General features: G+C 40.7%; 1 long non-coding RNA gene across 1 annotated transcript; it reads left to right on the forward strand.

The window, feature by feature from the left end:
• Positions 1-777: 777 nt before the first annotated feature.
• Positions 778-35,628, forward strand: LOC145395434 (uncharacterized). The gene is made up of 3 exons (XR_013896615.1): positions 778-897; positions 2,045-2,112; positions 35,571-35,628. It is a non-coding gene; the product is annotated as an uncharacterized LOC145395434 (long non-coding RNA).
• Positions 35,629-72,089: the final 36,461 nt, after the last annotated feature.

Genomic DNA, 72,089 nt, shown 5'->3' on the forward strand with positions numbered 1-72,089 from the left:
CAGGGACAGGCGATCCCACCTACCGTTCAGATTCCTGGTCATCCTCCTTTTGGGACTTTGGCGAAAGCTTCGGCATTGCACTTGACATCTGCAAGGCTTTCAATTGGGTCTGGTATAAATATTTAATTTGTAAACTGCCCTCTTATGTTTTCAATCCTTCTATCTGTGCCTTCATCTCTAGTTTCCTTTCTGATCGTTCTATAGCTGCTGTTAAAGACGACCACCTTCCTTCTAGTGACAACGATGGTGGTGTTCCCCAGGGCTCTGTCCTATCACCGACATTCTTCCTTCTATTCATCAGTTACCTTCTAAGCTATACATCTAACTCTGTTCATTCATCTGCTTATAGACTCCACCCTTCACCTTTGCACCCGGTTCCCACAGCGCCCATATCAACATTTATTTCATCAAACTTGATGGCTGACATGGCACATATCTCTGACTGAGGCAAAAGTGATCTTCTTGCATTGAGTACATCAAAACCCCCCAAACAAACCTAACCTGACTAATCGAACCTAACAAACCTAATCTAACATAACTAACCCGACCTAAACAAACCTAACCTAACATAACCTGACTAACGTAACCTAACCTAACAAAATCTTACCAAACCTTACCAAACCACACTAACCTCACCTAACCCAACCACACTAACTTAACCTACCCTGACTAACCTAAGTCAACCTAACTCTTCCACAGATTGAAAAGTCGCTGCTTAATCGTCCATCATGAAGGCACTGCTGACTCCGGTGATGATGATGATGATGATGATGATGATGATGATGATGATGATGATGACGGCAGCCTCTGAACCAACGAACGAGACGGCAATCATGGGCTGTCACATTGATAGTCCATTCAAGTTTAATCTCAGGGACCTGTTTGATTGGGAGTTAGGTGAGTAGGATTTGTCTGTTTGTTTGTTTTAATGCTGTGATGAGATTAAACAGCGTAAATGCAGCAGGTATTGATGTGGCATGTGCTCATATTCTCGTCGGGTAATGAACTTCCCTAATACCTTTTCCGTCGTGATATATTTTTGGATGTGGCTGGTTAATATCCTTTCATACGTTACTTATACAGATTATGGCGATACTGAAACAGTTTTATGTAAGACAGAGAAGGACAGTAAGGTGTAATACACAAAATAAATCACTTAGAAAAAGGTGTTACTAAGCTTCCTCAACATACGGGAACACGGGTGTAAGTGTATGGGGGAGAGTGGCATAAATACTTCGCAGGGATTATACTAGAAATTAGAACTAAATAAATATAGCACTGGAGTGTAAGAATGCCTTAGTTATGCCCCTGTGCAAAAGTAAAGGTGAAAGAAGTGTGTATAAATAAAAATATAGTATAATTACCCTGGTGAGTATATTTAGGAATCTTATTTGGAAGAATAATTAGGGGAAAGGTGGGGAATATATCAGAATGTCTGGTTAGTGACGAACAGTGTGTTTTCAAGATACGTAAACTCCACGATGAAGGAAGCTCCGTAATACCTCTTCCTTAGTGATTTTTTTCCTTACTTAGCCTTACTGCTGCCTTTTATGTTGTACTTTCTTTTTAACACCATCATAGATGGCAAATATAACACACAAAGGATTATTACTGTGTCGTATGGAAAAATAAACTAAAAGGTGCTAGGGGGCTTCCTTAACTGACAGTAATACTGGCTCAAGTGTGGTAGGGGATGTGTGGATCAGAATTAATATTTACACTGAGAAAGTGGAGAATCCAAGTGTGAAGGAATGTACGGTATTTTGGCATTTATGGATCTGAATAAGGTCTATGACAGGGTGAATAGGGAAGGATTATGGAACGCTTTGCGAATGTATGGTGTGGACGGAGAGCTGCTGAATGGTGCTTTTTTTTTTTTAAATAATGTTAGTCTTGCGTAGATTTCTAAGGGAGTGCTTAAATATCAACAACGAGAGAGAGAGAGAGAGAGACGGTTACGCAGGGTTATGCTGGTGTGTAGCAATATTTACTGCCACATCATTCATGTGTCACAATCTCACAATAATTTCCTTCCTCTCCCCAGCACTAACTCAGTGCGATAAACCAAGGACGATGGAGTTTTGCCAGTCTCGGCTGGACAATTGCAGCCAGGTAACACATTTCACGTTTTTTTTTTTTTTGTCCTTACCTTAATAATTAAGCCTGTTAAACGCCTGACAACCTGGAATTATGTATAAACTTTCCCAGGTTGTTGTGTCACTTGTACATTTACCTTCATTCAAACAGCACACATTCTCTCTCTCTCTCTCTCTCTCTCTCTCTCTCTCTCGAAATTTGCTCTCATCCAGCCTGTATCTAAGAAGGTAACCGCCACTGTATGTTATTTATTTTTTTTTTTGGCTGTTTTTCAATGTTTGTTTTTGTATTTAATGTTTAATGACTTGATTAATTTTTAGTTTTTACTTTAGTTTTATCATTGTATCTATTTCCTGTTTATTTTGCGTCGTAATCAATGAAATCCAGCGGTATTTAACAGTGCCTGTTGCATCGCCAGGAAAATTTCTTTCATACTTCTATCAATCAAACATGTTGGTGTCACCAAAACAGTCTCATCTCTTGTGATTCAAAAGCCTTTGAATCTATATTAAGTATAATGGTTCTGATGCATCTGTCCATTCATAAACATTTCTCTGACCGTCAGAGATGCTCCACTGGCGATTTGTAATTAATTAATTATTTTATGGTTATTTGCTTATCTCTGATTCTTTTTCATATTCTTTTTGGTATTTCTGCAAAGTCTTTATTAATAAAACATCTACAAGTATATATATATCTATATATATATCTATATCTATATCTATCTATCTATATCTATCTATCTATCTATATATATATATATATATATATATATATATATCTATATCTATATCTATCTATCTATATCTATCTATCTATCTATATATATATATATATATATATATATATATATGCATATTGTCGTAGGTGGTGGCGACCATCATCCACTCACTTGATGTATTGCTGCGTACTTACTTAGCTTTTATCATTCTTTTTCTGTGCCTGCCCTCCTCTCTTCCTATTTCTCCCATCTTTCCTGTCACTTCTTATTGCTTTTCTTTCCTTTACAGGTGGCTTTACATTGAGTGACAAGCCAATGGTTTCCTGTAAGCCAAGAAACCATTTACAACGCTGGGTGGTAACCATATAACCAAACCATACGTGCTCCCTACGTGTCAACAAGTGGGTTGGTGGAAGGTTGGTGCCCCTTCCTGTAAAACAACTAACCCAGTGTCAAATGGCCACCCTTTACGGGATTATGGTGTCTGGCAATAGATAGAGAATATATATATATATATATATATATATATATATATATATATATAGATAGAGAATATATATATATATATATATATATATATATATATATATATATATTTATAGATATATATATATATATATATATATATATATATATATATATATATATCATCATCAGCCGTTGAGGTCCACTGCAGGACCGGCGTATCCCTACCGAAGCAGGGACGATACAGCCAATGTATCTTTACCTAGTGGATTAGGCTTTCTGGTAGAGACTGTATGTAGGGTGAGAAGTGCTTGTGAGTGTGATTGTAGTGTTGTAGTGGCTTTGGATGTGTGTGTAGTCTGTGAACCAAGTGTAATCGGCCCGCCTTAAGCCGATTGGGTACAAGCATACTAGTATGCGACACTGATTCAACCACAGCACCCCTTGTGTCCGCCAAAGAAGCAGGTGGCTTGGTGAATGCTTCCCAAAGTTCTTAAAACTTTGGCGGGAGGCGAACCCCCGCTCACCAGCATACGAAACGCACACTCTACCACTGTACCACAGAGGCTCATATATATATATATATATATATATATATATATATATATATATATATATATATATATATATATATATATATATATATATATATATATATATATATATATATATATATATATATATATATATATATATATATTTATAATGATGGCCAGCAAAACCAACATGATGATATACGTGATTTATTGGTGACGTTTTGGTTCATACACAAACAATTTTCAGACCTAAAAAAGAATAAATAAAACCAGTATATATTTTTCTTACCCTAAACTAACAAATATAGAAAATCAGGGAACAGAGGAGGTTACATGAAGTACAATATATACAATTTTACCAGTTAAAAAACAGAACAACTTTGTAGAGAAGTCGTGTGAGCTAAGGGATGGTCTTAGCTCTGCTGTGAGTAGAGACTCCGCTATTATTCTCGTCAAGTCATCCCGTGCAGTGAACAGATTTTTTTTTTTTTGGGGGGGGGGGTTTAATGGCCATCACCCACTATTTTGGGTATTAGGCCAAACAATATAATATACACAACAAAATTTTAAAACAAAGTCCAAAATCATTGAAAACAGTCATTCTAGGACACAAAGGCGAGCGAGGCAGGAAGAAGGGCAGAGGACGTAGGTTAAACTGAGCTGGTGGCCGAGGCGGAGTCGGACGTAGAGATAGACTGCACACCCTGAAGGATATGATTGAGGATTTTCACCTCGTCAGGGTCCTTGATGGTCTGGAGGGACCCCCGGTGCAGCTCGGTGAATGAGAGCATGTCCCGCCGGAAATCCCCCTTGGAAAAGTCTTTCTCATCTGGAGTCACAGTGGCAGCGTCCTCGTACTCATGAAGGTGACGAGACACGGAGTCCATTTCCGACTCATCAAGGTCGGCAAAGGCTGCCCAGGTGAGGTGATGAACTGGACCAGAAGGCTCCCGATCCGCTGGAGCCAGCCCCGTAGGTGGAGCAGACTCCACCTCGTCGGGCACCACGGTAGGAGCAGGGGAGACAAGGGCATCAGGAACAGCAGCCTTAGGTGGGGAAGGCGGTGCCGCATCCCCAACCTCCATAGGTACCACGGGTAGTGGCGGCGGAACAGACCGGCAGGAGACTGAATGTCCTGCCAGCTGGAGCCTTGTAGGTGGGGTTGAGGGCTGCAGCTGCAGCACCCTCGGGACCAAGCTGGTGGAGGTCACAGGATGCCCCGAAGGACGACGAGGGGCCCTCCTCCAAGGCCTCTTCCGCACCACAGGCTGGGAGGAGAAAGACTCTGGGATGGGTATGGCAGGAAGCCCATTTGCCTGGAAGATGGCGGGCAGGCGCTGGGCGAGAACTGCCATATCACCCCCCAAGAAAGCCTTAGCAACCTCCACGCACATGGTGACTAGGGTGGAAGCAGAAGAGGCAGAGGCAGAAGCAGAAGCAGAAGAGGGAGACCGTGGCTGACGACGGCGCCGACGACGGGGGAGGGCATGGTGTGAGCCCCGCACCGCCTGGCCAGCAGGGCTGGTGACGGAGGCAGCCACAGGACCCTTATCTGCCGCCACCACGACGAACTCCACAACCTCACCAGCCTCAACCGAAGGCACAGGGTGGGAAGGGTTGCGGGCCACTATGGACGAGCGATGTATAAAAATGTTGGCACCCGTGTCCCGGCGAGTCAAGAAGCCAAACCCCCTTCCGTACGTGGAACCACCGCGCCTGGCCCACAACTTTAGCAGCCATGTTTCCCTTCAGCTGCTGCCTTCACACCGTGGTTCGTGTCTTACCAAAATCGCAGACCCTTCACCTCTCATTGCTGAAGCCTGACTCCCTCGAACATAATTCGAAAGTTTCGACTATTTATAGGGTGAGTTTCCGATTCTGAATGGTTTCGAACCGCTAAGTATGATGGTTTCGAGATGGGGAGTCCTGTCCTATGAGACCTTCCCTGATGCTCGGCAATCCTGGTAGCTAGATGGATCTTGGTTTGACCAATATAGGCTGCATTGCAGTAACCACACTGAAACTGATACACCACCGAGGGCTGCAGGACATCTGGGACACGGTCTTTAAATATGAAGCACTGAGACAGGTTTTGGGGAGATTTAAACACCACCCTCAACGATATCTGCAGATAAAAGTCGTGAATTTGTTTGCTTATCTTGTTACATAAAAAAATATGATTTAGGACCTAAATACGATACTGAAAAATGAACTTTAGCTTTCCCAACAGTGTGAATTACTTTTAAAGTAGTAGTTCTTAATTTAATTAGCTGTATTCCGATATACTTATCTACAAACTTAGTCGGGAATCCATTTTGGTACAGGGTTTTCCTCAGAAACTGTAGCTCATTATGTAGAGAAAAATATGAGGAGGATAAATTATAGGCCCTAGTCACTAGAGTTAAAATTAAATTACATTTATATTGGAGGGGAACGTTTGAGTTAGATTTAGTGGTTAATCCTGTATGTGTTGGTTTCCTGTATATTAACTTTGTCAAAGCTCCTTGTGTCATCTCTATACAAATATCTAAAAAGGGAATCTTATTATTTTGCTCGGTTTCACAGGTAAAATGTATATTTTCATGTTTAGAATTTAAATAATCCAAAAACAAGGGCACATGAGATGGGGACCTAAAAATGGCAAACGTATCATCTACGTAGCGTATGAAATAAAGTGGCTTAAAGTGGGTAGGACAATCCTTGCTAATGCTTTTTTGGCTTACAACGACTCCACATGGTTACAGGATTGTCCTACCCACTGGTTCAACCACAGCACCCCTTACGTCCGCCAAAGCAGTACATAGCCGGGTCAACACTCCCGAAGATTATTACCCAGGTGGGGCACGAACCCTCGTTCTCTCATGAACGAAAGCGCATACTCTACCACTGTACCACAGAGAATATATATATATATATATATATATATATATATATATATATATATATATATATATATATATATATATATATATATATATAATGATGGCCAGCAAAACCAACATGATGATATACGTGATTTATTGGTGACGTTTTGGTTCATACACAAACAATTTTCAGACCTAAAAAAAGAATAAATAAAACCAGTATATATTTTTCTTACCCTAAACTAACAAATATAAAATAACATGGAACAGAGTAGGTTACATGAAATACAATATATACAATTTACCAGTTAAAAACAGAACAACTTTGTAGAGAAGTCGTGTGAGCTAAGGGATGGTCTTAGCTCTGCTGTGAGTAGAGACTCCGCTATTATTCTCGTCAAGTCATCCCGTGCAGTGAACAGATTTTTTTTTTTTTTGGGGGGGGGGGGTTTAATGGCCATCACCCACTATTTTGGGTATTAGGCCAAACAATATAATATACACAACAAAATTTTAAAACAAAGTCCAAAATCATTGAAAACAGTCATTCTAGGACACAAAGGCGAGCGAGGCAGGAAGAAGGGCAGAGGACGTAGGTTAAACCGAGCTGGTGGCCGAGGCGGAGTCGGACGTAGAGATAGACTGCACACCCTGAAGGATATGATTGAGGATTTTCACCTCGTCAGGGTCCTTGATGGTCTGGAGGGACCCCCGGTGCAGCTCGGTGAATGAGAGCATGTCCCGCCGGAAATCCCCCTTGGAAAAGTCTTTCTCATCTGGAGTCACAGTGGCAGCGTCCTCGTACTCATGAAGGTGGCGAGACACGGAGTCCATTTCCGACTCATCAAGGTCGGCAAAGGCTGCCCAGGTGAGGTGATGAACTGGACCAGAAGGCTCCCGATCCGCTGGAGCCAGCCCCGTAGGTGGAGCAGACTCCACCTCGTCGGGCACCACGGTAGGAGCAGGGGAGACAAGGGCATCAGGAACAGCAGCCTTAGGTGGGGAAGGCGGTGCCGCATCCCCAACCTCCATAGGTACCACGGGTAGTGGCGGCGGAACAGACCGGCAGGAGACTGAATGTCCTGCCAGCTGGAGCCTTGTAGGTGGGGTTGAGGGCTGCAGCTGCAGCACCCTCGGGACCAAGCTGGTGGAGGTCACAGGATGCCCCGAAGGACGACGAGGAGCCCTCCTCCAAGGCCTCTTCCGCACCACAGGCTGGGAGGAGAAAGACTCTGGGATGGGTATGGCAGGAAGCCCATTTGCCTGGAAGATGGCGGGCAGGCGCTGGGCGAGAACTGCCATATCACCCCCCAAGAAAGCCTTAGCAACCTCCACGCACATGGTGACTAGGGTGGAAGCAGAAGAGGCAGAGGCAGAAGCAGAAGCAGAAGAGGGAGACCGTGGCTGACGACGGCGCCGACGACGGGGGAGGGCATGGTGTGAGCCCCGCACCGCCTGGCCAGCAGGGCTGGTGACGGAGGCAGCCACAGGACCCTTATCTGCCGCCACCACGACGAACTCCACAACCTCACCAGCCTCAACCGAAGGCACAGGGTGGGAAGGGTTGCGGGCCACTATGGACGAGCGATGTATAAAAATGTTGGCACCCGTGTCCCGGCGAGTCAAGAAGCCAAACCCCTTCCGTACGTGGAACCACCGCGCCTGGCCCACAACTTTAGCAGCCATGTTTCCCTTCAGCTGCTGCCTTCACACCGTGGTTCGTGTCTTACCAAAATCGCAGACCCTTCACCTCTCATTGCTGAAGCCTGACTCCCTCGAACATAATTCGAAAGTTTCGACTATTTATAGGGTGAGTTTCCGATTCTGAATGGTTTCGAACCGCTAAGTATGATGGTTTCGAGATGGGGAGTCCTGTCCTATGAGACCTTCCCTGATGCTCGGCAATCCTGGTAGCTAGATGGATCTTGGTTTGACCAATATAGGCTGCATTGCAGTAACCACACTGAAACTGATACACCACCGAGGGCTGCAGGACATCTGGGACACGGTCTTTAAATATGAAGCACTGAGACAGGTTTTGGGGAGATTTAAACACCACCCTCAACGATATCTGCAGATAAAAGTCGTGAATTTGTTTGCTTATCTTGTTACATAAAAAAATATGATTTAGGACCTAAATACGATACTGAAAAATGAACTTTAGCTTTCCCAACAGTGTGAATTACTTTTAAAGTAGTAGTTCTTAATTTAATTAGCTGTATTCCGATATACTTATCTACAAACTTAGTCGGGAATCCATTTTGGTACAGGGTTTTCCTCAGAAACTGTAGCTCATTATGTAGAGAAAAATATGAGGAGGATAAATTATAGGCCCTAGTCACTAGAGTTAAAATTAAATTACATTTATATTGGAGGGGAACGTTTGAGTTAGATTTAGTGGTTAATCCTGTATGTGTTGGTTTCCTGTATATTAACTTTGTCAAAGCTCCTTGTGTCATCTCTATACAAATATCTAAAAAGGGAATCTTATTATTTTGCTCGGTTTCACAGGTAAAATGTATATTTTCATGTTTAGAATTTAAATAATCCAAAAACAAGGGCACATGAGATGGGGACCTAAAAATGGCAAACGTATCATCTACGTAGCGTATGAAATAAAGTGGCTTAAAGTGGGTAGGACAATCCTTGCTAATGCTTTTTGGCTTACAACGACTCCACATGGTTACAGGATTGTCCTACCCACTGGTTCAACCACAGCACCCCTTACGTCCGCCAAAGCAGTACATAGCCGGGTCAACACTCCCGAAGATTATTACCCAGGTGGGGCACGAACCCTCGTTCTCTCATGAACGAAAGCGCATACTCTACCACTGTACCACAGAGAATATATATATATATATATATATATATATATATATATATATATATATATATATATATATATATATATATATATATATATATATATATATATATATATAATTTTTAACACCAAGGAAGACATCAATCAATCAATCAATAATTTCCTGTGGCATCCCACGGGATGTATAGGGCCTCGATGAACTCTCTCCACCAATATTTGTCTCTTGCCATCTCCTTCAGGTCCCACCAACACTCCTCTCCTGCTTCTCTCTTCATTGTCCTCAACCAGGTTTCCCTCGGCATACCTCTACCTCTTCTTCCTCTAGCAGTCCACTCTGGCACATCCTGTATTAAACTGCCTTTTTTTCTGTATATGTGCCCCACCCACTTCCAGCGAGGCAGTCTCACATATTCATTAACTGGTTCCACTCTCGTAATATCCCTTACTCTTTCATTTGTAACTCTGTCTTGCTACTTTACCCCAAGAATCCTTCTCAGTATTTTATTCTCAAATCCTAATACTTTCTGATCTGTTGCAATTGTACTGTACCATGACTCATGCCCATAAATGAAAATTGGTCTAACCATGGACTTGTAAATTTTCACTTTAGTATGTACCGAAAGCATAGTATTATTCCAAACAGATTTCAACATTCCAACAGCTCGCCAAGCCTGTCTAATCCTCTCCTCAATTTCATTGTTTAACGATCTATTAGATGATACAATCGTTCCCAGATATTTAGAGTTTTCTACATTCTTCACCACATTATTCCCAATTACACAATCGATTTGGTTCTCCACGTTTATATTAATAATTTCAATCTTTCCACAATTTATTACAAATCCCACTTTTTCTCCTTCCTCCACCAGACAATCAAGCACCCTCAGCATCTCGTAAATACTTCCACAAATCAGTACAATATCATCAGCATAGTCCAAATCCATCAGCTTCTTATTTTCTTTCCAGTTAATTCCTGCACCTGTTGTCCTTACAACCTTTCTCATAACATAATCCATAACCAAAACAAACAGCAATGGCGAAGGAACTCCTCCTTGAATCACTCCTGACCTAATTTCAATTGGATCACTCAAAGAACCACCCACCATTAACTTATAGAAAGTACCTTCATGCAGGCTTTTAATAATATTTACAAACTTTTCTGGTATACCATAGAATCTCATAATTTTCAACATAGCTCCAAGTGAAACACTATCAAACGCCTTTTCAAAATCCACAAAACACATACTAGTGGCATTTTCATCTCATTAGCTTGTTGCATTAGATGCCTTACAATAAAAATCTGATCATTACAGCCTCGACCCTTTCTAAATCCCGCTTGTTCTTCTCTTAAAATTTTATCAATTACTGGCTTTATTCTGTTCAACAAGATTTTGGAAAAGACTTTTGCAATTACAGGTGTCAAAGTTATCCCCCTCCAATTTCCACACACACTTAAATCTCCCTTTTTTGATATTTTTATAATCACTCCATTTTTCCACTCTTCTGGAATTCCACCATTATCCCAAGCCACATTAAAAAGTTTCAAAAGCGCATTCATCAACTCGTCATTTTCCACCTTAAGCATTTCAGGGAATATTCCATCCTCTCCTGGGGCCTTAAAATTCTTTAACTCCTTTATAGATTTTGCTACCTCTTCCAAAGTTATATCCCCTGTTTCTATCTGCAAATCTCTCTCGGCTGGCAAAATGTCCTCTTCAGCTGGGAAACATGAAAAAAAAAAAAAAAATTGCAACCCAAAGAACACCCTAGGTATACACTACAGTATGTACGGTACCTCTCCTAATTTTGGCAGTGTTTTCCGGTCATTCTGCCACATCTAGACATCAAAACACACATAGGATTATTTTCTTTTTAAGTTTTATGCAGTGTCCTTTTCTGTCGATAAGGGCTAAGGCATTGCCCTTGTGTAGAGGACTTAGGTTTTGGAGCGTGTAGCATTATGACCAGATGCCTTTCCTGATGTCTACCAATGTAGCATTATGACCAGATGCCTTTCCTGGTGTCTACCAATGTAGCATTATGACCAGATGCCTTTCCTGATGTCTACCGATGACCCTATTGCAGCCTTGCTTCTCATGTCAAATAGGCTGTGTTATGGTGACTTCAATGTCCACAGAGAAAGTGATCAGCCTAAAGGCTGCCAAAGCTGCTTGATGTCAAAAGGCCAGAAATGAGTCCTAACTCGGGAACCAGTAGCCCAATTGGACTGGAAATTGTTTTATTCTTCAAGGTAGTGCTTTATAGCAGTACCTTGCTCTAACAAAAATTGCACTACAATGCTCCAGTTTTGCTGTGTTACAGTAAGAAATGGACAAACCAACCATATATATATATATATATATATATATATCGCCATTGTACTGAAGTGGTTCACATGTAGGTAATGCTGAATGTATATAATTTTATCTTCACTACAATTATAAGACGCTACACAATGAAATTCGAGTGAATAACATGAAAAAAAAAAAAAAATCAAAGCCATGACAACTGTTCATAAATGTTGTAACTGTGTTATTGTAAAATGTAATATTAAGTATGGATGAATATCGCTGCACCCTCTCAGCGGACATACTGTGGAAGTTGTAGTAGTAGTAGTAATAGTAGTAGTAGTAGTTGTAGTAGTAGTAGTAGCAGTTGTTGTTGTTGTTGTTGTAGTTGCCTCCCCAAACAGTAAGACAGTATTTCTAGTAACTTTAGATTTGCTTTCCAAGTAAAAGTACTATAAAAAAGTAGCCATAATTATTGTAATTAATACTAAACTGCAGTATAAAAACATTATGAACACCATGGCCATGCCATAGTATTGTTGTCAATGCTCCAGCGGACATCATAAATGTATCAGGTGTTCATGAGCAACAAACAGGTCGTCGTGTACATACTATAGGCTGGGACAACTCTGTATGAATGTGTTAGGGAATCACAGCCCACCAGAAGCAGAACTTGGCTTTCAACATGGCAGGCGACCGAATGATGACATAGAAATTAACGAGGCAGTAACAGACAATGTACATGATCACACGGACATGCGTGGTGGTAAGACCCCATGGTGAAACGAGGGATAGGGATATATGTCTTGATGCCAAAGATATGGAAGTGTGAGGTGAATTAAATCACCATGAGTAGGTGAACTGTAGTGATGTTGGGGATGAGGAACATCAGGAAGTTTATGACAGAAATGAAACTTAGGATGAAGACCACCACAGAGGAGTGCATGAAAGAGGGAATTAGCTAGGTATTATACGTCCCCAGAGCGGTAGTGACACAAACAACGAGGAAGCAGAACAGCCTCACAGGTCTATGTGAGAAGGTCATCTCACATACTGGATGGGCAAATCCAGAGAAAATGCAGTAACCTGGGTGGGCATAACATGTAACAGAAATTGTTGGATGGTCATCAAGTAACCGTTTTGAACCTCCCTAATGCAATGCTACAATTAACATGATCAAGGAAATTACTCACCTAATAGCAAATTACAACAATAACTCACCCATTGCCTCATTCTCTCTTAAGGTCCTTGCATTGATACCACATTTCTTCCTTTACAAAACCCGCCCAAGAGCAAACATTGCAGAAAATAGTAAGGCCATCCAAAGGCGGGCTGAAACATAGAAGAGATATGAAACTGACAACCTACTTGACGAAGCAAAGGCCTGGCAGATGAGAATAAGCAACCCTGGCGGAAGAAACCAGAACACCAATGATGTGGCTAGGGTTCATTGCAACAAGATGAGATAAGGAAAGGTCTCGATGGTGACAAGATTCCTGTTAGCTGAATAGCCAAACGGAGTACTTGGCCTGACAGAAGAAACATTGCAACAACTAAAGGCAAAACACCCAACTGAACGACAAGCAAGTGCTCAGTCAAAGCTTGACGGGAACTACACTCCACCTAATCCTGTCATATATGACAGGAAAACTGGAAGGCAGTGTACACATAGGGAGAGGCAGGCCTGGATGCAAAATCTTGACGAGTAATCATCAGTAACATCAGGTTTGGGGAAGCAGCAAGAGACCTGTGTAACACCATTGCCTCACTGGCGAGGAAGCTGGCTTCAAGTCAGTGCAACAGCATTGAAGCATTGACGGCTTGCAGACTAGTCCCTCTTGATAAGAATCCAGGATGTACGCCCATCGGGGTGGGCGAAGTCTTATGACGGATTATAGGAAAATGCATCAAAAAGATGATGTTAAGCAGGCAGTTGGCAACCTCCAAGTGTGTGCAGGCCAGCAGGCAGGACATGAGGCAGCAGCTCACTCTATGAGGAAAATATATGAGGAAGAAGACTGTCAGCCTCAAATGCATTTAATTCCATCAACCGAGAGGGAATGCTGCACAACATCAAGGTTAAATGCCAAGCATTTGCACAACATGTGGAAAACACCAACAAAAAAACGCCAGAACTCTACGGTGTGAGTAAGACAGCTGCTTATGATGTCAGCGAAATCCAGTCCACAGAACGAACTACACATGGGAACCCTGTTGCCATGGCTATGTACGTCCTGGCTATGACACCGCTGCAACAACAGATCAAGTACGAGTCCACCAGTGTAAAACAATAGCCCATGCAGATGATCTTACAGGTACTGGCATGGTGGAAGAATGTGAGGAAATGGTGGGGCTCTGTAACATCTCATGGCCCTGAAATAGGTTACTACCATAATGCAAGTAAGACCATCTTGATTATGAAATCAGCTCACTATCAAGATGCACAGAAGTCCTTTAGAGGCACAAATATGATAGTAACTAAGGAAGGTCAGAGGCATCTAGGTGTTGTGATTGAAGCTAAAGAGTTCAAAGACCAATACGTAAGCAATAAGGCAAAGACATGGGTAAAAGAAATTCACGTATTATCCAGCCATGCAGAAACAGAACCTCATGCAGCATAGAGCGTATTTACATATGGAGTAAAACACAAGTTGACCTTCGTGATGCGGACCATGCCAGACATTGAGTTGCTGTGGCAACCATTGGAAGACGCTATCAGGGATTCATTCTTGCCATCACTGACCAATGGCCACATCCCCACACCAGAAGAGAGGGAATTTCAAGCACTATCACCCAGGATGGGAGGCCTCAGCATTATAAATCCAGCAGCCATGGCATACTATGAACACTGGGATATTTGATCCTATGGCAGCTTGTCATCGTGAACTGTCTCTCGAGGCTGCACAAAAGGAATGAACAAGAAAAAAAAAAAAACGGAAACTATCAAGAAAGGATCCAACATGTGGACCACGGTTGATTCACTCCCCTTGTGTTCGCAGCATCAGGTGGGATGGGTTCCAAAGAGGTGATATTCTACTTGAGACTGCAGAGGTTCTTTCTCAGAAGAAGGATCAACCACAGAATTCTGTAATGGCCTGGATGAGATGTCGACTCTCATTATCCATTGTGAGGTCTGCACTCCTATGCCTCAGCAGCACAAAATCACCAGCCCTCAGCGCTGTTTCTCTGGCGGGTATGGGTTACGAAGCTACTGTGGTCGAGAGTTGCATAGACCAGTGACTCCAATAGATTTAATTTCTTTATTAGCACTGTAATGTTAATGAATATAAATAAAGTAATAAAGGTAGCAGTAGACGGTTGGTAACCACAGTCAATGGCGTGTTTTGGACCAAAGGATTGTAATATGAAGGTTTGAGTTAACCATCACAACTGCAAATGGTGAACTGTATTTTGCAGGTTGGTGTTGATCTTCAAATATATTTAATTCCCAGATGGATGGAGGTGATTATAAGTTGCAAACCCAGACTCATCTGAACGTGAATGTAGGAACAGCAGACTGAAGTTACCCTTCTGCAGATCACAATCCTCCTGTTGGGGGATAGCTTGTAAGTCAAGAGAGGTTTGTCTAACCAGGCAGTGGGTCCACCTGGTCATACCGGTGCCACCATGTGAAGGGGTCCCTTCGTAACACCGGACATAACGGAAAGTGAAAAAAAAAAAAAAACAGTAACAGTGCTGTAAATATCGTACCTAATAAGTCAGGTTACATTTACCTTGCTTCAGTCAGGTCAGGCTCGTTAGGTGGAATCTTAGTGGGTTATATCTTTATGTGCTTTATGCTTTGGTGATTAGCGGATTTATTCCAATTCCATGAATCTGAGTCGCTTAACCATTTATGCTTTGGTGATTCGGTGATTTATTCTTCCTCCATGAATCTCCTTTCACACGTCCCTATACAATATAATTTCGAGGTCAGTTTTCCTATACTGGGTGGTGTTCTTTCTTACTTTATCCCGCCCGTTTCGACTGGAGAGTTTGGTGAGTAGAGGAGAGCCTTCTTCTTTGTTACCTCCATTTTATTTTAGTAGTTTAGTCACACTCTTGTAGGAGCTGCCTAGCTTGAGCCAACTGGCCTGCTGCAATTATCTTTTCTTCTTATGATCTTATCTTCTTATGTCTGAAACGAGAGGAGATATTCCACCCAGACGGTGAACCAACCTGCAAGATCTATTGTAAGTGTTAACTACTGGGTCTTATTTATTTATGTTTGTATTTTTTTCACCATCCGACCTTTAATAGAATCGTAATAAGATAATTTCTCTTATCTGATTTGGAAAGGCAGATGGGAAAGAAAACAATATTTGGTCAGTTCTATGGGTGGTATTCTCGTGCGGTTAGGAATTTTTTTTTTCGTTCATGCAACGAAGAAGGAACCAAAGGCCAGGAGCCCGCAAATCGTTCCTTCCAAGTAAAAACAAATACATAACGGAGCCAAACTCAGGATCCGTTCATTTTGAGATGCCTGGACACTATACGTTTGAAAGAGGGATGATCAAAGGAAGTAGGAAATACAAACAGAGGGAGACAGTTCCAGAGTTGACCTGTTGCATAAATCAAGGACTGGGAGTAATGGTTAACTCTTGCATTAAAAGGTTGGACAGACAAGAGATGACGTTTTTGCTAGACAGGTGCTACGCACCCATCGTAGAGGTGGAGGAATGCAAGCAGACAGTTCAAAGAAGCAGTGACCATTGAAGTAGCGACAGAAAAGAGATAAAGAGGAAACAGTGTGGCGAAGAGACACAGGTTGAATGGAGCCAGTTAGAGGAGGAGAGTTAATGAGACGAAAAGCCTTTGACTCCACCCTATTGAGAAGAGCTGTATGTGGGGAGCCTCCCCACACATGAGAGTTGTACTCTACACAGGGGCGAATAAAACCAGTGTATAAAGTCAACAACTGTGCAGGGGTAAAGAAGGTACGGACTCAGCTTAGCACACCTAATCTCATGGAAGCAGATTTTACAAGAGATGTAATATGATCTTTCCAAGATAAATCCCGTAAGAATGAAACCCCAAGTATGTTTAAGGATGATGCAGGATTGAGCTGGATATTATTACTTCGCTTCTTTTGTACCTTCCTTATTTATCGCCATTTTGGTCTCTGGGGAGGTGGCTGTGTTAGGGTGCATCCAGACTGAGAACTGGCAGATGGTTGCGAGCGAGAGCAGGTTGAGGCGGGAGATTTTAAACCACAGTAACTCATACACATGGCCGCACTGCCAACGTTTGTGAGCAAGCACTAGTGTGAGTCCGCATGGGTTCACGCAGGGAGAGTTAAGATTTCTCGCTTGAACTCATTCGGTCAGGATGGATAGAGAGCAGCTTAATTTTGAGGTTTCACTAACACCATCTGTTTAGGAAACATGCCATATGATGCACAGTGACAGAGCATTTATTGCACAGCAGTGGAAGAGGACAGGACAAAAAAAAAAAAAAAAAGTATGTCAAGTCGATTTATTCTGATATAAATACACATGTCCGTCTGGTGGTGGTCTTTTTTGTGGATGAATTCTATGACACAGCAAATTAAAATTTACACTATGGTTACTATGAGGGATGATGAATGTCTTAGGCTGGGAACTGCACCAATAAAACAATAGGACTACCCCAAAGCTCTACATACGGGTAATTAAACAAAAGTTATGTGACTTTGCCAAGGTACTGAACCTTCATCTGAAGCAGTATTTCTCAAACTTTTGCACTTCATTTCCCACTTGTGGGGATCCTAACATCCTTGTGGCCCAACTACAGTTTTCTCTCAAGTCCCTCACAAATAATTATAAAAAAAAAAAAAAATGTTTTTGTGCTCTCCATTTACTTTAATGCTTAGAACAATCAGTCATAATGCATAATTTGTTACATACCAACAGAGTGGATGACACTGTTTGCTTTCAGTCAGTTGACTGATTCGAGCTTGAGTCACTGATAACGTAACCTCATATATGGGTCCATATCCAGCCGGTTTTGGCTTTTACTTTTTACTCACTGAGAAGGCGGCCTCCATGCTGTCAATTCCTGTCTTCAGAATTTAGTTATAACTCGGGAACTGGTGGCCCGATTGAACTGGATTTTGTTTTATTCTTCAAGTTAGAGGATTTTAGCGCTACCTTGTTCTAACAAAAATTTGCGTTTTTGCTGTTACTGTAACAAACAAACAAACCAATAAACATACAGAAATCGGATCATTATGGTTTAGATAATACTATACCATTATACTATACAATTTCACGAGTATAAGGAGGGAGGAAGGAGAGACTGATAATACAACGAACACATCACTCTTCTCTCTTGTGTCATGCAGGTATTTTCAAAGCCGCACCAAGGACGAATCCATTCCCTTGCACTAAAAGCAAATATTAAGTTTGAACCCAAAGGCCAGAAATGAGTCATAACTCGGGAACCATTGGCTCGATTGACCTGGATATTGTTTTATTCTTCAAGTTAGATCATTTCAACGGTGCCTTGCCTAACATTATAAAATTTGTGCTACATGCGTCGTTTTTGCTGTTATGGTAACAAACCAACGAACATACAGAAGTCGGATCATTATAACACAGATGTGTAGAAGGGTGGACAAACCAGATTCACATTTATATGTTATGGAAAATGGCAAGAGGACTCTAAGTGCGATTTCACTATCTTTTGGGTATACTGATACATGGAGCACCAGAACACAGTCAGAGACATTCCATCATCAATGTCTCTGGCAGCAGTATCATTCTTGAGGTCAAGGAATTCGTGCTGAGCAACATTAGGAATGGCAGAAATATCAAGACTTTCTGAGAAAGGATTCCTCACCAATTTAATTCTGGGAAGTATGTTTTGAGCTCACTTTCCAAGGATATCAAGTGCTGAATTACTGTATTTCACTTTTGAGTGATGGGTCAAGCAGGTGATCCTCTTCAGTCTCGTCAAGAACAGTTGAAAGATGCTCAAACATGGTAACATTTTCTTCACTCACTTTCCTTTGCCACTTCTGGAAGAAATGCAAGCATACAGTCCATGAGGTGAAATATATTTCATTCCTTGCCTTGTAACTAAAGATTCAGCCCGTTTAGCTGCTCAAAAATGGCGGCCTGGTATACAAGACGTGACTCCCACAATACCTGGTTGAAGAGCTTAATGGATCATCCTTCCTTTTCGCTTCCAGGAAAAGTTTAAGTTCTCACCGAAGCTCAGATACTCTGTTCCCAACACTGTCACTGGAGAACCATTGCACTATGGAGTAAAAAAGGAGGGCTTTATGCTCTGAATTCACAGAGTTTCTGGAAAAGGCTAGGGTTCAAATCTGTTTTCACGAAGTTGACACATTTTACCTTTGCGTCCACGACCTTACATAGGTCATCGGGGAGGGTTTTTGAGTCCAGTGCAAAACGATGGACCATACAGTGAACCACTTTCACATTCGTAGCTACTTCCTTGACATGCTTCTGGAGCCCCGACCTTGATCCAGGCATCGCCGGAGCCCCATCAGTACAGACTCCACAACAATTTCCCTGGCTATTCTGTTAGCTGTAGAGAATGAAGTCAATTTTTCCATCTCATCTAAAACTTCTATGGTAGTTTCAAGCTGTGTACAGAACAGATATTCATCTCTGATGTCATCCATGAATACCAAACTAGTAAACACGAAAAGTTGTGCACAAGAACTCACATCCAACCGCACTGTGAACATACCAGTTGGGGAGAGCTTAATATCATGTATCAATTGTTCCATGATATCAGCTGAAATTTCAATAATTCTCCGTTTCACTGTGTCGTTTGACAAGGAAATCTGCTGAATCATCATTTGCACATGACTCCAAGAATCCGTCTGAGCATCATTACAACACACGGCTTAATCGTGTGGGCCTTTTTCTCTCTTGCTATTTCAAGAGAAACCTCCGGTGATACTTCTGCTGCATATAAGTTTCTCCGTATACTGAGGGTGGATTGTTGTCAGATGATGCTTTAGCTTACTAGGCCTCATAGAATCATTCCCGACCACTTTGAAACGCAGCCATCAGCGAGGATTGATGTAAATCCGTAGTTAACGTGTTCATCACTGTACACCAGAATACACTAATCCCACTTCCCTCCTAGTAGCCGGAGTCACAGCCAGTCGGACAGTGAGAGAGCGGGCAATCGAACACCCCACACGCACCTCCCGGGCCCCAACCCCAGTGTAAACGTTGTTGGACAGATATGGAACGGCCAAAGCTGATGATGTTACAATGTGTCATGATTGTTTTTATAGACAATCAAAACCAGTAGAGGTAAGTATATAAAGGCATTTAACGTATGTGTGGTTATCCACAGCATATGAGAAAGAAATGAAAATGAAAGACCTACAGTGTATTATGTGTTATTACCTATTTACTTACGTCCTATATCATAATGTTACAAATAAGTAGAGTATAGTGGACAACATCTGTTACAAAGGAGTACAAAGGAAAGCAAACAGCAACAGACCTTGGTCCTTTCAATGATGTTTGTTACAGAGTAAATTATGGTTACGAGATCTAACTCTACAGTACATGCTGAAGGATAAGGATAGTAAAGCAAGAAGGCTCCCCCCACCTCCAAACCCTCCAGTTAAAACTGGTAAGAAAAAGTGAGAAAAACCAACATGCAGTATGGATAACCTGACATTGAAATTTCATAGGAAAGACTGAAAAGGAAAAGTTACATTCTAGAATACATTATCTATATGCTACCAGTATGAATAACCTGAAAGAGAAAGTAGCAAAGTAAAATATATAATCGAATAATAAATAATGCATGACACCATGTACGGGTACGTTAACAGGGAGTCTGCGGACACAGTATGAAAATTGCTCAGTGCACAGTGTGGATGTTCAGGGGTGGTGTGGCAGCCTTGCCTGGCGCTATTAAGGTAGGCAACAATCAATCAGACCCCAGCTCCGTTCATTCCACTAAGACTAGGAGCGTTCCCATGCGGGACAAGCACACAAGTCACTTCCTGAAGCAGTGACCCCTGGTACATTAAAAAAATCCCGACTGTGGTCACATGACTAACAGGGACCCTCAGTGATCCACAGCCCATCACCGGTCGAAAGTATGAGTAGTGACTGTTAACTCAGGGCTATCTGTGCATATCCTAGTCTGTGCATATACTATATTTGCATTCAATATATTTATCCAGGCTCTAAAAAAAAAAAAAAAAAAAAAAAATATACACAAGTGTTTTACTCAAGAGCAAACATATTAAGCTGGGGGTTAGACGACAATTACTTATCCAGGCGACCTTTAAAGGTCATTACTGTATTAGTATTTACTACACTGGAGGGCAATTTATTCCATACATTTACAGCTCTGTTAAAGAAGAAATGCTTAGCTTCATGCGACTGGAATCGTTTGCCAATTATTTTATGCCCATTGCCTCTAGTATAATTCGAGTGATCAACTGTGAAGTATTTATCAACAGCCACGTTATCATGTCCTTTGACTATTTTGAGTACTTGAATTTGATCTCCTTGTAACCTCCGTTTAGTTAGGGTAAACAGATTCAGGGCTTTTAAACATTCCTCGTATGGTTTATTTCTCAGTCTAGGTATCATCTTTGTCATCTTTCGCTGCACTCTTTCAAGCTTTTCCATATCCTTTTTATAATACGGTGACCAAAACTGAACGCAATATTCCAAGTGCGGGCGTACTAAGGAATTATACAAAGTGAGGACAGTATTATCAGATTTATATTCAAATGCTCTACCTATGAATCCAATCAATTTATTGGCTTTTTTCGGAGCTTCTGTGCATTGTTTGCTTGGTTTCAAATCGTTTATTATAACTCCTAAGTCTTTTTCATGGTTTACCCTATCAAGTTGGACATTATTCATGCTATAACTAGCTCTTACATTTTTACTGCCAAAGTTTAGCACTTTGGATTTATTAATATTGAAATCCATTTGCCAAACTTGGGCCCAGTTGAACAGTCGATCAAGATCTCTCTGAATTGCCTACCTTTGCAGTGCTGTATCTGCTCTGTTACCTATTTTAGTATCGTCATCAAATTTTGAAGTTTTACAACATAATCTTTCATCAGTATCATTGATATATATTAATAAAAGAATAGGACCTAACACTGAACCCTGTGACACTCCACTTGTAACGTTTATCCAGTCTGACTCTTTTCCGTTTATTTCATCTCTTTGCTTTCTTCCGGTGAGCCAATCTTCTACCCACCCGAGAACACTGCCCCTAAAACCATGTGCCTTTAGTTTCAGAAGGAATCTTTTGTGTGGAACTTTGTCAAAATCCTTTTGAAAATCAAGGTACACAACATCGACAGATTTAGTGTCGTCGTACATTCTCAGTATATCATTGATAAAGTCCAGCAGATTCGTGAGGCAAGAGAAATTATTACGAAAACCATGTTGAGAATCTTTGATGAGATTGTTTGATTCTAGGTGTTTCACAAACTTATCTCTGATAATAGTTTCAAGCAATTTGCAAATCACCGATGTTAAACTAATTGGGCATTAGTTTTCTTGCTGTGCTCTGTTGCCTTTTTTGAATATTGGGGTTACATTAGCAAGTTTCCACTCACATGGCACCTTACTGCTTTTAAGTGATAAGTTAAAAAGTTCAGATAAAGGCTTTACAACTTCATTCTGTAGTTCCTTCAAAACACCTGGAGAAATTTTATCCGGTCCCGGTGATTTATTCTCTTGTAATTTGCTAATTGCAAGTAGTACGTCACGATCACTAACTGTAATGTCAGTGATTATGTTGTCCTCTTCTATAGGGATGGGGGAAACAGCAGGGATCGTATGTTTTCTGTTGTAAATACTGACACAAAGAAAGTATTGAGAATTTTTGCCATCACAGTTTCATCATCAGTGTGCTCTCTGTTATCTGTGATTAAGGGACCGATTGTCGGAGTTATTACCTTTTTGCTTCTTATGTAACTGAAAAATTCTTTGGGATATGATTTACTGATACTTGCAATATGGCCTCAAGGTTTTTCTTACTGCATTTAATTATTTTTTTTTCCTTTCCGTCGAAGGGCATCGTATTTATTTTTACCATTTTGACTCTTTGTGGTATTATATTTTTATATGCAAGATTTTTTTGCTTCCAGACAATGTTTACTGTCGGAGTTCCACCATTTGGGTTTAGAATTTTTGGCAGGCCTTCTGTTGCGCATTGGAATACATAACCTGACAGCACTGTTGAGGGTTTCTGTAAAATAATTCCACGCGTCATTGATATTTAAAGTTTCAGCAATAGGACGTCAGTTACCTGCACCAACAATTGAGTATAATTTCTTAAAATTTGCCATCTTAAAGTCAGGCACTTTCTTGCAACTGGCCCTGACTTTGTCTTCACTGATTTTAATGCTAAATGTATCTGTGCGATGAACAGTTGTACTAAATTCTTCTCCTACAGTAACATTATTCACGACATTTTCTGATGTGGCTAAGACAAGATCTACTGTAGGATGTTAGATCCACGTGTCGGATAATTTACAAATTGATACAGAGAACTTTCCTGCAAGTTTGTATATAGGTCTAACCCGGTGTGTGAGGATAGCGCTTTTCCCCATTTTGGAACTGATAAATTAAAATCACCAAATATTACAGTGCTTTGCATACAAGATATTTCGGCAATTTTATTGTAGATTTCATTATCGATGTTGAGTGGCTGACCGGGTGGTCGATATATTAACCCAAGTGTGATTTTATGACAAGATTCATTCCTAAACTGACTATAAATAGTGTCTACGTTTTCAATACATGGCTTGGTAATTACGACTTGAAGAAATCATGATTTAATATACAGTATAACAACACACCGCCCCCTGCTCGATTATTCCTTTCACTATTGAAAATGTGATAGCCTGGTAAATAAAACTCTGCTAGAAGATCTCTTTGCTCAGTATTTAGCCACGATTCTGTTATACCAATTACGTCATAATCTTCAGTAAAGACAAGGGCCTCTAAATCAGAAAATGTATTACGCAGACAATGTGCATTTACAAGAAGAGCTTTAATGTGTTTTCCTTTCTGATGTGTGAAGCTTCCAATACTTATTGATTCATCGGATCGCATGACATCTACGTTTGCCTCCCTTGATGCTTGTTTTTTCTCCAGAAAATACTTAGTTCATCACTAAGCAAACGACCGTGGTGGGCAGAACCAATGGCATTCAAGTGTACTCTATCATTCGCAAATTGTGTTCACTGCTCGTAAAACTGGTTCCATGTGTCTATGAACTCAACTCCTTCTTGCAGGCAAAGTGACTTGACCCTATTATTTATACTAAATGCTTTACTGAAGAAGGCATTCCTTGTACCAATCCTTGGGAGTATTCCTGAAATTAAGATGATGTTAGTTTTCTCCTTGCAGGGTCAAATCATCCTCCTGTACTTCGCTATTAGCTCCTCTAATCGGGTCCGTACGACATCATTACTACCTGTATGAATGATAACTAGGCTGTCATTTTCCGCATTCTCAAAGACATCATCCACAGCCTCCGTTACATCGTCTACTCCTGCACCTGGGATACAAAAACGCTTTCGTTTAGAGGGTTCCCTGCAACAAAATTCAACCAACTGATCACAGATGATGGAGTCCCCCAGAACCCGCGCGTCATGGGGCTCTTCCTCTACTTCTGAGAGAATCTGAAACTTGTTGTATGTTGTTACTGGAATGATGCTCCTTTTCCTTGCAAGCCTTGCACCATTCTGCACTGGAACTCATTGTGTACGGTGGGGGGAGAAGTAACTACAGCAGGAGGAGGAGGATCAAACTGGACTGCGGTTGGCCTAGCAGTGACATTATCCTCTGCACTGTGTCCGATATTACTCGCAATGAATTCCTCCAGCACATCAACTTTTTAGGTCAGGCTGTTAATTTTGTTTGTAGCCTCGGTCAGCTTGTCTTCCAGGCTCTGACATAGTTTGCACATCCTGCAAACAAAGGTGCAGTCCGTATAAAAGGATCCTGTGAAACTACCGGAGCAGGTTATGCACATAATGTTCCGTGACATTCTGAAATCCAAGGTTACTGCGAGGATTTATCAGAGAAAAAGAATCTACTGTTTCATACCTGGAAGAGATATTGGAACAAGAATAAGTTACATATACAAAACCTGCTAGACCAGTGACAATTTATGCAATGGTTACAGGTTTTACTGGTGAGGGTCTTGTTGCTGTTTAGAACTGTGCAGGAAAGATATGATGTCTTTTCTAATCCATTCCCACTCCCACCTCCACCACCCTTCTCTCTTAGTTCCTCTCTCTGCAAACGTCTGTCATACCCTCTCCCACCCTTTGTTAACTTGCACCAGCCCACCATGGCCCGCAAAAAAATCCTGCCGTGGCCCTCTTGGGGGCCACAGTTACCACTTTGAGAATGAATGATCTGAGCAGAAGTACTCTGCAAATGGCTCTCTCATTATTTTTTTTTTTTTGTCACTTTATTGTGTAACACTTTTTCTGTTGAGTTAGAAAACCACATTACCAGGATTTTCTTTCACATCACCTTCGAGACTAGTTGTTGCACCCTACTCCTTCTTGAATGATCATGTTGTACAGTAGGATGAATACAGATTTAGTAATCTGATTTGCCTTATTGAAAAACTGTCTAGGTTACATTCATTATACTTAAATTTTGTTGTAATACCAACACCAAAATTATACTCATCTGGCTGTATTGATAAGTGATAATTAAACACATTTTGCTGGTGTAAACCATATTTAGGGAAAGATGTCTTTTTCAGGAAACAGTTTGTGCTCCAGCATACTGTTTTCAAGCAGCAATGATTCTTAGGAATGCCATTTGCTTTTTTTTTTTTTTTTTATGCAAGGGATCGTGAAAAGATTAGTACAAGAGAGTAAGAAGAGAGTGGATGAGGAAGTTGGAAGGAATTTGAATGTAAAGCAGAGGGAATGTGAAAAAATGCTCTGGAAGGAGGTAGAGTTATACAGGGTAATAAAAAAGTTTGTAGGGCAATGGAAGATAAAAATGGCTGATCGATAGTGGAGAAGGAAGAAAAAGTGAGCAGATGGAGACAGCACTTTAAGGAAATGTTAAACATAGAGAATGAAAGTAATGTGAGTATAAGCAGCTAGGAAATGGCTGGGAGAAAGAAGGAGGTAAGAAGAGAAGAAGAGATCACTAGGATGGAAGTAGTGGAGGCAATTGAGAAAGACAAAAAGATGGGAAAAGTCCAAGGAATTGACGGAGTGTGTGATGCAGTGCTAAGCATGGAGGAGAGACGTACACAAGAATGGATATGGAAGATGTGCACACTGGCTTAGGAAGAAAGTAGAGTCCCAGAGGATTGGATGTCAGGTATAATTATTCTCCTGTACAAAAGAAAATGGGAAAAACAAGTGTGTGGTAATCACAGGGGCATATGTCTTCTTAGTGTATCAGGAAATGTATATGGTAGGACACTTACTGACAGAGTTAGGGAAATAACAGAGGAATTAGTTGGAGAAGAACAGGGAAGTTTTAAGAAGGGAAGACGTTGTGTAGATCAGATATTCAGCCTTAAGTCTTTGGTGGAAAAGTTTCTAGAGAAGGGAAAGAAGTTGTATGCAGCCTTCATGGATGTGGAGAAAGCATATGACAGGGTGGATTGACAAAGAATGTGGAAAATGTTAGGAATATATGGAGTAAATGGGGTGTTAATGAATGCCGTGAAGTGTATGTACGAGGGTGCTAAGGCTGCAGTGCGTGTAGATAGTGAACTGAGTGATTTTTTCTGTCTGAATGTTCGATTGAAACAGGGGTGTGTCAGGTCTCCATGGTAGTTCAATCTGTGTACGGATGGAGTCATAAAGAGATACAACTTAGGGCAATGGATTTTGGAGTGGCCCTAATGAGAGATAGATAAGCATTTGGAAACTTCCTTTTCTGTTGTTTTCAGATGATACTGTGTTGTTAAGTGAAGGAGAAGGGGAAATGCAAGGCTTAGTGAATATGTTTGGGAGAGTGTGTAAGAAACGGATTTCAAAGGTGAATGTGAAGAAGAGTAAAGTTATGGTCTTCGAGAGAAATGAAGTCAGTGAATGTACATTGAGGTTGGATGATGAGGAAATGGAAAATGTAAGTGCATTTAAGTACTTGGTTAGTGTAATGAATAGGGATGGAAGTTGAGAGGATGAAGTCCATGAAAGGGTACAACAACGAAGAATAGTTGCTGGTTCTTTAAAAGCCGTGATAAGGAATAGGAAAGTGAGCATGGAAGTAAAGAAGTCATGGTCAGATAATATTGTGATATCAGCTCTAACGTATGGATGTGAACCTTCGACCATGCTGGAAGGACACAAGTCACGAGTGAGAGCAGTGGAAATGAGCTATTTGAGGGTGCAATTGGAATTACGTGGATAGACAGACTGACAAATGAGGAAGTGAAGGAGCATTGTGGTGTGGATCTGATGTGACAGACAGCATTAGGAGGAATACAGTGAGGTGCTTTGGCCATGTGGAGATGATGGAGAGCGAGAGACTAACAAGGAAAGTGTATGTGAGTGAGTTAGGGGGTGGAGTAGGAGGGGGAGGCTGAGGATGAGATAGAGGGATGGAGTGGAGAAATATATGAGAGAGGGGGATGTGAGCTGGGAGGAGGGCAGTGAAATGGCGGGTGACAGGTCGACATGAAAGCGATTTGTTTGTGGTCTCCCCTCACATGCTTGAGGCGTCTGGAATTAGTTAAAGTTGATATATAGTGCCGACTGCAGTTACCAAGGGTGGTGTGATGACGTTGCCATGGCAACACCCAAAGACTCGCCTAGAGTGCGTGACTTCAAAAGCACCAGCCGTCCCCACTCTTGCCAGCCCCCGACTGCCCGCTTGCAACCAGGACGCACCCTTATGTCCAAATACTTAAGATTTCTTATAATTACTTCCACAGATCCTGAGTACGCTCCACGGTGACTTGGACGATCAGGCCGTCAAGGCTATGCCTGGTTATATTCACGAATGTTCTGAGCTCTTCAATTCCCATATTCATATAGACAGCTTCCCAACAACAGTGGTTGGTAAGTTCTCTCTCTCTCTCTCTCTCTCTCTCTCTCTCTCTCTCTCTCTCTCTCTTTCAGCAGGAATAAACACACAAAATCCATCATCGAGGAGATAGGATTGATTAATACCAATGATTGTTACCCTCTTCACAAATTCTCATGCAAGGTTGTCCAAATATTGCCCACCAATTACTCGGTTCCTCCGGGGACGGCTCAGTCAGCATTACTATGCTGTGTTCATCAAATTTAATTTTCTACTTCCCACTACGCCTTTCGTTATTTCTATTACCTTTCATTTTATGTTCATGACGTCCATCGTTGTCACTAATTTTCACAGAGGAACCAAAGTCTCGGTTCCCCACACCAGCAGACTGAGCCACAACATATGAAGATTATGATACATATGTGATCAGTTTATATACCCACGACAAGAGGGATAATATATTTCTTTATTATTATTATTATTATTATTATTATTATTATTATTATTATTATTATTACCGATCACCTAGTGCCATGGGTGAGATCTTCGTATCTCCTTTTTATTATTGATCTCCACTTTTCTCCATTCGTGGAGATCTTTTGTTTCTGTCATTATTATTATTATTATTATTATTATGATTATTATTATTATTATTATTCCGTCACTTTTCATTCCCGATTATCACCAAACATTTAGAGGATGTACAGCGACGCACCAAAGTGTCTGTACCCTCCTCGTTGGAAGGAAGTGGAAGTCAGGGTTAGAGAGAGGGCAGGCGAACGGACACCCGTGAGTGGTAGTTTGGAACTGAGCTAAGAGGATGATGATGAGAAACTTAATGAACTTAAATTCGAAACCTTTCCATGCTATTCACCTGCAAAACACTATGCGTTCGTAACATATACAGCATATATTATAACACAGACTTCGTTATCATGGAGTCCTGTGATACGTCGTCCAGACAGGACCCATCTGTTTCGGATCCTCATCATACAAATGAAGTACCGAGCCAGTTTCACTGCAGTCTGCATCACGGAGGCTAACACTGGACAAGGTGAGGTTCATTTTGTTTTTTGTTGGAACTTCATTTAAAAAATAGAGCCAAATACTGATATAGTCAGTCCGGCTGAAAATTATGTAATGTGTTGCCATAAACTGTCGTGATGCATTGTTGTTATTAATGTCTAATTATCATAGTCATAATGTTAACATGACATTAATATAACGTCTTCCTTTTCCCAGTTGTTAATGTCATGTTAACATTATGGCTATAATAATTAGGCATTAAGAACAACAATGTGTTATGACAGTTTATGGCAACACATTACAAAATTTTCAACCGGACTGACTATACCAGTACTGAGCTCTGTTTTATAAATAAATTTGGATCAGTCAGCATACCAACAAAAAACAAACTAAACCTCACTTTGTCCAGTGTTAGCCTCCGTGATGCAGACTGCAGTGAAATTGGCTCGGTGCTTCATTTGTATGATGAGGATCCGAAACAGATGGCTTGTGTCTGGACCTCGTTTAACAAGACTCCGTGATATCATAGTCTATTGTATAATATATGCTGTACATGTTACGAAACCATAGTGTTTTGCAGGTGAATAGCATGGAAATGTTTCGAATCCAAGATCATTAAGTTTCTCACCATCCTCCTCATAGCTCAGTACCAAACTACCACTCACGGGTGTCCGTTCGCTTGCCCTGTCTCTAACCCTGACTTCCACTTCCTTCCAACCAGGGGGAGCACAGAAACTTTGGTGCGTGGGTGTAAAACGCCATGACCTTATTGCACTGACCCAGTTTGAAAGACCTTCACCTTCTTTTCAAGGTCGCAGGTCTAAAAATTTTCACAAATCATGAATTCCCAATCCCAATTTATTCGAAAGTAAACATATATACATGGAAGAAAATCCCATTTTATATATATATATATATATATATATATATATACCTAGGCTGCTTCCCCCAAGGAAAGGGAGGTAGCCGAGACAGGACGACACACTCCCCATTTACTCATCCATTCAAACACATTCATTCGCATCTTAGCCCCAAAGGGGAGAACGGACAGATCCTCACCGCACCACACCGCACAAGGGTCAACTGTGCAATGCAATCAGTGACATCCACAGCAAGGCCCGACAGCAGAACTGGTTTACCCCTGCCACATCATAACAGACCCATCCCCTTACCGGCACCTGACCCGGTGTATATATATATATATATATATATATATATATATATATATATATATATATATATATATATATATATATATATATATATATTACACTCCCTCTTCTGTCTTTCTCTCCTTCATTCTTTCCTCTTCCTTCTGCCTGTGGGTAACTCCACACTGAGTGACAAGCCAAATGGTTTCCTGTATACCAGGAAACCATTTACTACGGTGGGTGGTAACCATATAAACAAATTTTGGCACCTGGTGGTTTAGTGGGTAATTATTGCTCTCCAATCGGATTGAGCCGGTGAAGGTTTGTATCCAAGGGATGGTTGGGGTTGATTGCTCATGTAATGCCACTCAGGGATGAGTGAGGCTGGTCACCCTCATTTTAAATGTCGAGACCAACTGCCTAGCCCCGTGCTCCTACGCTCCTCATTGGGCAATGTAGGATTGGTTGATGGATGGATGGATGGATATATATATATATATATATATATATATATATATATATATATATATATATATATATATATATATATATATATATATATATATGGCAAAAATTTGAAGCCCATTCATATGTGACATACTTCGGCGACCCCACTTTTCAACACTTTTCAGCTGCTCTTTCATACAGGGGAAAAAAAAAATAAATAAATAAATAAACTAGAGGCCCCCTCCGCCTGGGGGATTCATACAAGCCGCGAACCAATACACATCTAGCGAGGCTCGGAATATAACCTTGACCTTGACGTATTTTCAGCAAATTCGAACTCGTAGGAGATTTTCATCCCTACTACACACCGTAAAACATTGTGATGATATCTTGATCGGTTGCGGAGTTATAGTGGTAACAGACACAGAGCTTGACTTACTTTCACCAATTTCGAACTCGTGATTGTTTTTTTTGTTTTGTTTTTTTCCCTACTACGTTTCCTGTAAATTTTTTTTGATGATATCTTGAGCAATTGCAAAAATATCTTCCTAACACACACACACACACACACACACACACACACACACACACACACATCGAAAACAACGCCAGCTTCGCTATCGCGGCTGGTAATGAGGCACTTCTTGGCCTTAGAAGTGTTGTCTAGTCCTGGCTCAGTCTGTATACATTTTTGGTGGTAATTTGACCAACGGTTTTTAAGATTTTACAGAAAGAATGGAAGTTGTGTCTTTCAGCAAAGTCCTCATAGCTGGAGATCAGGAACTCTAACAATTATAGTCTTCTAGTTATTATTAATCTCCAGCTATTACCATACTGTAGGTGGATATCTTTTTATCCATCATTATTTTCGTTAATATTGATCTCCACCTATTATCATAGGTGAATATCATTGTTTTCATCATTCCTTTTATTATTATTATTATTATTATTATTATTATTGCTGTTGTTGTTAATGTTATTATATTTATAATTATTATAATTATAAATATTATTATTATTGTTATTATTATTATTATTATTATTATTATTCTTATTATTATTATTATTATCATTCTTTTTCATCTTTTCTTCTTCTTATTCCGTCAATTTTCGTCTGCGATTTTCATCCTACTTAGGGATGTACAGCACCATGCCCCTGTTACACTGACTCACTTTCAGTGACCTTGTTCTACTTTTCAAGGTATATAACAGTTTCAAAGATAAAAAAAATTATCAATTTTCATCATCAGCTTACTTCAAAACTATTATGATTATACGAACATGGAAGGAAATTCCGTGATATACAAGTAATTATTTTCTAAACATTTGTTTGGAAAATTCTGAAGGTCATTCATGCGTGATGTTACGATATTTGGGACCCCCTGACTTTCAACAATTTCCAATTGTTCTTCCGTAAACAGTAAAACAAAATATAAACTAGAGGGGAACTCAGTGGAGCGCATCGCTCCGACAAGGGCAATGTAATTTCTAAACTACTCTTCATAATGGTTAAGCTTTCCTATCATTGTTTAGGACGTTGCAAAAAGTGTTTTCCGGATCCAGAATCTGTAATACTATCCAGATCGGTCTCAAAAGTTAATCGATTGTTCCCTGGGACATGGACTGTCTACCCACAAAATTTGGTCCAAACTTCACTTTTAGTTTTTGAGTAATCCTGCTAACAGACAAACTAACTAACTAAGAAACAAACAGGGGTGAAAACATACTCTGTCGGAAAGACTGAGGCACTTCTTGGCCCTTGAGGTTTTCTCAGGTCCTAGGCCAGGTGTGTATTCTTTATGATGGCAGTTTGACCAACGGTTTCTGAGTTATCCCAAATAACAGTATTCTCATATGTGAAGATCAGTAACAGTTCCTGACAGTTACAATGTTCTAGTTATTATTATTATTATTATTATTATTATTTATTAGTCCATCACTTCGATTTCCATCATGCTTATTAAAGATGTGCAACACCATAACCCTATTACACTAACCCATTTCCAGTGATCTTGACCTACTTTTCAAGATCATAGGTCCAAAAATGCCCATAAATAATTAATTTTCCACCTCAGTTTACTCCGAAACTATTCGAGGTACATGGACGCTGAAGGAAATCCATTGAAAAGTTTATTTTCCAAACATCAGTACGAGTACGAGAAAAAAAAATCCGAGAGTCATTCGTGCATGACGTAACAACATTTTGAACACCACAGTTTCCGATACGTTTCATTTTTTTTTTTTTTTTTTAATGCAGGAAAAACCAAAACATAAATGACACACTTCTTTGCCCTTAAAGTTTTGTCTGATCCTTGACTAGATTTGTATATATCTGGCGGCAGTTTGACCAATGGTTTTTCAGCTATTACAAAAAACATAAAATCAGCTATTTCCTCATTGGTGGGTATCAGTAACTGTCTCCTACAGTTAATCAGTCTTCTAACTGATCTCAACCTATTACCATAGGTGGGAATCTCTGTATCTATCTTCATTTCTATTATTATTCCGTCACTTTTTGTCTCCAATGTTCATAATACTTATTGAGGATGTACAGCATTATGGTCCTATTACCCTGACCCAATTTTAGTGACCTTGACCTATTTTTCAAAGTCACAGGTAAAAAAAAAGTGAAAAAAATCATGAAGTTTGAACCGCAGTTCACCACAAATCCAAAAGAAATACATGAACATGGATGGAAACCTTGTGATAAAATTGTTTCCTATTATTAGTGTGAAAAAATGAAGGTCATTCATGCGTGACATTACGGTATTTGTGACCAGGACTATATACCAGGACAGTCTACCAGGACTGACTATATACCAGGTCTATACACTAATGGTGGCAGTCTGACCAAGGGTTTTGAGTTGTTACAAAAAACATCATTATCATAAGTGAAGGAAAGTAACTGTCTCTGACAGTTACAGTTTTAACGTTAGTAGTAGCAGTAGTAGTAGTAGTCTCTGCCTACAAGACTATAGTTTTCACTGGTATTATTATTCTCGCCTCAGGGTCTCACAACGATTCAAGGAGAATCGGAAACTGTGCAAGGAATCTGAAAGGTCCAGGTTACGCGTCCTGACATGGGCCATTGTGATAGAAAAAATCCAACTCTCCCCAATGAGGTCAAGGTTATTGTAAGAAATTATAGCAGGGACATGCATTCTTCGACACCTTTGTCAGATCCCTTGTTGAAGTTACACAAGAAGTTGCCTTAGGGTCTTCAGATCTTGTTTATAATAAACATGCCTTACAACAAGGGAAAGCTTCCTTATTATGGCAACACAGTAGAAATGCATAAGTATCAACATTCTGGCCTCACACTCTCCCGATGATTCCAGAACCGGAGACTGCGCAAGAAATTTGAAGGGCCCCGGCTATGTGTCCTGGCATGGACCATTGTTGATAGAGAAAAAAATTTCAAATCTCCCCAGTGGGGTCAAGGCTACTAAGAAACATTAGGTGGAGACTAGCGACTGTCAGTAGGACAGTTACAGAGTTCTAGCTATTGTTATCATCTCTCCCGGACGGAGTCGGACGAGGTATTGTTTTTGATCAAGTTTGTTTCTTTGTTTACCTCGTCCAGACTGAGTCCACGAAAAATTGTTTTTGGTCGAGTTTCTTCATATGTTAGCAATATTATGGAAAAACAGCTGAATGAAATTACATGAAACTTTCAGGATAAGTGGGCACTGGTCCCAAAAGAAAGTAATTAAATTTTCGAGGTAATTGAGTTACCATTAAAGGTCAAAATCAAGGTCACGGATTTTCAGAGGGGTATAACTTGAAAAGAGTTGAAGACAGAGATACTTACCATTATGAACATACAGGAACTCGTAATATGAACTTTCATTTGGCACCAAGACCTCTGACCTTGAATGATCTTGAAAGGACATCCTCAAGGTCATGGATATTCAGGGGCTATAACTCGAAACCGGTTGAAGATTACTGTTACCTAGATATGGGAAGTCTCAAATGGGCTTTCATTTGGCAGCATAACCTTTGACCTTGAGTGACCTTGATAAGTCAAATGCGAGATCACGGATTTTCAGAGGGCATAACTTGAAAACATTTGCGAGATTACTTAGACTTTAATTGTGCACTGACACTAAATGGCAGAAACTAGTCAGTATTTAAGAGCAGTAAAATAGCTGCCATCAAGCGAGGTTTGTTGTGCCTGACACGACTTGTTACTATTCTTGTTGTTGTTGTTGTTAATACTGAAACCTCCACCACCCTTCTCACCACCATGTACAGTACACTCCAACTCAACCACCACCAAAACCCTCGCATGACCCCAACCAAACACTTTGAGAATCACAACCGTTCAGTTCGGAAAAATCTCCACCTAATCTCTCTCAGCTCCTCTACAGACCCTTCACCTTCTCCTCCTCCACATTACCCCACTATCACCCTTCCGTTCACCATCCCAAATCTCCCCCTTCATCACTATGACCATCACCATCTCCCAGTACATCACAATCACCACCACCATCTCCTATATCACTGTCACCACCACAATCTCCCTCCATCACTGTCACCACCACCATCTCCCCCTCCATCACCATCACCACCACCATCTCCCCCTCCATCACCATCACCACCACCATCTCCTCCTCCATCACTCTCACCACCACCATCTCCCCCTCCATCACTGTCACCATTACCTCCCTCACACGACCTTTCCAAAAAACTCTAAGACCCACCACCCACCACTTCGCCACTAACTTCCACCACCACTAACTTCCACCACCACTAACTTCCATCATCACTAACTTCCATCATCACTAACTTTCACCACCACTAACTTCCATCATCACTAACTTCCACCACCACTAACTTCCATCATCACTAACTTCCACCACCACTAACTTCCACCACCACTAACTTCCACCACCACTAACTTCCATCATCACTAACTTCAACCACCACAATGAACACCACTATATTCGACTATTACTAACTTCCACCATTAATTTCCATCACCATACACGATCTACTAACACCACCACCACCTGTCATCACCTTCACTACTTCCACCAATACAATAAACATCAACATCACTACCACCAACTCCACAATCACCACTATCCTCCAACCTCCACTATCCTCCACAACCTCTCAAGTCTCTTCCAAGTCCAACCAGATAATGTTCCGTTATGTTCCTTAACCAGAACTCCAGAAACGGTGCTTCACTCTGGAGATGTTCAGCAACATGGGCGCTACCATGGCGAACTTCTTTCCTCTGTACCGATGTGTTGCCTACAAACTGGACTGGGTAAGACCTCGTGCTTCTGTTGGTATCTGCTGGATTACCCCCGGTTACTCACTCATATACAGCCTAAAATTTTTACTCTTATTTTTTTATCTTATTATTAACTCAATGACGATTTTTTTTTACTTCATGACTGCTTTTTAACCCAGATTTTTTTTTCCCATGACTGTTTATTTATCCCATGCCTACTTTTTTTTTTTTTACCCCATAATCCTATAACTGTATGTTTACCCAATTACTTTATTTTATTTCATGACTATTTTTTACTCCGTGACTTTTTTACTTTATGACTTTTTCACTACATGACCATTTCTTTCCCCATGGCTATGTTTGTTACCTATGAGTGTTTCATTATTCATTCCAAGACTTTTATTTTTTTCAATTCAGGAAAGAGTTCTGTCACCATTAAACTGGACAGCGTGATATAAATTAGGTGTACCTGTATAATTGTGTATATATCTTTGTGCAACACAGTAATCTATTCTTTAACCCCGTCGCTTTAATTCTCTTTCCTAAACTGAATAAAATTTTCTTTAGGTATAAAAAATAATGTCACTGTACTGGATACAATGTCATCATATTCACCGTACAGTGTTTTAACTCCACCAGTAAAAAAGATGCATTATTTTTTTTTTTTTCTGCTCCCAGGTGATCATACCTTATCTCTCTACTCTTCTCACGTTAACTTGGCATAAAATTACCAACTCTTCAGCGTGGCTATTGACTTATAGCAATGGATTATCAACAGAATATGATGCCAGCCATGTAGAAGTGCTATGAAAAGGATGCCGAGCTGTATCATTTTTTATTGTCATTGAGCTGCGTGAAATAAGCTGCAATCGGGCTAATATCTGGGCCAAGTTAAGGTGAAAGGACTATATTGGTGATGGAGTTAATGAGGACTATATATAACCCTCTTTAGTTCAGAAATTTTCCTAATCTGCAGAATATCGTCTAAATAAAGGAAAAACGAAATTTACGTGAAACATTCATAGTCGCAAAGATATTACTGGTGATGTCTTAAGTACTTACTAACCTAATTACTACAGTGCAATAACTACATTATATGCTCTTCTTGCCAGGTCTAGACGACCTTAGCAACCCTAGAATGGATTATTGAACAGCAAGGTGTCAGGTGTGGGTTTCATACATCACTATGGCTTATATTTTATTTTCATTTATTTTCATTTCTCTACCGGTTGAGTAATGGACTCAAGCTGAAAAAGTTTATTACTTGAAAAATACTATTCACCGTAGCTCATAATGGGTGAGAACTGCTGATGCAGCATTTTCCCCCTCAAAATTAGGTTACGAAATTTAGTATAATCCCCCCCCCCTACATTTGTACTGAATTGCTGACAATTGCCAAAACCGTCTGGCGGTTGAACCCAGCCTACTAATGTATTGGTCTCTGAGTCACTCATTATAACCAGGAGAGAACTGGGCCAGACTGGAGCCCACAGGGCGGCTCCAACAATCTTTCCCTGTGTCTAACTGGATGCTAGGCGATGTGTTCCAGGGATCTAAACCATATTCAGATAGAGTCTTCAGTGAAGTTTTTATAAATACCTTAAGATTCTTTGCGAATACGCAGTCAGATTCTTGAAATAATCTATATAGGATTGTCTTCAGCCATTCATGTTCCTTTCAAGGCCAAGAGCACCAAAGGGTCAGGCAATACACAGCTTGGCTTTTCTAGTTAGAGGGATGAGAGAAACAGCCACAGTGTAAGCTTCATTATTAACCACATTATTTATAGTATACATTTTTTATCATTATTTTTCCAGGAACAGATGGATCGTTTCACAGCCTGCATCAATGGACTGGAATAATTAAGGACAAGAGTAACACCTTCAGTCCGATGACCTATTTTGCTGTGTATTCTCGTTGCCTTCAGACGATTTTATTCAGCTGAGGTTGACAAACACACACACACACACACACACACACACACACACACACACACACACACACACAGTACGTCACGATACAGGGTGCTCAAAGTCGTCACTCCCTGGAAGATCTTCGACTGGATTCAACATAGTTCCCTGCACATCCACCCCTTCCCCTTCACTACCACTAGGTCATATTTTATTCTTGACACCTCCAGACGATTTTACTTAATTTGGGAAGGACGTGTCTTAAGGAAGGAGTTAGAGAAAACTAAGATCTAACTCTCCTTCCGTTTGAACAGTCTTCCAAAAAGGGTGTAATATCGTGTGGAGAGAGCAAAATATGGATGACCTGTCTTTTGTGAAGAGGGTAAGGTAATAGGATAGTTGTTAGGTATATACAATTCTCTGATATTATAACCGACGTTTTATCTTTTTTGTTTCTCTGGAAGTATATTTTGATTAAGTAATATTCCTACTTGCGTGCTTCCTCTTTGTTTATTATTAGATCCCATCTCACCCTTTCCTTATGACGAAAGAAAAGAGTTAGGGTGATAATGATGATGATTTGCCAGATTTCACTGTATATTAGTCAACTGAAATGTAGGAAGGAAGGGAGGTTCAGTAATAATAATAATAATAATAATAATAATAATAATAATAATAATAATAATAATAGTAGTAATAATAATAATAATAACAACAACAACAATAATAATGATAATAATAATAATAATAATAATAATAATAATAATCAGATAATGGTGATGAGGATACAGATGAAGAATCCTGTACACACACTACACAAATCTGTTAATTTCTTCATCTGCTCCTCTGTGTTACTTCCCAGCCAGAACAAACTAATCGCGTCCCTCTTTGTGATGGCGTTCCATATTTCTAAACGTATCTTCGGTACTTTTATACAATTTTATTCATCTTAAGGGGAGAAAAAGGATTGGGAAGAGGCTAAGAAAACTGAATACAATCCTTTCATTACGAATGTTTTCTGCAAAGTTAACAAAATCGCTTAGACGTTAACAGGAACCAAGTAACAAGATTCGAGATTACATTGAAGGAAAAAAAAAAAACTAAATCTATGATAAATATCTGACCAAAGACACAGATAAGGTAAAACATAATGGACTGTTGATTATCACCTTGAATTTGTGTGTGTGGCTGCTGCATTCTTCTGTTGTTTTGCTTGGAGGGTCCCTGTGTGCTTTATCAAATATAATCTTATTGCAATGCTCATGTGCGTATTATTTCCCTCACTGACTTAAGCTCTTATAAAAATTATTGAGAGTGCACGAGCCCGCTCGCGCGTGTATGTGTGTGTGTGTGTGTGTGTGTATTATATATATATTTTATATATATACATACATATATCTATATTTACATGCAGTATATATATATATATATATATATATATATATATATATATATATATGTGTGTGTGTGTGTGTGTGTGTGTGTGTGTGGTTGTAGTAAGATAAATATTGGTGAGTTATGAATAGAATAATCATGAGATGTAATTCTTCAGAAATGAAGAGGACCTGAATACAAAGGAGCCATGACTCGTACTGTATTACTAAAACTGAAGATCACACTGTGGACAATTCATCAGTTTTGGACAAAAATTTGCAATGCATACATTAATGATACAGCGTCTAAGCATTTTGTGTTGTTGCTGAATGCACTCTGTAATGTGGGATGCAGGTTAGACGCATCTAGCAGTGTTCCATAATGGTTTTCAATGACTGAGGATTTGTTTGAATCTCGGCACATAGTTTTAACCCCTCAGAACCGAGTGACATTCTTCCTGCTACGAGACATTTATTACACTCATATGGGTTTCTCATACTGAAGCAATTCATTGAGGTTATATTTAGGTTTTGCGGGTCAGAAAGGTTATCTGAAACTTAATAAAATCTTCCGGAAATGGCAAGAAAAAAACGATAAAGTCGCATCCTCTTTCATGTGTTAATGATGGGGCCGTGACATATTTTTGGTTCTATTCTTCCTGCTACGAGACCTTTACTACACTCATATGGGTTTTTCAATCTGAAGTGCTTCACTAACACTATGTTTAGCTTTTCTAGTTCAAAAAGGTCATCCTAAACGGAATTAAATCTTCGGGAAATGGCAAGAATAAACAAACAAAACATCTCCTGCCTCATGTGTTAACGATAGGGCCGTGAATGTCCTTTGAAATGTTATTGTTAAATGGCTACAGGTATAGAAAGCTGAGTGTAAGATTTATTTGATATAGATGTCATGTTCTCAGGACTCGCCAGTGCTCAGTGATCCCTTTGTATCAGTACGCATAAGACACAATAGAGGGAGGACCGGGCACGATGCTTCATCTAACCAAAATAACCTGATATGACGTAACCTATTCTGACCTGCCGAAAATTATCCTAACCAAGCCAAACATAGCCTAACCTAACCTAACCGAAACTATCCCAACCTAACCAAACCTCAGCTAACTTTCTTAACTTAACCAAGCCCTAAATGACCTAACAACCCAACTGAAACTCTCCTAACTTAACCAAAACTAACCAAACCTAAAATAACCTAACCTAACACTCCCAGTAATTATGCCTTCTAAACACTGCCAATGACCCCCTCTCTCTCTCTCTCTCTCTCTCTCTCTCTCTCTCTCTCTCTCTCTCTCTCCACATCCACACACACACGAAGACAGATAGCTAGATAGCTAAATAGACACATATAAATAAACATAAATAGATACATAGATAGACATTGTATTAATATTTCCATACACCTTCATTAACTTAGAGCAGACCTCTGTCAGTAAAACGGTTAATGGGGCTAAAGTAATTCCTGTCATTCAAAAACTCTGAAGAAAATCGTCTGGCGGCAGCAATAATATAATATAAAGGAGAGGTGGCTGAGTTAATGCCAGGTCTGTCCAGATGTAAACCACCTGAGTCTTAGAACTGCCGCCATCTAATCACTTTTTCGTTAAGGTGATCTTCATTTTATACAAGATGTTAAAGCAACTGAGCGATAGTTAGAGGGTGGGGAATGGTCACCTTCTTTGGGACTGGCTGAATGAGAGCAAACTTACAGCAAGAAGGAAACGTACAAGTTGATAGACAAAAGCGAAGGAGTTTACCTAGGCAGTGTGTAGGCACAAAAACACAGTTCTTGAGGACAACGGGAAGGACTCCATCAGGTCCATATGCCTTGTTAGTACTGAGGCCAGTGATGACAGAAAATACATCAGCTGAAGATATTTTAATGGCAGCCATAAGGAAGTCAGAGGGGGCAAGTGAAGGAGGAACAGCACCGGAATCGTCTAAGGTAAAATTGGAGGAGAAAGTCTGAGCGAAGATATTTGCTTTTTCAGTAGGACAAATAGCTACAGAGCCATCAGAGTAGAAAAGAAGAGGGAAGGATGATGAGGTAAAGTTGTTAGAAAGGTTTCTGGCAAGGTGCCAGAAGAAGCGGAAAGAATTCGAACTGGAGAGTTAAGAGCATATAGTAAGGATGAAATTATTTTTAGCAGAGCGAGGAACTTTGCACGATTCCGGGCAGAGACATAAGAAAGATGTGATTCAGGGCTGGGTTGGCTCCGGTTCCTTTTATAGACCCTCTCCTTGTTGTGGACAGCATTAGAACAAGTGTGATTAAACCAAGGCTTTCTTGTAATAGTCAAAGGATATGAGAGGGGAATATATGCTTCCATGCCCGAGAGAATAACCTCCGTTATCCCAAAGCACACTCAGATGGCTCCCGGCCATGGAAGCAATAAACATTCCAGGGGAAAAAAAAAAAAAAAGTACTGCCTGAGGGCCTTCCAATCCGTGTAGCACGAGGGAAGGTATGGAGAGATGGCAGAATGGACGCAACTTCGTCTGAGCATTTGTCATAACAATATCTGTAAAATAATGCAAGGGAGGCAATATTCCGTCTTACATGTAGGGGAGGTAATTTATTTATAATAGCAAAGTTATTAATAATTGCAATAGGTTTGTTCTGAATTTTGTCTAGCTGTTTTAGTGCAATCTCTCCACATCCATTCCACAAGGGTGAGCAATATTCAAGCTGAGAGCGCACATGACTCTTATCAATTATAGCTAACTGCTCATCAGTGAAGAAGTTACGGACTCTGTACAATAAACCAAGTTTCTTTGAGGCGGTTTTAGCAAATGATCTGACATGAGAGGTCCAGCTGAGGGCATTGTTAAATGAGACACCGAGAATTTCAATACGTTTGGAAATGGGAATATTAATAGCAGTGACGGTAATATACGAATCTGCCAATATCTGTCTTTTAGTAAATTGTATATATATTTGGTTTTACTAGCATTAAATGAGACAAGGTTGTTTTGTCCCCATTCATTGATCGTAGACAAGTCTTGATTTATGGAGATGGCTGTATTGAGTTGAGAGTTTGAGATATTAGACTTTGTAAATGGGTGTTTGAGTGTGAAGGAACTCTGAAGTGTTGAGTCATCTGCAATATGAATGGATGGGATTGTGGGTGAGAGATGAGAGATTATTAATATGAACCAGGAACAGGATTGGTGGCAAAACTGATACCTGTGACACACCAGCGTTAACTGAGTGGAAATTTTAATAAACATCATCTACTTTTAGTCTTATTTTTATGTCGCTGTGATATGAGGAAAGCAGAGGAACAAAAGTCTTTAGTCCATAGCAAGGGAGTTTGGGTAGCAGGGAACGGTGCCACACTCTATCGAAAGCTTTAGAAATATCAAGAGCAACTGCATAAGTTTCTCCATGTTGGTCAATTGATTGATGGATGGTATGAGTCAGGAGATTGAGTATGTCAATGGTGGATCTTTCGTGGCGAAAACCATGGTGTCTATCACTAATTATGTTGCTGGATTCAAGGTTTAACTATGTGCTTATTAATTACAGTCTCAAATACTTTACCAAGAGCAGATGTGACAGTAACTGGTCTGTAATCAGAGGGGTCAAAGGAACTTCCTGTCTTTGGAATTGGGTGGATATTGGCTTCTTTCCACGAATTAGGGAATGAAGAAGTACGTATGCATAGTCTGAATATTTAGGTAGAACAGAGGCAAGTTCTGGGGAATATTTTTTCAGAACAATTGAAGGAATTCCATATGGGCCTGGAGCTTTGTTGGCTGGTAAATTGTCTAGGATGGATTTTACGCATCTTATGTGTATTTTAAGTGGAAGAGTTTCTGGAGAGTCAATTTCTAGTACTGGGACATTGTGGCTGCCCTCCTCTATGGCAGAATTTCTGGCAAATATACTGGCAAAGATATACGCTTTCCCACGTGGGTCATTTATAATGTAGCCATCTGAAGATTTTAGTGGGGGAATGGATGATGACTTGTTAAAGTTATTATTGAAAGAAGTGAGAGTTGACCAGAATATTCTATTGTTATTAGGGTTATTGAGTAGTTTTGATGCTTGATTTTGAAGAAAGTTTGCTTTAGCGAGATTTATTACAGCTTTTGCATGCTTTCTAGCAATTTTAAATTGACAAGGAAATTCAGATGTTTTTTATTATTTATTTATTTTTTTTTTATGTTAGGAAGAAAAAATAAAAGGCTTGGAGCCCGCACAACAGTTCCTTCCAAGAAAAAAAAATGCAAAAGAGAGACAAATTCAAAATCCGTTCATTTCGAGATGCCTGGACACACTGAAAGACTGGAGGTCATAGGATGTAGGACATACAGACAAAAGGAGACAGTTTCATAGCTGACCTGTTGTATATATGATGGACTGGGAGTAATGGTTAACTCCTGCTTTAGAGAGTTGGACAGAAAGTGGATGAGAGTTTGTTGCTAGACGAGTGCCATGCACCTGTCGTAGATGTGGAGGGATGCAAGCAGACAGTTCAGAGGAGCAGTGGCCTTTGAAGTAAAGATAGAAAAGAGATAAAGATGCAACAGTGCGGTGAAGAGACAGGTTGAAGGAAGCCAGTAAGAGGAGGAGAGTTAATGAGACGAAAAGCCTTTGACTCCACCATATTGAGAAGAGCTGTATGTGGTGAGCCTCCCCACACATGAAAGTTGTACTCTACACAGGGGAGAATAAAACCCGTGTAAAAAGTCAACATCTGTGCAGGAGTAAAGAAGGTACTGAGACGGCTTTGCACACCTAATCTCTTGGAAACAGATTTTACAAGAGATGTAATATGATCTTTCCAAGATAAATCCCGAGTGAATGAAACACCAAGCACGTTCAAGGATGATGCAGGATTGAGCTGGATATTATTAAACATTAAAAGGAAGATTTTGTCGAGTTGACAGGTGTAAGAACTGAGTCTTTGATGCATTAAAAAGAACAAGAATATTTTTACCCCAGTCAGAGATACCAGCCACGTTAGACATTAGCTGTGCCATAGCCTCATCCCTTGTTTGTTGACGTAACTGCTGAGATGGACGTTGCGGGAACTGATTGGGAAGGTGGAGGGTGGAATCATCAGCATACGAGTGGATAGGGTTAGAAGTACAGCTTAGAAGATCATTGATGAGTAAAAGAAAGAGAGTTGGTGGTAGGACAGAGCCTTGAGGAACACCACTGTTGATAGATCTAGGAGAAGAACGATGGTCGTCTACAACAGCAGCTAAACTGTAGAACGACCAGAAAGGAAGCTATAGATGAAGGCACAGGTAGAAGGATAGAAACCGTAAGAGGGCTTTTTGGAAATTAAAGATTTATGCCAGACTCGATCGAAACCCTTTGAGATGTCAAGTGCAACGGCAAAGCTTTCGCCAAAGTCCCGAAAGGAGGACGACCCGGAGTCTGAAAGGAAGGTGAGAAGATGGCCAGTGGGGCGTCCCTGATGGAGTCCATACTGACAATCAGAGAGAAGGTTGTAATACGAAAGATGCTTTAAAATTTTTCTGTTAATAATAGACTCAAAAACTTTTGAGACACAGGATGTTAAAGCAATTGGACGATAGTTTGAGGGTTGGGAATGGTCACTCTTCTTTGGGACTGGCTGAATGAGAGCAAACTTACAGCAAGAAGGAAACGCACAAGTTGAAAGACAAAGGTGAAAGAGTTCAGACAGAGTGTAAGCACAGAAGCACAGTTCTTGAGGACAACAGGAGGGACTCCGTCAGGTTAATATGCCTTGTTAGTACTGAGGCCAGTGATGGCAGAAAATACATCAGCTGAAGAAATTTTAATGTCAGCCATGAGGAAGTCATAGAGGGGAAGCGATGGAGGAACAGCACCGGAATCGTCTAAGGTGGAATTGGAGGAAAAAGTCTGAGCGAAGAGATCAGCTTTATCAGTAGAAGAAATAGCTACACAGCCATGACAGTAGGAAAGAGGAGTGAAGGATGATGAGGTAAAGGTGTTAGAAAGGTTTTTGGCAAAGTGCCAGAAGGAGAGGGAAGAATTCGAGTTGGAGAGTTGAGAGCATTTAGTACTGATGAAATTATTTTTAGCACAGTGAAGAACACAATTCCAGGCAAAAACATAAAACATAAAAAAGATGTGATTCAGGGGTGGGTTGGCTCTGGTACCTTTAATAGGCCCTCTCTTTGTTGCAGACAGCATTAGAACAAGCATGATTAAACCAAGGCTTTCTTGTATTAGTCAAAGGATATGAGAAAGGAATGTAGGCTTCCATGCCTGAGAGAATAACCTCTGTAATGCGCAAGGCACACTCAGATGGCTCCCGGCCATGGAAGCAGTAATCATTCCATGGAAAATAAAAGAAGTACTGCCTGAGGGCCTCCCGATCCGCAGCTCCAAAGTGCCACAGACGACGTTTCTTTGGAGGGTCCACAGGCCGTACCAGAGTGATAGGACAGGTTAAGGTAATAAGGCTTTGATCGGAGGAGCTCAAAGGGTGAGGATAGATTAACAGTGTAAGCAGAAGGATTTGTTGTAAGCAAGAGGTCAAGAGTGTTGGAGCTCTCTCTAAGGCGGTCAGGGATACCGGTAGGGTGCTGTACAAGCTGCTCTAGGTCATTAAGGATAGAAAAGATGTAGGCTTGTTCACCAGGTGCATCAGTGAAAGGATAGGAGAGCCAAAGGAGGTGGTGAACATTGAAATCTAGAATGGAGATTTCAGAGTAAGAAGAAATGGATAGAATGTGTTCCATCATGGAAGTAAGATACTCGAAAAATTTTTGATAGTCAGTAGAATTAGTGGATATGTAAACAGCGCAGATATATTTAGTCAGAGAATGACAGGAAAGCCGAAGCCAGAGAATAGAAAATTCAAAGAATCGAGATCAGGAACACGAGAGCAAGATACGTCGTTGCGTACATATACACAACAGCCACCTTTGGCTTTGAAATGAGTGTAGAGAAAGTAGGAGGATACAGAAAAGGGTTTGCTGTCAGTTGCCTCAGAGAGCTGAGTCTCGGTTAAAAAAAAAAAAAGAAGGTGAGGTTCAGAGGAGGAGAGGTGGTGTTCAACAGAGAGAAAGAAGAAAGACCGTGAATGTTGCAGAAATGAAAAAGTAAGTCAGACTGTGGTTCCAGGCAAGTGGAGGAGTCGTCTCCGGGAGAAGGGCGGGTGATGGGGGCATTTGTGTCCCCCCCCCCCCGGGGACTCCGTGGCATATATTATGTTCGCCATTTTCCTTTTTTAAATTTTGAAAAGGATGTGTAGTGTGTACTGTGCATGTAGATTGGTGTTGACAGTTAGAGAAACTTTTATTGTAGAGCATGCTGGCCTAGTCTCTGTTACTGGGACAATGAAAAAGTTCAGTAAAGGGGGATGGTCAGGAACTAGTCCCGAGGGCTGAAGAAGCCGGAGCTCCAGCTCTCCCTGTCATCAGCTTTCCATCCACCTTGGGAGTACTGCCCTGCTCGACTGGTGCTACAGTCTACTCCTCCTATGTTAATGACTTTTGGGCCGTTGCTCTGGCACAGTTGCTATCAACCCATTTTGGAGAGTTCGATCTTTTAGTGAACTGCTGACTTGTTGGATAAGAATAGACTCGAAAACTATATAAACATTGGATGATAAAGCAATTGGGCGATAGTTAGAGGGCTGGGAATGGTCACCAGTCTTTGGGACAGGCTGACTGAGAGCAAACTTCCAGCAAGAAGGGAAGGCTCGAGTTGACAAAGACGAAAGAGTTCACCTAGGCAGTGAGTCAGCGTCATGCAGACATAATTTTGGATCAGTTCTCGAAGGGAAAAGCGAGAAGACTGAATCTCTTTTTATGAATATGCAGCACTGTCATGGCATGCAAAGTTGCTGAGAGCATATGTATGTTCGTTTGTTCGTTTTTAGAGATCCTTCACATATGGTGAAGGCCGGGCCATACATTAGCCCAGAGCATAATTATATAAGTATCTAGATTATCTTTTTTTTTGAGTTGATATAGGGGTTATAGAGTACCAGTATGAACGAAACTACATTTATTTGTCTGAGTTTGACAGTATCTTATGTTTTTGTTAATCAGTGTTTCCTTCTAATTTAATTAATCAAAACTATGATTTCTAGAGCAATATCTGTTCAAAGTATGAAAACGATAAGCTCGAATGAGTGCCAGACCTTTTGTTGCCTGTTATCAAAGTAGAAATCAGGCGCGCGCGCGCGTGCGTGTGTGTGTGTGTGTGTGTGTGTGTGTGTGTGTGTGTGTGTGTGTGTGTGTGTGTGTGTGTGTCTATATCTATCTTCATATATATATATATATATATATGCATTATAAAATATTTTTTTCTTAGAGCATTCAATTAAAACTAGCAAAGTCTAAGTAATTTGGCATATTTTAAAGGTTTACCGTTTTAGTTTTACCAAGTGGGTAGACGTTCAATGCATGGCACATTTATAATTATAGATGATGTATGGACTATGGAAGTGGTTCTTAATATGTTTTGTGATACTTGAGGTTTGAGGTACCAAGAGATTTGTGGATTATTAAAAATTATATTACTGTTCATTTAGAACACAATATGTTTTTGTTATCACCTTTGTCAGATTAATGTTGACATTTCCAGGTTCCAACTAACTTAGGTAAGATTATTATGCTCTCTAGGGCGAGAAAAATGCACATGACACTCCCAGATTATTGTTCTTTTATTCCATAAGGATCATTAAAAAAGCTTCTTTTTTCTTTTGCCAAAATCATTTTCTCGCTCTATTGTTGCCATTTTCACTATAATGAGTTGTCATCTAAATATTCCAATACATACTTGCATTGGTCTCAAAAAGCCCCTAAAAGTACTTAATTTGAAAATGGTTTCCTGGGGTGCACTGTGAGCCCCCCTAGACCCCCCAGCCGCAGATGCACGTTTCACTCGCCTCCCACCACCTTTTCAAGGATCTATAGATATCTTTCTCCCGCCCCCCCTTGTGAACGTTTATTAAACTTGTAGTTAATTATATCGTAGTCGCAGCCGACCTGTAGTTAACCGTGAGTTGATTTGAGGATCATCTTAGTTTACTTGTAATTGATGACAGGAGAAAGATAGAGATTAATGCTGGGGTTTGTTTGTAGTTTATTTCTTCAAAAAGGATATCTCAAAAATTATACTAAGTATGTCATACAAGAGCATATTGAGGTGAATGCACTTTATACTTGCTAACTTCGCGAGCCTGCACTTTTATCCCACCGTGCTTCTCTCTAAAGTCTAGACCCTCTTCTTGTTCTCTCTCTTGTCTCCTTCTGCCTGCTTCTTCCTTCTCTCTCATACAGAAGAGGTTGTGTCACGTGTAATGCACGGTTGAGTAGAATTTTCTCAATTCTGGTGACTCTCCTATCAGGCGTCACGAGGTGCTGTACATGGCATTCCTGAGAGTGCGAACGTCACTTCTTCCAGCCCCTAGCCATGACTTTGACTTAACCTCTAGATTACATATGTATGCTACCAGGTATTATATACTGCATTATGATATTTTAGAGTCCTGACATCGCTCGGTCACGACCTGCTGGTGAACCTATGACAGCATGTAGCAATTAATTCTAATCTATTAATACATAGTATTGATTATAATATTGTAGGAACAATAATATAGTAGAAACATAACATATTGTAGTAATATATTGTATGTATAATGGAGTAAATACATGGTAGTAAAATTGAATATTGGATATTGCATAACATATTGTGGTAATATATTGGCACAAATGTGTATATAAAACAGACATTCGAATATATATTTATGCAATGGTAATATTACTAGATCATTCGATCATATGAATATATATGTCACTAGCTGTTATCTAGTAATATTGAACATAGAATATTGTATAACATATTGTAGTAATACAGTAACACAAATATGCACGTACAACAGACACACACATATAATTGTGCAATGGTGAAATTGCTAGGTCATTACATTACAGTACATACGGTGTTAATGCCTATAGTAATGCCTAATATTACGCTTAACTTGTATGATGATTCTGGTAACACAGAATTGTAGGAACACTGTAGTTACATTGTATGAATGTCACTGTTACATAATTGTATTCTTAATTGAAGTAGTGTTGTAATTGTTACATAACTGTATTTTTAAATGAAGTAATATTGCAAGTGTTACCTAATTGTAGTAATATTAGCGCTTGTAGTTACATAATTTTACCAACTGTAACATAAGTGCAGTAATCCTATCATTTGTAGTTACATAATTCCAGCAACATAATTCCAGTATTGCTATCGTTTGTAGTTACATAATTGTAACAACATAATTGCAGTAATAGTGTAGTTAACTGTAGTAACTGTAGTAATATTGTACAGTTACACTGTATGTTACACTGTAAGTTGCGACATAATTGTGTGCACGTGCATATAATTACACAATAGTAACACAATAGCAGCAATCAATTGTATTATGAATAAGTCATTTGTAACACTTCAAATAGTAATATTATACAATACGTATTATAAGTCCCCTCATCGTTTCCTACCGAAAAAAAAAAATCTATTAATTAGCTAATCCAGTCATGCAGCGGTCGATGATAGTGATGATGCACATTACAACTGGTTCTTGGAGAACAATAACTTTGCTCGTTGATTCACTTATGGGAGTTTATGCTGTATTGTGGCATTTGTAGCAACAGTTGCACTTATTTTTTGTTTGTTTGTTATGCAATTTTAATTTATTTTTGTATGTATTTATTTCCTCTAGTTTGTTTTCATCATTTGTGTTCGCTTTTTCAGTGGTGTCCGAGGTTGCATAAGTAGAGTCCTGACACTGTCTGCTACGCCCCCTGCATCAGGCCCATATGCACTGTTAGTACTGAGGCAAGTGATGGTAGATAATACATCAGTTGAAGACATTTCAATTGTCTAAGGTAGAATTGGAGGATCTGCTTTATCAGTAGAAGAAATAGCTACGGAGCCATCAGAATAGAGAAGAGGGTGGAAGGATGATGCAGAGTTGTTAGAAAGGCTTTGGCAAGGTGCCAGAAGGAGCAGAAAGAATTCGAGTTGTAGAATTCAGAGCATTTAGTATAGATGATATTATTTTTAGCAGAGTAAAGAGTAATCTTTGCACGATTCTGGGCAGAAATCTTAAAGAGATGGGATTCAGGAGTAGGATGGCTCCAGTACCATTTGTAGGCTTTCTTACTGTGGACAACATTAGAACAAGTATGATTAAACCATTTTTTTTTTTTTTAATAGTCAGAGGATATGAGAAAGGAATGTATGCTTTCATGCCCTAGAGAACAACGTCCATAATGCACAAGGTACACTCAGATGGCTGTCGGCCATGAAGGCAATAATCATTCCAAGGAATATCATATACTGCCTGATGGCCTTCCAATCAGCTGCTCCAAAAAACCGCAATGAACGCTTCTTTGGAGGGTCTACAGTGCTTACTTAAGTGATAGAACAGGTTAGGGTGAAAAGTTGTGATCAGAGGAGCCCAGTGGAGAAGAAAGCTTAACAGTGTAAGCAAAAGAATTAGTTGAATGGAAGAGGTCATGTATGTTGGAACTCTCTCAGTGACGGTCAGGGATATGGGTAGGGTGTTGTACAAGCTCTTCTCGGTCATTGAAGAAACAAGAGATGTAGTCTTGTTCACCAGCTGGATCAATGAAAGGAGAGATGAGCCAAAGGTGGTGGTAAACACTGAAATCTCCTAGAATGGAGATTTCAGAGAAAGGAGAATCAGATAGGATGTGTTCCATCTCAGTAGTAAGATAGTCAAAGAATTTTTCATACTCAGTAGGATTAGAGGATTATCACAGATATATAAAGTCAGAGAATGACAGGAAAGCCGAAGCCAGTGAGTAAAAAATTCGGAAAATTCAAGTTCAGGAACACGAAAGCAAGATATGTTGTTGCGTACATAATACACAGTAGCCACCTTTGGCTTTGAAATGAGTAGCCTATAGGGAAAGTTGGAGGATGCAGAGAAGAGTTTGCCATCAGTTGCCTCAGACAGCTGAGTCTCAGTTAGGAAGAGATGATGAGGTTTAGAGGAGGAGAGGAGGTGCTCAACAGAGAGAAAGTTGGAGGAACGTCCGTGAATATTGCGAAAATGAAGTTAGACAGTGGTTCCATGCATCTTGCTGGATTGTCAACGGGAGAGGAGCGGATGGTGGGGGTTCTGATGGTCTCCACTCCCTGCTGACTCCAAGGCTTGGTTATTAGGTGTCGTTTGGTTAAAATTTTGAATAGGAATTGTAGTCTGTAATGTGCATGTAGTTTGGTGTTGACAGTTAGATGAACTTGTATTGGAGAGCATGCTGACCTTCTCTCTGTGTTACTGAAACACTGAAAAAGGTCAGGAAAAGGGAATGGTCAGGAGCTAGTCCCAAGGGTTGATGGAACGGGAGCTCCAGCTCTCCCTGTCATCAGCATTCCATTCGCCTTGGGAGTACTGCCCTCCTCAACTAGTGCAACAGTGTATTCCAATGATATGATATTGAATTTGGCTCTGTTACTTTACTTTTTCTTGACGGAAAGAACCTAGCAGGCTTCTGGCCTTTAGTTCTTTCTTCCTTGCATTAAAAATTATAGAAGATTTATTTTTTTACAATATGATGATCAAAATCAGATACCTGACTGTTAAATACCCTGAACATACATCCATCAGTTTCCACAATTCCCCCTCCCCCATGGAGAAGTAGCCAAAGAGGTGTAGCCATTGTGCAGTGGGTTACTGAAACATCATAATCCACGTCTGGGTTGCTACTTTTGCTTTCCTCATTCACAATATGCTGGAAACCATATCCTCTGACTCTTCATTAAAATCAAACTGTGCCCACTTTCTGCTACATTCCTCCTTATGCAGTCTTACAAGTTGCAAGGTGATCTCTTACCTCATGTCTCACGGGGGATGTTTGGGCTTGTGTCACGTGATGAGTTACTCCCCATGACGAATGGTCAGCTGGGCTTTGTGCGCAAGCACAGAAATTGAGGCAATGTATGACAATATGGGGGAGGCGATGTCTCAATTGGTAGAGAGGTGGCCTGCAGTCCTAAAGGACCCAGCTTTAATCCCCACAGGGGCAGGGAACAGTTTATAAGTTTGAAATTCATAAAATGTAGACTTCACTGATTTACCAGAAGACCCACATACAAGTCATAGAAACACCCCTGTTTATGTCAATACACCAGTCCTGTATGAGACTGCCCTTGCATGTATTTAGTATGGACGGTGGGTGCTAGCACCAAACTGGTGAAATGTGGAGATGTAGGAGGACTACACAGCCTTGGGGATATACCCTAGGGATAGGCCCTGAAACCATTGCCCAGAGTTGGATGCATTAATATAAATGAAAGAAAAGTATTCAGGAGCCAAATGCAGATCGCCTGCCAGAATATGCTGTTGGCCAAGTTACAAGCTATTTTGGTTACAAACCTAATGTGAAGAAAATTAACAAAACTCAATGGAATTCAGTTACCGCATTTCACAAAAAGCCAATCCATTAAAAAAACTAGTTAGCCATTGCCAGCCATTTTGGTAACCTTGACCTTGACCCCAAGTGCTAAGTCTGTTCTTTGCTCTGCCAAAAATAATTTCATCCGTACTAAATGCTCTCAACTCTCCAACTCGAATTCTTCCTGCTCCTTCTGACACCTTGCCAAAAACTTTTCTAATAACTTTACCTCATCATCCTTCCCTCCTCTTTTCTACTCTGATGGTTCTGTAGCTATTTCTTCTACTGATAAAGCAGATCTCTTCACACAGACTTTCTCCTCCAATTCCACCTTAGACGATTCCGGTGCTGTTCCTCCTTCACTTCCCCCCCTCTGACTTCCTCATGGCTGACATTAAAATTTCTTCAGCTGATGTATTTCCTGCCATCACTGGCCTCAGTAATAGTAAGGCATATGGGCCTGATGGAGTCCCTCCTGTTGTTCTCAAGAACTGTGCTTCAGTGCTTACACCCTGCCTAGGCAAACTCTTTCGCCTTGTCTGTCAACTTGTACCTTTCCTTCTTGCTGGAAGCTTGCTCTCATTCAGCCAGTCCTAAAGAAGAGTGACCATTCCCAACCCTCCAACTATCGTCCAATTGCTTTAACGTCCTGTATTTCAAAAGTTTTCGAGTCAATTCTCAATGGAAAAATTTTAAGGCATCTTTCCTATCACAACCTTCTTTCTGATCGTCAGTACGGCTTCCTTCAGGGTCGTTCCACAGGCGATCTTCTCACATACCTTTCAGACTCCTGGTCATCCTCCTTTCGGGACTTTGGCGAAAGCTTTGCCATTGCACTTGACATCTCAAAGGCTTTCGATCGAGTCTGGCATAAATCTTTAATTTCCAAACTGCCCTCTTACGGTTTCTATCCTTCTATCTGTGCCTTCATTGCTAGCTTCCTTTCTGGTCGTTCTATAGCCGCTGTTGTAGACGGTCATCGTTCTTCTCCTAGATCTATCAACAATGGTGTTCCTTAGTGCTCTGTCCTATCACCAACTCTCTTCCTTTTATTCATCAATGACCTTCTAAGCTATACATCTAACCCTATCCACTCATATGCTGATGACTCCACCCTTCACCTTTCCATTCGGTTCCCGCAACGCCCATCTCAGTAGTTACTTCAACAAACAAGAGATGAGGCTATGGCACACCTAATGTCTGACTTGGCTCGTATCTCTGACTGGGGTGAAAATAATCTGCTTGTTTTTAATGCATCTAAGACTCAGTTTTTACACCTATCAGCCTGACAAAATCTTCCACAGGTATACCCACTAATGTTTAATAATATTCAGCTTAATCCTGCATCATCCATGAACATGCTTGGGGTTTCATTTACTCGGGACTTATCTTGGAAAGTTCATATTACATCTCTTGTAAAATCTGCTTCCAAGAGATTAGGTGTGCTAAGCCAACTCCGTTCTTTCTTTACCCCGGCACAATTATTGTTGACTCTATACAGGGGTTTTATCCGCCCCTGTGTGGAGTACAACTCTCATGTGTGGGGAGGCTCCCCACATACAGCTCTTCTCAATAGGGTGGAGTCAAAGGCTTTTCGTCTCATTAAATCTCCTCCTCTTACTGACTCCCTTCAACCTCTGTCTCTTCGCCACACTGTTGCATCTTTATCTCTTTTCTATCGCTACTTTAATGGTCACTGCTCCTCTGAACTGTCTGCATGCATTCCTCCACCTCTACGACGGGCGCGTAGCACCAGATGGATAAGTGAAAGGATCCAGCTTGTGTTTCACACATCACTGTTTGAGTATCCACACTCTTGCTTGGTCGCTGTGGGTGTCCGACCCATTTGCCCAGCCTGCTGGCATATACTTGAGAACCAATCAGCCTCAGTCATCTTACTCATGTTATGACTGGACATGCTGCTTCCACTATACCCTTCTCATGCCTGCAGACTTCAGGAACCTTGTGTAACATTATTAGTTGTCTCACATGGTGAGTTCTTTCCTGGATGTTGTGCACATGTGCAGAAATTAATAAACTTGGAGCTGTAGCCAGATGAGAGTTTCCATTCCCACTTCTTGCTGACATTTGGGTTAGGTGATGGGTTGGGGTAGGTTGCATTAGGTTAGGTATGAGTTCGGTTTGGTTTGGCTGAGTTAGATTGGGTTAGGTTAGAGTACACATTGCATAAAATTTTCAGGACATTTCACCACATAGGGACAACTACAGCTTAGTGTATTTTTTTTTTAATCACCAGCCTTTACCAAGGCAGAGCGATAATGTTCTTGCCTGCGTCTGTGTGTGTGTGTGTGTGTTTGTGTGTGTGTGTGTGTGTGTGTGTGTGTGTGTGTGTGTGTGTGTGTGTGTGTGTGTGTGTGTGTGTATGTGTGTGTGTGTGTGTGTTACCATTGTCTGTGTATCTGTTCCCATTATATCTCGTGAACGGAGTGAGCTATGGACATGAAACCTTCAGGGTAACAAGATATGGCCAAAATCTTGAATGAGTTCGAAATGGCACTCGGAGTCAAGGTCAAGGTCACCAAAATGGGTGCCAATTTTTAAGTAGTTTTTATCATCTGCCTTTAGCATCATTATATCTCATGAACAGCTTGAGCTATCAACATGAAACCATCAGGGTATCAAGATATGGCCAAAATCTTGGTCGAGTCCGATATGAGCACTTTTTTTTTATGCGAGGAAGAAGGAACTAAAGGCCATGAGTCCACAATAACAGTTCCCTCCAGGAGAAAAACAAAATAAAACAGAGAGCCAAATTCAAGATCCGATCATTTTGATATGCCTGGCCACACTGCGTTTGAAAGACTGGAGATCATAGGAAACAGGAAATATAGGCAGAGGGAGACAGTTCCAGAGTTGACCTGTTGCATAAATGAAGGACTGTGAGTAACGGTTAACTCTTGCATTAGAGAGTTGGACAGAAAAGGGATGAGAATTTGTTGATAGACGGGTGCTATGTTCCCGTCGTAGAGGTGGAGGGATGCAAGCAGACAGTTTAGAGGAGCAGTGACCATTGAAGTAGCAATAGAAAAGAGATAAAGATGCAACAGTGCGGCGAAGACACAGAGTTTGAAAGAGCCAGTAAGAGGAGGAGAGTTGATGAGACGAAAAGCCTTTGACTCCACCGTATTAAGAATAGCTGTATGTGGGGAGCCTCACTGCACATGAGAGTTGTATTATATACAGGGATGAATAAAACCCGTGTATAAAGTCAAAAACTATGCGGACGTAAAGAAGACACGGAGTCGGCTTAGCACACCTAATCTCTTGGAAGCAAATTTTACAAGAGATGCAATGTGATTATTCCAAGATAAGTCCCGAGTGAATGAAACCCCAAGCATGTTCATGGATGATGCAGGATTGACCTGGATATTATTAAACCTTAGAGGGTACTCCTGTGGAAGATTGTGTCAGGTTGATAGGTGCAAAAACGGAGTTTTTGATGCATTAAAAACAAGATTATTTTTGCCCCAGTCAAAAATACGAGCCAAGTCAGACATTAGGTGTGCCATAGCCTCATCCCTTGTTTGTTGAAGTAACTGCTGAGGTGGACGCTGCAAAAACCGAATGGAAAGGTGAAGGGTGGAATCATCAGTGTACGGGTGGATAAGATTAGATGTACGGCTTAGAAGGTCATTGTTGAATAAGAGGAAGAGTTGGTGATAGGACAGAGCCCTGAGGAACACCACTGTTGATAGATCTAAGAAAAGAATGAAGGCCGTCTACAACAACAGCTATAGAATGACCAGAAAGGAAGCTATTGATGAAGGCACAGATAGAAGGATAGAAACCGTAAGAGGGCGGTTTGGAAATTAAAGACTTATGCCAGACTCGACCAAAAGCCTTTGAGATGTCAAGTGCAATGGCAAAGCCTTTGCCAAAATCCCGAAATGATGATGACCCGGAGTCTGAAATATAGGTGAGAAGATCACCAGTGGAGCATCCCTGACGAAACCCATACTGACGATCAGAAAGAAGGTTGTGATAGGAAAGATGCTTTAAAATTTTTCTATTGAGAATTGACTCGAAAACTTTTGAGACACAGGATGTTAAAGCAATTGGACGATATTTAGAGGGTTGGGAAGTCTTTGGGACTGGCTGAATGAGAGAAAACTTCCAGCAAGCAGGAAAGGTACAAGTTGACAGACAAAGGCGAAAGAGTTTACCTAGGCAGGGTGTAAGCACAGAAGCACAGTTCTTGAGGACAACAGGAGGGACTCCATCAGGCCCATATGCCTTACTATTATTGAGGCCAGTGATGGCAGGAAATACATCAGCTGAAGAAATTTTAATGTCAGCCATGAGGAAGTCTGAGGGGGGAAGTGATGGAGGAACAGCACCAGAATCATCTAATGTGGAATCGGGGGAGAAAATCTGAACGAAGAGATCTGCTTTATCAGTAGAAGAAATAGCTACATGGCCATCAGAATAGAAAAGAGGAGGGATGGATGATGAAGTAAAGTTGTTAGAAAGGTTCTTGACAATGTGCCAAAAGGAGCAGGAAGAATTCGAGTTGGAGAGTTGAGAGCACTTAGTACATGTGAAATTATTTTTAGCAGAGCAAAGGACCGACTTAGCACGATTCCAGGCAGAAACAAAAAAAAGATGTGATTCAGGGGTGGGTTGGCTCTGGTATCTTTTATAGCCCCTCTCCTTGTGAACAGCATAAGAACACGCATTATTAAACCAAGGCTTTCTTGCATTAGTCAAAGGGTATGAGAAAGGAGTGTATGCTTCCATGCCCGAGAGAATACCCTCTGTAATGTGCAAGGCACACCCAGATGGCTTCCGATCATGGAAGCAATAATCAATCCATGGAAAATCAATGAAGTACTGTCTGAGGGCCTCCCAATCTGCAGCTCCGAAGTGCAACAGACAACGTTTCTTTCGAGGGTCCACAGGCCGTACTGGAGCGATAGGACAGGTTAAAGTAATAAGGTTGTGATCAGAGGAGCCCAACGGAAAGGAAAAATTAACAGTGTAAGCGGAAGAATTAGTTGTAAGGAAGATGTCAATTATGTTGGAGCTCTCTCCAAAGCGATCAGGGATACGGGTAGGGTGCTGTACAAGCTGCTCTAGGTCACTGAAAATAGAAAAGATGTAGGCCTGTTCACCAGGTGGATCAGTGAAAGAAGAGGAGAGTCAAAGGTGGTGGTGAATATTGAAATCTCCAAGAATGGAGATTTCAGAGAAAGGAGAAATGGATTGAATGTGTTCCATCGCAGAAGTAAGACAGTCGACGAATTTTTGATAGTCAGTAGAATTAGGGGGTAAGTAAACAGCACAGAAATATTTAGTCAGAGAATAACAAGAAAGCCGAAGCCAGAGAGAAAAGAATTCAGAAGACTCAAGTTCAGGAACATGAGAGCAAGATAAATCGTTGCGTATATATACACAACAGCCACCTTTGGCTTTGAAATGAGTATAGAGAAAGTAGGAGGAAATAGAAAAGGATTTGCTGTCAGTTGCTTCAGACAGCTGAGTCTCTGTCAAGAAAAGAAGGTGAGGTTTAGTGAAGGAGAGGTGGTGTTCGACAGAGAGAAAATTAGTGGAAAGGCCGTGAATGTTGTAGAAATGAAAAAGAAGTGAGTCAGAGAGTGGTTCCAGGCATCTCTCTGAGTCGTCACCGGGAGAGGGGCTGATGGTACGGGAATTTATGGGAACCCCCCCTCCTCCCTGGGGACTCCGAGGCTAGATTTGATTGCTCCATTTTACTTTTTTAATTTTGAAAGAGAAGTGTAGTGTGTACTGTGCATGTAGTTTGATGCTGACAGTTAGAGAAACTTGTATTGGAGAGCATGCTGGCCTAATCTCTGTGTTAATGAGACACTGAAAAAGTTCAGCAAAGGGGGATGGTCAGGACCAAGTCCCGAGGGCTGATGAAGCGGGAGCTCCAGGTCTCCCTGTCATCAGCTTTCCATCCACCTTGGGAGTACTGCCCTGCTCTCTCTCTCTCTCTCTCTTTCTCTGTCGGGCTCCTCTGATCACAACCTTATTACCTTAACCTGACCAGCCACGCCAGTATGGCCTGTGAACCCTCCTTAGAAGCAGCCGCTGTGGTACATACGAGTTGCTGATTGGGAATCCGTCAGGCAGTTTTTTTTATTATTTTTTTTTGTTTTTTTACTGAATGATTATTGCTTCAATGGCTGAGAGCCGTCTGAGTGTGCCTGGAACATTATGGAGTTTATTCTTTCGAGCATGGAATCATACATTCCTCTCTCTTATCTTGTGTCTAAGTGGAAAAAACTGATTTAATCTTGTTCATTCTAATGCTGTCTACTGCAAGGAAGAGGCCTACAAAAGGTATAGGGCCTAACCCACAGGTGAATCTCATCTCTTTTATGTCTGCCCAGAATTGTGCTACGTCTGTTTTTCGCTCTTCTAAAAATTATTTAATTCGTACTAAATGCTCTGAACTCTCCGATTCATATTTGTCCTGCTCCTTCTGGCACCAAGCCAGAAACCTTGCTAGTTGAGTGCCCAAGCTTTGGGCATCTGCAGCAGAGGTTACTCCATAGGCATAGGGGGACGGGTGGTGTTTACTGTCTTCGATGATTGGAGGAGCATCTGGTTATATGACTGATATTTTTTCTTCTCTTAAGGAGGCGAACTTCCTACTCTGTTTATAGGTAATCGATATTTACTTTGTATGTTGTCATTTTTAAGCTTTATTTCTACATGGGAATATCACTTTTTGCTATAGTACGCAAGCTTTGATTTTTTTTTTCCTGCGCTTTTTAACTGAGTTGTTTTGATGCCAAGAATTATATAACAATTCTAGTTATCCAGCCCATGCTTCGGCATTTAGAGGTGGCTTTTTCTCGGCTTCACATTGGGCTCTTATGGTTTACTCATGGGTTCCTTATGTGTGGTGCGGCTCAGCCGTATTGTGATGACTGCCTGGTTCCCCTTACCGGCCGCCACATGTTTGTCCAGTGTCCGAGTCCAGGAACCTGCGTCAGAGGTTTATCTATAAGCACAGTGTGATAGATGATTCTTACTGCCTGTCCGCCATCCTTGGATAAGGCTCAGACTATCTGGCTAACATGTTTATTTTTCTGAAGGAGACGGGATTCCTCCAATTTTCATTGTTAACTGATGTTTTTTTTTTTACCATTCTTTGTGTTACTGATACCTAGTGGGATTTTTTTTTTTTTCAAGTAAACAGGAAATAACTTTTCTCAGCAAAATATGACTGAGTTGTTGCGGCACAGTTATTATTGATATTAAGAATGTGGTTGGGTACTGTGTCAAAAGCTGTGTTTATGTCTATAGTTGGTAGAGTGATTTTTAATTGTTGTATTTTGTTGAAGCCCACAGGGATGAGTTGAGGCAGTGTGAAGAGGTGGGTGTAGTAGAGTGATTAGGTCGAAACCCATTCTGGGAGTCAAACGAAGAGGCCGTGTGGGCGATATTCTTTATAACTTTATCATTAATTTGGATGATGTTCAAAGTAGTGATATGCGGCAGTGCTGGCTGGTATTCTTCAGATATCAAGGTTTTGGTTGCAAGTTCAGGAGTTGAAAACTGATCATGACCTATTACTTTCATCTGTTATCAAGTGCTTTACCTGTGAGGCAAATGGAGATAGAGCTTGTGTGCTTCCTTCTTTTTCAGATATGTCTCTCTTGAAAATCATTGTTTTTGTGGCTTATTGATGCATAACAGTTTATTAGATTCTCTGTTCTTTCATTCTTGCAGGGATGTCCCATCATTGCTTTGTAGGGCTTCCTGAATTGGTGGGGGGTGAGAGATGTGATGTGTGGATATTTCTAATTGTTTTACATAATTTGCTGCTGTCCTCTGTATGATCGAGGATGTCCACAACAAATTTCTAGTTTTCTTGCTGATGCTCAGTGAGGTCATTCACAGTGGTGTGTAGGTTTTATACTGTTTCAAGTTCAGAGTCATTTTCTTTAGTTTGTTTATGTTCTTTTTTACCTATTCTATCTGAAGCTGGGCTTAAAAGTTTTGGTGTTGTCACTAGGGCCATAAGACCCTCTGTCTCTTTAATAATTCTGTCACAGAAGGTAACTTGTTTCGTCAGTGTTATCGGAAGAATCAATGATAAATCTTTCAAATGCTTATTGTACTCTTTGTCTTGTGTGAACTGTGCCCAGTTTTCCATTTTGTAGCTGATGTTTTTCCGCCTTTTCCGAAGGATTTTCTGTTACTGCGTGTAATACAACGATAAGGAAGTGGTCTGGTGATTGATAATGTGCATTTTCCAAGAGGTATGAATGGTTAGTGCAGGAGCAGCCTACATAGGGTGATGTCTGGGAAGGGGGCCGTCCCATATCTCTCTGTGGAAGACATATTGGGGTTTGGTGATTATTTTGAAGGTTTAGATGTCCTAGAATATGAGCCCTTCGACTATCTTCGTTGTGTGAGTTTAGCCATGAGGGATCTGTTGCATTTAAATCGTCTGAAATAATTTTATGAGGGATGTTCTGCAGTGGAGTAAGAAATATGGTGTATCCTGGGGAACGGTGTCGGTGGTGATATGTAGAAGCTGATAGTGTTGTGTTTATTGTGTATTATAATTTGGTGTTGTCTTTTGGTATGCTTTATTCTGTTTATTGTGTAGTGTTTGTGAAAGGGGTGTCTTTGTGTTTGAGAGTGACAAAGCCACCCCCTCCCTACTGTTTGTTCTGTCTTGTCAAACTGTAGTTTTGTCCGTGAAATGTGGAGTGTTGGACCTGTTAGTGAGTTTTGTTTCTTGTATCAGTGTTATGGAAATGTTGTGTGTGTGTGAAGAAAGCTGGGTATTTCTGTGGTCTTTTGTTAATCCCATTAGTGTTTGATTGCAAGGTCTTGTCGTGTATTTCTTGTGTCTGCACAAGTGTGTATTTTTTTCTTTTGTGTGTTGTGTATGCTTGGTGTATTTGTGGTGGTTGATGTGATGGCAGGATTTACCAATTGAAATGCAACACTCTTGACAGAGTTTTTTTTTTTTTTCTTATGTGTCCGACTCTGGGCATAGGCTTCACAGCCTGCTCTCAAGGCCCAATAGTCCTTCTACACACCATACACCTCTCTACATGTCACCACTTTGGCGCTAACACCCACCGTCCATATTGAATACATGCTAGGGCTGTCTCATACAGGACTGGTGTATTGGTATTAGCGGGGGTACTTTTATGACATGTCGGCGGGTCATCTGGTAGATCAGGAAAGTCTGCTTTAATGAAATTCAAATCCTTAAACTGTTCCCTGCCCCAGCCGGCATTCGAACCTGGGTCCATCAGGACTGCAGGCCGCCTCTCTACCGATTCAGCCACCGCCTGTTAAAAATCCATGTGTAATTTGCTTGCTTTGCTACTTGTGTTTCTGTGTGAGCCAGGACTGAGCTGGATGTCTCAGCTAGATGGAGTAAAAGAAACTGGCGGTCTAGAGAATCTAGAGGCCATCAAGAAAAAGCTAAAGAATGTATCTCTGGGAGTGCAGCTTTGTGTCTGTTCTGCAGCTCACCATCCTCCCTTTGAGGGTGGGTGGAAAGAAGTGTGGACCGTCTGCGGGTCCAGCAAGATTCTTTGCTCGGACAAGGTCGCCGCCACCAAGGGAAGGCGGCCTTCTCCAGCAGTATGAGAATAGAGTAAAGGAGGATAAGCTATACACTGTCCAAGACTCTGATTGGTCAGAGAATAAAACTCTGGTTCCTTTGATTTCCGGCCAGATATGTTAACCAATACACAGTCTGCTGCTATAAATTAGAGACAGAAAGATACAGGAAAAACAACAACAATGGATGAAGCATGACGGTCGCTGGAGACCTTCAGAAAACATAATAATGAGGAAACGTTAGATCAGTTTATTTTCGATTTCATTTCGTTAGGTTAGTTGTGGTTAGGTCGGTTTAGGTTTTTTAGGTTTGATTAGATTAGGTAATTTGAGAGTATATTATGCTGTTTAATTCCCTGGATTAATCAGGTTACAAAGAAAAACCAGAAGCTTAGAATAAGAGTGTGTGCTGGACAAGGATATAAAACAGGTGGACAGTTTCAAATATTTGGCCAATATTATATTAGAGGTTTCAGATTGTGAAAAAGGGATATGTAAGATGGATTGCATCACCTGAAACACCTTTTGATAGGATGAAAAATATATCAATTAATGAAAGCATTAGTATATATTTAAGAATATGGATGTTCAAGTGTCATGTTATGTCAACTACGTTTTATGACTGTGCAACATGGACAATAGAGATAACGTGAGAAAAAAAAAAGATTAATGCATCGTAAATTTGGTTTTGACGGTAATGTTATAAATCCCGTGGATAGATAGAACGATAAATGGTGTTTAAAGAAGAGTAGGAACAGAAAGGGAAATGATGAACAGCATCAGGAGAAGGCAGCTAAGGCTCCTGGGCCATATAATAAGAGCCACATAACTAGAGAGTGAGTGCTTCCTTGGAACAGCAGATGGAACAAAAGCAAGGGAGATGCAGGAATTGAAGTTTATTGATTGGCTCTCGAAGGACTTTGGAAGAGGTTGAAGTATAAAGGATCGGATGGCACTCCATGGTCTCTAACATCTCATGGCTGGCACTTATGTTAAGGTTAACGTTAAATTAGGTTAGCCTGGTTAGATGAAACATCGTACCCAGCCCTTCTTTTGTCCATGTTTGTGAGTACTGACACAAAACAGCTGAGGAGCAGGGAGTCCTGTCGTCAAAATACTTGGACCAAATCCATCTGACATGCAGCATCCCATTCTTGTAGCCATTTGACCATAACATTTCCCTTGACAGTCACTGCTGTATCATTAAAACTGTGCGTGAAGGTGGGAGAAAACTCCAGGTTTGTGACAGTCACTTATGGAATACTGTTAGATAGAGTCAGTCTGTACCTCTTATTAGCGTGCACTCAGCAACAATACAGGAAGGTCAGACATTGTGTCAGTATTGCATATGTCAAAAAAAGAATAATAAATAAAAGTCATCCAAAAGTTAAGGTTCGTCAGAAACTTTCATCTAAAAGTTAAGGTTCATTCCAACCTTTGCCTGTCATTTTAATTATGGCCTTGGGTTTGGATTTTATAATTTAGATCTCCATATCACTTCTGAAGTATGTGTTTTGGTTACTCAGTACCTAAGATTGCAGGTTTTATCGTTTATCCTGAAGTAACATATTGTACACATAAATTAATATAACAGATTTAGTCACTGAGGGAACTAAAAAAGCACATGAGCACTGCAATAAGATATATTTGATAAAGCACATAAAAACCCTCCAGGCAAAAATAGCAGATGGACACAGCACACACAACAGATTATAATGAAGTTAGTATATGTTTTTCCCATACACTAGAAAGACAGGTCATCTCTTGAGTCCGGTGATGTTTTTAATTCCGTATTCTTTTTACAGCCATGACAGCGAAGAAACTGCTGCAATCATCATTTCCAGCCTTCAGGTATGAATCGTACACACATTATTAATGCAAAACGAAACAAGCAGCTGCTGGAAAACTACTAGAAGTTGTCATTTCCAAAGAATTACTGAACAAAGGAGAGCCAGAATCAAGAAAGTTATTTTCTAGACTGCTGGGCACTTGGTAGCCCTGGTACAATGACTGATGTAACACTAACTTCTTAGTTGCGATGACATGTTATACGCCTATTTATTTATTTTTGTTCTGTCGCAACGATTGTTTCGGTTTAGGTGAGACTTTTTAATGTGGACAGTTTTAGAAGTCACTCTAAGAAGAAAATCATATGGCACTGACAGGAATATACAACAATGTATATACCCAGATCGACAGGCCACTATATTTTACCTGATCAGTATCACTGGTCTGTAATTTATCACTTATTCACTTCCTTTAGCCTAAAATCCGACCACGTAACCTTTTCAACTTGATTCCTGTTAACCCCTGACGATTTTTGTTAACACGGGAAAATTCATTTGTAGTGATGAAGTTAGAAACATCAATTTGTTCCTTCACAAACTGATTTCTCTAAACAAAACAATATCGTGTGAGAGTAGCTGAACTAAATTTAGAAATACAGTGCGCCATTGGACTGAGGGAGTTAACGTGATTGGTTAGTTCTGCCTGGGAAGTAACACTGAGGCAGAGATGAACACATGAACAGATTCATGTTCAGTGTGCAGAAACTATTTTTTTCTTTTTTCCTACACCCCCCCCCCCTCCCCGGCTTTTTTCCCTCCTTTTCATTCGACATATGTATTATACGGCTGGTTTTGGGCAACCATCATCATCTTCCTGATCCTTTTCTTCCTACGTCAGGATGGGGTAAGGTTGGATACAGAAGCATGAAAAAAGAATGTACGGAAGTATGGGAACTACTCATTTTTAATACACTTGTGGAGAAACGAAAACAAAAAGAGAACCTGAATATGAGTGAACTGTATATAATAGCAGACAATACTCAGTTAGCATACCCACTTCACCAAGAACACCTCTTACATATTTTCCTCTCTTTTTTTTTTTAATGCAAGGAAGAAGGAACCAAAGGCCAAAAAATAAAAACAAAATAACACGAGAGCCAAATTCAAGATCCATTCATTTCGAGATTGCTAGACACATTGCGTGGCCGTAGGCAATACGAAATATTTTACAGTACATACCTTTGGCGAGACCTTTCAAATTGAAGTTGTTATATAGTAGCATACAATCGCTCTTTCATTACAAGTCGTTTCATATATGTGTAAAATTGTCAGTAGGCGTCAAGAATATAATATGACATCATGGCAGTGAAGGGATTAACATGCAGATTAGTATGTTGCATCCACTCAGTAGTCTTCTGGGGAGAACGATTTAGCACCTGTATCCGGACGTACTTTCTTTTCCTTTTCTCTTGTTTATTGTTTTTGTTGTTTTCCTTGCTTTCGCCAAACAATTTAGTCAACTTTGGACAAACCGTCTGTTGTGACGGGGTTAGAATCAGGCTCCATAAACCCCGCCACAACCTAATTTATCCTCAGCTGAATAAAATAATCTGAAGGCAACTAGAATACATTGAATAATACGTCATCGGATTGAAGGTGTTACTCTTGTCCTTCAGTATTCCAGTCCGTTGATACACTTTTGGAAACGATCCATCTGATCCTGAAAAAAATATATATACATAATAAAACAGATGTGTTCAGTAATAATTCCGTAGCTGCTTCTTTCATTCCTCCAGTTATTAACGATACATATACAGGGTTACGGGGAAAATAATAGAATGCTTTAAGTGCTAATTTTGAGTTTATAAATGCTGCATCCTCGTGGGCCCAGTTCTTAACGATTATCAGCTGCAGTCAGTAGCAACCTTTTGAGTTATGAATGCCATAACAATACCGGTGTGGGTCCAATGCAGAATCGTTATGGAAGTACAGATACCGATATCCCTTTTGAACAAGAAATGGTGCATCAAGTCGGGTCTAATTGCCAACCATAATAGAGTTGTAACTACTGATAAGCATTTTGAGTGATCACTGCTACTTCAGTTTATAATGTATCCAGTTCTCAGTCAATACTCAAAATTAGCCCTCAAATAACCTGAATTATGAGACACTTCTCCAAGGACCAACTTTATAACCCAAGTTTTAACGACTCCAGGGAGAACGGTGTCGATGAGAGTTGAATCACTGATAGATCAGGCGGTTTTTCAAACTACCCCAGATAATAATGAATAAACAATACCTTGTACACTATATACATTGTTTAATTTGAAACCATGAGAGAGAGAGAGAGAGAGAGAGAGAGAGAGAGAGAGAGAGAGAGAGAGAAACCCTTGAGGCAGGCCCACAAGACACTGTGTGTTGCTTCATGAATATTGTCTCCCGCAACTGATAAGAGTGTGGAGGAATGAAAGTTCCTAGTACTTCCCTATTTATTTTACTAATTCCCATGTTTCACTGCTTTTCTTCATCTCCTGTGGATTGAGAGGAGAAGAAATAAGAGAGGTGGATAAACACCATTATCAAATTTGTCAATAGCCTCAAACGTCCTCTGTACACTTAGCATAACACTTTTTGTTTCGGAGAGCCATCCAACTCTACACCACACCTGTATCTTGGGTAACAGATCCGCTAGGGGTCTGGGTGACAGAGCTCTGGTGTATTTGTTTGAAGTAAATGTTGTGGTCATTTTCACTTTCATTAAAATTGTGCCAGACTGGAATTAACATGCGTCTTTTGCTAAGACTGGAACCCTTAATATGTACTTAGAGTGGAAGAAGTGCTGATAGGCAGGGTCATCCAACAGTATGCCAAGAACTAGGATGATGGCTGTATGTTTGCTAGAAATTGTTGTCACGAGCATGGGGTTTCAGCGTGAGGTAGCCGCCAGATTCTGGGGGCCATTGACTGCTGACAGGGGGGAATAGTCTTGGTTTTCAAGATGCCCTATTACTATAAACGTTGTTGAGCATGATTGCATTCCCTCTGGTTTTACATTTAGTGTTTGTCCTCAATGCAAGTCAGATTTGTATCACTGCAAGCCCCTTCTGCCTCGACAGGTCTCACTGGAGTGGCCTGGGTACTCCATAATTTTTTTTTTTTTTTTATGAGCCCGCAGTAACAGTTCCCTCCAAGAGAAAAACAAAATACAATATAGAGCCAAATTCAAGATCCGATCATTTTGAGATGCCTGGACACACTGCGTTTGAAAGACTGGAGATCATAGGCAGCAGGAAATACAGACAGAGGGAGACAGTTCCAGAGCTGACCTGTTGCATAAATGAAAGACTGGGAGTAACTGTTAACTCTTGCATTAGAGAGTTGGACAGAAAAGGGATGAGAGTTTGCTGCCAAACGGGTGCTACGCGCCCGTCGTAGAGGTGGAGGAATGCAAGCAGACAGTTCAGAGGAGCAGTGACCATTAAAGTAGCGATAGAAAAGAGATAAAGATGCAACAGTGTGGCGAAGAGACGGAGGTTGAAGGGAGTCAGTAAGAGGAGGAGAGTTAATGAGACGAAAAGCCTTTGACTCCACCCTATTGAGAAGAGCTGTATGTGGGGAGCCTCCCCACACATGAGAGTTGTACTCCACACAGGGGCGGATAAAACCCCTGTATAGAGTCAACAGTTGTGCAGGGGTAAAGAAAGAACGGAGTCGGCTTAGCACACCCAATCTCTTGGAAGCAGATTTTACAAGAGATGTAATATGATCTCTCCAAGATAAGTCCCGAGTAAATGAAACCCCAAGCATGTTCAAGGATGATGCAGGATTAAGCTGAATATTATTAAACATTAGTGGGTATACCTGTGGAAGATTTTGTCGGGTTGATAGGTGTAAGAATTGAGTCTTAGATGCATTAAAGACAACCATATTATTTTTACCCCAGTCAGAGATACGAGCCAAGTCAGACATTAGGTGTGCCATAGCCTCATCCCTTGTTTGTTGAAGTAACTGTTGAGATGGGCGTTGCGGGAACCGAATGGAAAGGTGAAGGGTGGAGTCATCAGCGTATGAGTGGATAGGGTTAGATGTACAGCTTAGAAGATCATTGATGAATAAAAGGAAGAGAGTTGGTGATAGGACAGAGCCCTGAGGAACACCACTGTTGATAGATCTAGGAGAAGAACGATGGCCGTCTACAACATCGGCTATAGAATGACCAGAAAGGAAGCTAGCGATGAAGGCACAGATAGAAGGATAGAAACCGTAGGAGGGCAGTTTGGAAATTAAAGATTTATGCCAGACTCGATCGAAAGCCTTTGAGATGTCAAGTGCAATGGCAAAGCTTTCGCCAAAGTCCCGAAAGGAGGATGACCAGGAGTCTGAAAGGTAGGAGAGAAGATCGCCAGTGGAGCGTCCCTGACGGAACCCATACTGACGATCGGAAAGAAGGTTGTGATAGGAAAGATGCCTTAAAATTTTTCTATTAAGAATTGACTCGAAAACTTTTGAAATACAGGACGTTAAAGCAATTGGACGATAGTTGGAGGGTTGGGAGTGGTCACCCTTCTTTGGGTAGAGATCCCTTGTAACACATTCATCCTAGGATATATTAGTTTTTTTTATATATATTTTTCTGATTGGTCAAATCAAGTGGGGAATATTATAGATACTAATTTTCCATCACGACCCTCTGTACTGTCTCTGGATACTCTCTTGGACTGGCTCATGTGGTGATGCTAAAGCCTCTTCAGGCAATCATTGGGCGTAGGGCTTCCATCCAAAGGGTCTCATCACCATTCCATAAGAGCAGTTTTGGACTCATTTGTAAAGTATGCAATCGTCCACCCCACTGAAGGTGTGGCCTTAAAAAAAAAAAAAATATATATATATATATATATATATATATATATATATATATATATATATATATATATATATATATATATATATATATATATATATATATATATATATATATATATATATATACCTTTGTCATACACTGACAGTCGGTGAGAGTTTGTGGTATGGCCAAGAAGAGTATTCCTCAGGCTGACAGTATTTTGGCTGTGGAAGTACCTGATTTTGCTGCAGGTGCATGAGTTTTGTCCCTGACTTCTCTGTGGGGTCACTCAGTCTGCTGTTGCTCTCATGCTACATTGTAATTTCTCTTGGTGAGTCACCTGTGCTAAGGACTTATTGGTGTACGAGTATGATGAAGCACATTTAGCAAATAAACTTGCTGACCAGCTTGTGAAAGTCGAGAGAATTAATATAGATGGTGTCCTATTTTCAGCACCAACACTGATCATTACATTTCATCTTCTATATATTACTGAAGTCTTTACTGCTGATTGGTATGGGGTTCAACTTTCTGTCCCTGTGTCAAGATTTTTTCACTGTCAACATTATGGTCATGTTGATCAGCCTTATCATCCTCTGACCCTTGGTCTGCCAGCTAACTGTGATTTGTGAGGGGCAGATGTCCAAGAGCAGATGGAATATTCATGTCTTGAATCTTGTCTTAATTGTGACAGTAACCATGCAGTGTCTGATAAGACATGAGATACATACTCGTTTATGTCCAAGCACGAGGTTTCAGCTGAACATACCAAGGAAAAGCCGAGTTCTCCAGAGACATTGACCCATGTACAGTAAAACTAAGGATTGTTCATCAAGGTGCTACCTTTGCTGTTGCACTATCCAAATTAAGGCCATCTGTTTTTTCTAAGTGTGCTAATTTCAAGTCTCATTCAACGGCATTTTCCTACATGTGGTCAATGTTCTACACTTACAACGTCTATCTCGGCCATAGTTCTGATTGTGCTTCCTTGTGACAATTCTCACATGTCGCCACAGCCAGTCAGCACCAATTCCTGTCTGGGAATACAGTCAACATCTGGTCGTCACGTAATACCATAGAGTAACAACTTATCGGGTGGTGTATTCCAACTCTAACGTATAGAAGTGAAGCTTGGACCTTGTTGGAGGGACAGAAGTCAAGAGTGAGAGCAATGGAAATGATTTATTCGAGAGAAACATGTGGAGTCACATGGAAAGACAGACTGACAAATGAGGATATAAAGGAACGTTGTAGTGTGGATGTGGATGTGATAAGAAACGTTAGGAGAAAGACACTGAGGTCGTTTGGCCATGTGGAGAGGATGGAGAGTGAGAGACTGACGAAGAGAGAGTATGTGAGTGAGGTGGAGAGGGGGAGAGGAATGGGGAGGCCAAGGATGAGATGGAGGGATAGAGTAGAGAGGTACTGTATATGAGAGAGGGGTGTGTGAGCTAGGAGCAGGGCAATGAAATGGAGGGGAGCAGGGCGACATGGAGGAGATTTGTTTGTGGCCACCCCTTACGGGATTAAGGGTTCTGGCAATAGACAGATAGATAGATAGTATTCCAGTCTGTCTACTAAAGCAGAATAAATATTCCCCAAAATACATACCATACTACAAGTTTGTTTGAGTCACTTTTGTCAGAGAATTTCCCAGGGAAACTCCCAGCCAAGGAAGCTAGTCACAAGCAGCCTAACACTGCTGCCTCCTTTGATTCCTCTGTTGTGGATGAGATGTTGTTGGCTGGTCTGGGAGTTGACACATCCTCCATGGATACCTATAAAATGCCCCAGTGCCCAGTCTTGTTCCCCAGTTGCCTAAAGCTCATCCAGTATGAACTGGATTACCAAGACAATTAGGCTTACAATCTCCATCTAAAGTCCCTCGCTTGGTTGGGTCGAGTGTTCTAAATATTAAGGCACTTAGGCAACCTACCATACCTGGTTTGTGGGATTAGAGCTAACTGGGAGTAACTTCAGTGTCTCCTGTCCGAATATCTACACGTCTGTATTTGCCTTCATGAAACCATGGTTCGAAGCTGGTCTCCTTCTGCTCCAAGAAGCTATACAGTTATCCAGTTTCCTCTTTTAGTGGAGTGTAATTGTCAAAATGGCTGTGTCATTTTATGCCATGTAAATATTATGCTGACTTTCCTTTTATCCTGGACCACTGTTCAGGTAGTGGCTGTTCAGCTACACCTAGTGAGATGAAACACGTTTTCGGTCATCTGACTATCTCCCTCTGTGTCTGTTTTGCATGTCGATCTTGAAGACCTTATTCTTCAACATCCCTGGCTATTTGTTCTTTTTGGTAATGGGTGTCATTCTCTGTGAGACAATACTACTTTCAACACCTGTGGTGATCACTGGGCGGCTTTACTTAAGAATGAGGAGTCTTCTGTCTGTAGGAGACCCTACGCATTCTCATGTACTTTTCAGTTATTGATCATACATTGGCTTTCCCAGATTATTCGCTGGATTCTTCACGTGTGACTTTGCTTGATAGTCTATTACCCTGTCATGAACAAAGCGTGCTGTTCCTCACCAGTAGAGAGTGTTCCTCCCTGGTGTTTGGATAAGGCTGACTGGGCAGATTTTGTGAAGCACCGTGGTCTTGAATGCTGTGTCCAAGGCAGAACTTTACTTCAAATCTGTTGTGTGGCAGGCCTTTTTTTTTTTCCTTATATCGTCCAAACGTCTGGCAAGTTCTGCAGGAGACCTGAGCCTTGGAGGAATGAGAATAGTGCTCTGGCAAGAAGCGTTTCAAAGCTACTGTACTGGTAGAAGATACAGGAAAAATAGCTGTACTGTAGCATATGAAAACTCGTGCTCGCTATCGCTGAGTACTGAAAAAATCGTTTTATTGCCCGAGGAGGTTTTATATCTCATTACTCACTTCACCAAAACTTATACCACTGGTATGGAAGAAGTTGAGGAAAATAATGGGGAAGCATCACCTTCGCCCTCAGTACTGAATGTTCAGAGAGCTTTTCTACTTGATATCATGGGGGTATCTTCAGCCCTGGGGAACATAATTACGTAGTCTCCCATAAAGATCTTTATAAGCCATGCACTTGCTTCTAGTAGCAAAAGGCGTAATTAGATATTTCCTTTTAGGCTAACGGTGCAGAACCCTGAAATATATATTCTTTACTTTCCGTGAACTGAGGGCTGCTCCGTGGCAGTGTAGTGGCTCTGCACCTTGACAAAATGACATTTCGTATGCTATGATTCGCCGTATGCAGTATGAATCGCAGTTTTTTTTTTTTTAATCTTAATATTTTATTGGAGAAAGGTATACTACTCACTAATTGGAAATTAGATGTACCTCTCCCATTGCTAAGCATGGAAAGGATTATTCTGATGTCATTAATTGTCATCCTAGACTTCTTGTGTATGTAAACTGTTTCAGAAAATGGCCTACCGTGTGACTGATTTAGTATTTAGCGAGGAATAGGTTCTTTTCATCACACAGTGAGTTTTGCTAAATGAGATGAATATCTGACAACTTCCTCAAACTTGAATCAGTGG

This window comes from Coenobita brevimanus, chromosome 31 (genome assembly GCF_032717465.1).
Source record: "Coenobita brevimanus isolate Jiangsu-jjx chromosome 31, ASM3271746v2, whole genome shotgun sequence".
In the NCBI taxonomy this organism is placed as follows: Eukaryota; Metazoa; Arthropoda; class Malacostraca; order Decapoda; family Coenobitidae; genus Coenobita; species Coenobita brevimanus.